Source organism: Ictalurus punctatus, chromosome 5, assembly GCF_001660625.3.
Source record: "Ictalurus punctatus breed USDA103 chromosome 5, Coco_2.0, whole genome shotgun sequence".
Taxonomy (NCBI): domain Eukaryota; kingdom Metazoa; phylum Chordata; class Actinopteri; order Siluriformes; family Ictaluridae; genus Ictalurus; species Ictalurus punctatus.
Window position 1 is genome coordinate 25,445,563 of NC_030420.2, and position 72,089 is coordinate 25,517,651.

Sequence of the window (72,089 nt, forward strand, 5' to 3'; positions counted from 1 at the left end):
AGGAGAGCACGGAGCGACCACTCTCCACTGAACATTGATGGCTCCTCCATGGAGATCGTCAAGAGCACCAAATTCCTTTGTGTTCACCTGACGAAGAACCTAGCCTGGTCCCTCAACACCAGCTCCATAGCCAAGAAGGCCCAGCAGTGTCACTACTTTCTGCGAAGGCTCTCACCTCCCGTCCTCACCACATTCTACATAGGGACTATTGCGAGCATCTTGAGCAGGTGCATCATTGTCTGGTTTGGAAATCATCGGATCACAAGACCCTGCAGCGAATAATGAAGACAGCTGAGAAGATCATCAGGGTCTCCCGCCCCCCCGATCACAGACCATTTACACCACATGCTGCATCCACAAAGCCGCCAGCATTGTGGATGACCCCACACACCCCTCACACACATTCTTCACCCTCCTGCCATCTGGAAAAATGTACTGGAGCATTCGGGCCCTCACAACCAGACTGTGTAACAGCTTCTTCCCCCAAGCCATCAGACTCCTCAATACTCAGAGACTGGACTGATATATGCACACACGCACGCACACACACACACACACACATACACACACACACACACACACACACTATACTATATGCAATACTATGTTTGGCAGGGCTCCTCCTTAGTTCCGGCCGAGGGTGAAAAAATCAATGCTCTGGCTTGAGACAATAGATTCCAGTGAACGGGAATCTCGCAGAGAGTGTCGTCCAGCAAAAATATTATCTCCAAGAACCATATATTAGCTGGTCAATAAAGCCAGACTGTAATACCAAATGAATGTGTGTGGTGTAGACTACCCCACAGCAGCACACACATCTTGGAAGGGTTCCCCTCGCTTCCATTATCCAAATAGAGATGCACTGATTTGACACAGCATCACTTCTACTGTCACTGCCAAGCAGACCAGCAACTGCTCCGACTTATTCCACTGGCTGGAGCGGTCGACATAAGTACAAACAGCCCTCCCAAGACACATTAGGTGCAATCTTCCTTGCTCCGGTGTAAGGAATGGAGGTGGGGAGAAAGCCTGCAATACTATCAGCTGGGCAGCAGCCATAGGTACTTAGGAATAATCCAGCCTAGGATATAGGGAGGCCTTCGGTAATCCAGGGGCAAAGTCAAGGCAGGAAGGGGCAACAGAGATGTCAGGGCCAGTTAAAAGAGCTACAGTACCTTTAGGGTCAGAAGATTTTCTGATGCTGACTCTAAGGGCTCAAATTGGGTACCTGACAGTCCTTTCTGGCCCACAGAGATCCCAGGAAGGTATGCATGGTCAGCAGATGGGCCTCAGCCATCTGATGCCATGCATAAACCCCACAGAGGCTCCATCAATAGGTTCCTGTAAGAACTCCAGGACTGTAGCTATTGCACAGTTTACTGGGTCTCACCGGTGCTCCTCATACCACGATAAAAAAGTTGCCACTTGAATGCATACAAATTTCTTGTGGATGGTGCTCTAGCATTTAATATTGTCTCTACAAACTCGGTTGAGAGACCAGAATGTATGAGCTGGTTCCCCTCAGGAGCCAGGCTCACAGTCTCCATAGTGCTGGCCAAGGTTGATAAATCAACCCTCTGACTTGAGGAAATAGATCCCTGTGAACAGGAGTCTCTCAGGGAGTGCTGTCTCCCTGGTTAGCACATCTGCCTTGCACCTCCGGGGTTAGGAGTTCAAATCCCACCTCCACCCTGTGTGCGTGGAGTTTGCATGTTCTCCCAGTGTTTGTTCTCGCTGTGGGGGAGACATGCAGTCCAAAGACATGCGTTGTAGACTGATTGCCTGTCCATAGTGTGAACGTATGTGCGATTGTGCCCTGCAATGGGTTGGCACCCTGTCTAGGGTGTCCTCTGCCTTGTGCCCTAAGGTCCCTGGACTAAGGTAGGATAAGCTGTACAGAAAATGGATGGATGGATATTGAACATATACTTTCTTTGTTTTTAATGTTTCAAAATGCTTTAAACCTTCTGTTTATTTCCCGTTTTAATTGAAAACAAAAAACAAATTGGTCTTAGACTTTTGGATCCCACTATTTGGTAACTGTGGGGTATTTGCAACAAGCAGTCAACATCATGCGGCCATTTTCAGTGCTGGTGACAAATGAGAAGGAGCCCTGGCTGTGTCCAGGATTCATAAAAATTACAGGGTGCACGTGTGTTCTGCTAAAGATATCTTATTATTATTATTATTATTATTATTATTATTATTATTATTATTATTATTTTCCCCTCCTTGTGCTCTTGACTAATTCACACCCACCAGTCTGTTTCCCTTATCATTTGACAGCTTCATGTATCATATATCAGACATGTATCAGAATATTGTTAGATTTTTATGCTCACCAGTTGTGAGATTCTTATCCTTACTAGAGAAATAGTATCAGAATGTTGAGTGATTCTCCTCCACAGTAAAGAGCAGGATCTGCATTTTGATTGATTTTCATCCTTGGAAAAATAGAAAAAAAAAATATTAGCAATTATTGCGAGTGATATCTGATATTGTCTGACAGCATGCATGATTAGTATGTGTTATGAGCCCTCATGATTACTTTGTTATACAGCCTTCACTAGTTCTCTAGGAAATCACCCTGGCAGTCTGTAACAAAAGTAGGATTAAAGCCATGTGTAGCAGGGCTTCTGTGCCTGAGAGAAGGACTGCCGGGCCGCATGCGTCACTTGGGTAATAGAGTATTATGATGTAGGCTACTGATGTGGGGTCACATTCACAAGGTGATGAATTTACTATTGGTACTTGACAAGGAAACAAGAAATTGGGAATACTAGCTCCAAAAATTTCCCAGGAGGTTCTTCAGTCAGTTTGAAAACCGCAGTTACATTTCAGTATTTAGCTAGGAATAAACACAATCATAACTGTTAAAAAAAAATAAAAAATTATTGTTCCTGAACATAAACATTAATTTAAATCTCTGTTACCAGTTAATAACATTTTATTTTCTTTTACTCTGTGCAGCCCACTTGCTTCTTCATGTCTTATCTTCAAACATCCTACTAATTTTTGCTTCAACATCACAACTATCATTTTGCTATCATTTCACACTGCATAGTATAGACTATAATGTTACATGGCATCCATTCATTGATAAAGAGACAAGTTAAATCATATGTCTTATAAACATTTTCTCGAAATAATACCTCATTATGTTGAAGTATGCATTTGACTGATTAGTCTGAATGTTTGTTGTTCTCAGGAGAATGAGAGAAAAACAGTTGTCTTGTTAACACAGAGTATGGCCATTTAGCCAGCTAGCATGTTTATACTTTTGTAAAAATGGGCAATTTGGTAACTCTGTTGGCGATGTTTAAAATTGCATTTAGATTTAGATTGATGATAAAAACATCCAGTAAATTAATTTGGTCTATTTAATATCTATTCAGAATGTTGGAGGGAAAACAGTAAAATTCCATAACCTATGTGTATGTTGTCTTTTCAAGTCTAATAGCTTTCCAAACCTATTATTTCATTAAATTAGGTTTACATGTAGAGGAACAGAATGAACTGTTTTTGAAGCCACCCAATTAATTTTTATTCCATTCCTGATCCCTGACATAAAGTTGAAAAAAAAAATCAATTTAGCCTTACACTTTTATTAAAATGGGACATTTCGTCCTAAAGAGAACCTAAGGACAATTACACCTGACCTATGGGAGGATGTTACTGTGTTCTCTGCTGCACACCTCTCATTCCTGGCTCGGCTGAAGTCAGGCAGAGCTGGATGTGATGCTGCAGTGGATATGGGGCAGGTGCTGAGTTTTGACTGATTGGTTACATTTACTGTTATTCAGTGTCTCTGTCTGAGCATCTGTATCTCTGCATGGATGACAACCTGGATAAGGAGATTGAGCCAGACACTAGCATGTGCAGCAGTCACACACTCAAGCCGCAGGGGATCGGAAATAACCAACAAGTCATCCAGGCGATTGCAATTCAAAGCAGAGGAGTCACATTACTGCCAGGAAGAATTACAGAGAGAAAGAGAGAGAGAGAAATAGCGAGATGGTGAATGAATGGTAGCACATTCATCAGAGTTATCATTTATTCATCTGTTCATGTTTCAGTAGAGCGATCTGAGATCAGAAATGTGACAGAGATCAGCTGGCCTGGAAACTTGAGAAACCATAGGAACAAAAATCACTGGCATCATATTGACAGCATTGACGTTTATTAAAGCACTGAGGTTTGAGGCAGGAAAAATACTTTTTATGATTCCATATGGATGCTTCTTTACCAATAAAAGAGAGACTTTTAATTTGAGAATCTTGTATGCATTAGTTTTATTCCATCAGGTTTTAATTTCTATACTAATTACATATAAACTTCTTTCACTTTATCTACTTATAAAATGCCATAAATGTCATGACTACCAATCAGCAGTGATGACTGGTTCACAACTGACCTCAGCGACACACTTGACATTTATTTGCCTGTTAATTTGTAGATGAAAAGCAAGAGAGAATCTGAGGATGAGCACATGCACAGAGAAACAGAGAGGGAAAACAAAAATATTTACCTTAAAAACAAACAGCCTACCATATAAACTCAGATCTTTCTTTTTTTTGGGGTGGGGGGTGGGGGGGGGTGGGGGGTTAGAATGGTAGTATAACATAACACTGCAAAAACTGTCATCTTAGCAAGTGAAAATCTTTATTATATTCAGATTCATCTAATGTTTCTTATTAGAAGATTACCTAAATATTTATTTAATAACCTAAATATACTGGAAGTTTATTAAGTCTATTTCTAGCCATTTTCCCAAGCCATTTAACCTTGGTTTATTGAATAATCTAATGGGATATATTAAATAAATTTGATTATATTCAAGATATTTCCACTTGATGATATGTAATTTTTTGAAGTAAGAGATTACAAATTAGCTATTGATGTAGTCCACATTCAGGACATGATATACAGTATTAACTATGATGTGACCTCACTAAAATCCCCATTTTTAACTCCTGCCACTCCACTGCAATAAACTAGTGACACTTCAACTCAAAAGACCTGTTTGCTGGAAGCAGAATCTGACCTTCATATCAAGGTGATGTACGGTATGCGCAGACAGGGGCATCGAATTTAGTAGGGACGCTAGGGAGTACCAATATCCTGTGACTACTGAATTGTCCCTAGCAATAATTTTGATCAAACAATTAAAGCTTATATATATATATATATATATATATATATATATATATATATATATATATATATATATATATATATATATATATATATATACACATACTTATATATAACTGTTTTATATATATTTTTAATTTAACCTTTATTTAACCAGGAAGTCTCATTGAGATTAAGAATCTTTTTTTACAAGAGTATCCTGGCCATGGCAGACAGTAGCACAAAATGTGGAACACAAACGGTTAATAGATCTCGTTCTCCACTGCGAGTCCAACTCCCTAACATACGTCTGTAATAGGATTGGCTTTGGCGCTTCTCGCTAATATGTGAGAGGCTGTAGCTACATCTGGTTGTGCGAAGCTCCAGAGCTCCGTCAACTAGATGCACATCATGCAGGCCACCAGTACATGAGGAAGACACAAAAATACAGGACAAATCACATCTCATTCTGATTCAGGGACATTTCATTTTTTCACTACCTGATAATCCTGTATTTATGGGATGAGTGGCTATAGCCTAAACTTTAGTTTGTGTGTGGGTATACTTTGACTTGTTGTAAAGTACCTCCTAATGTCCACCTTTCTGTTTTTTGCTGCCATCCTGCCCCATCCTCAGCATATCACCAAATTAGCCTAATTACCAAACACACACACACACACACACACACACACACACACACACACACACACACACACGACAGTGGACATTAGGAGCTACTTTACAACAAGTGAAACTGTAAATCACTTAAAATATTTTCTCAATTGCTAATGTGTAGAGTCAACAATAATCGTAATAATAATACTTAACTAAGCCATAAATGTTTTTCCTCAATGTTCATATGGCATGCATCAATGTGTTATTTTGTCAGGTCAGGTGACAGAAGCAGTGCTGCCAGGTATCTGGGACAGAGCAAGAAGAGAGGCAGGGTCACAAGTGAGGTCGAACAGCACGGTGATATGTTAGTAGTGAGATTCAATATTGTGACGAATGTTAGGCTGATGTACTGTATGGTTCATCAGTGTGTGTTTGAAACAAGAGCTTGGAATAAGCACATATTATTTTCTCATGGTTCATATGACATGCATCAATGTTTTATTTTATCAGACAGAAGCAGTCCTACCAGGTTATAGCTCCGACAGAGCAGGAAGAGAAGGCAGGGTCACAGGGGAGGCCTAGGCTTGTAACAATGGGATTATAAGAGTAAATGTAGATATTTGTTTTGTACTACATTGAGGTTGCGAAGATGTCTGTTAATCACTCCATACATATTTACAGTTCACTAGTTTCAAAATTCTCAGCTTCCAGGGGAATGAATCTACGGACCGCTTTTATGTCCCCACCAATGCCGAAATCAAACCTATGCCCTTGTATGCAAATAATTCTTTATGTACAGTATAAAACAGATACATTGACCTTTTATTCATATACTGTGTATCCTTGAATGTCTTTTCTTACAGAGTAACTGTATGCACTCTATTATCACTGCCTTTTCGTTTAATATGGATTTAAAAAAAAAAAAAAAAAAAAAAAAACATACACTCACAGCAACCACCCACATCCATCCTCACAAACAGCTTTACTTTATAACCCAAGACACCATCAAGGGCAAGCAGCTGAAATGCTGAGTCTAAAATTCACTGATTGTTTTCCGTTCAGTTCTTCTAACTTTTTCAAGACTTATATATGATGTTACGTACTGATTTAGTCAGCAGACATCCAGCATTCGGCCACACAGGAGAAATATGCTGACATCAGTGAGCTTGAACTGCACTTAGAAATGTGCTACAGCACTGTGACTCAGGTTTGAGATGCTAATATTTCCATTAAACCTGTACTAGCTGTCATGTGTCACTATGTCACTATGCAGGTACTTTTACAAGCCCGAGTGTTCCAATGAAGCTGAGTTAATCTGAACAGTGGAGAGCAGTGATTTTGTCTGTAATAGCAGACACATCTGCTGCATGGAGCACCAGGGCCAGACCTTTAACAAGCAGTATTAGCATAAGTGCCTGTATGAGTTCAGCCTGTGATCTTGGATGTGTCACGGTGCTGCTCTGCTGCACTGAAGGTGGACTAGATTAACTAAGTATTCCCTGGGGATGATTAGCGAATCAAACCTCAAAGTATGGGCACTTTGAAGGAAAATAATTAGGTCTGGATTATAACAATGGTAAATATTGAAGCAGTATTACAAAGCATTTAATGCTGTGTGATGCATTTTCTGAAGCTATTTATAAACTGAATATTGGGTTAGGTCCCATGGATGTGGGCATGCAACATGTGAACACATTAATTTTAATAACTAACACAGTATTATTATTATTTTAATAACTAACACATTTTAACAACTAACACCATCAATTCATCAGTGTCTTTATTACAAAAAGGCAGGGGTGTTATTGAAATTGCATACTTGTGTTCTTCCTTAACATTTCCAAGAAGAAAAAATTATTTTCTACTCCTTACATTTTTATTTTAGGCCTATACTAACATTTTTATTTAAACCTGTACTTTAAACAAATCCAAAGGTCTCTTCTCCTCTCATCCAGCCAATGACTATATGTTATACATTAACCAAATGATCTCGGTTTAGCATCCAATCAAGTTCATGTCAAAAAAAAAAATCTATCAAGAATTTGTCATCTGTGGCGACCACCTCATGCTTCACAGTGTAGGGTAATTATCTGTGTGCATCTGAATATGAATAAGCCAGCAGACTGCACTGTTGCCTGTGAAGATGATTGTCCTGTAAAATGTTTCAGTCCCTAGAAAGCATGAACTCCTTCTAATTGAAGGAGTTTTCAACATGCTTGAAAAAGTTTTGCTAGTTTGCAAAGGATAATCATCTGAGTTAGTATGTTTTCTTTGCTAATACCAGGTTAGAGTAGTATCACTTCCATTTTCTTACATAGTCAAGTGAAAAAATAAGTACACCCCACGGAAATTGATGGCTTTTTTGACATATTTGGACAAGCAAACATTTTATCCTCTTTGAAACAGGGCATATTAATAAGGTTGATATGCTTGAACAAAACCATCAATCATTTATTTAACAGATATATCAATAGATGTGATATTCTTCTATGGAAAAAAGTAAGTACTGTACACCCTTTGCCTCAGAAGCTAGAATTTTCCCACTTTTAGCAGAAATAACTTATTCTATGCATTTTTTGCATAATTGTCCTCCAAGCTTGCTGGAATTTTTGACCACTCTTCCATGCAAGATTCTTTCAGTTACTAGATGAGGGTTTTCTTGCATGTACTCCCCATTTCAAATACCCCCATAACATTTCAATGGGATTCAAATCTGGGCTTTCACTAGGCCATTCCATAATGGTACATTTCTTCTTTTTAAGCCATTCCTTGGTGGATTTGCTAGTGTGCTTAGGATCATTATCCTGTTCAAAGGTCCAGTTTTGGTTCAACCTCAACTTTCAGATAGATGGCCTCACATTATCTTCAAGTACTCTTTGATATGATGCAGAATTCATAGCTGATTCAATGAATGCAAGCTGTCTTGTCCCTGAGGCAGCGAAGCAACCTGAAACCATAACATTTCCACCACCGTGTTTCACAATCGGTATGAGGTACTTCTCCTGAGAAGCTGTCTTTGGTCTGTACCATACATATCTGCTGTTACTGTGGCCAATCAACTCTATCTTTGATTCGTCTGTCCAGAGCACATAATTCCTAAAGGCCTGGACTTTGCCTATATACTCATTGGCAAACTGTAGTCTTGCAAAGGCCTTTTTCTGGCATGCCTCCCATGCAGGTCAACCTTGTGAAATCTCTTTCTGATTGTAGAAACACGCACTTTGACAGCGACAGTTGCAGGACTTACTAGCAGATCCCTTCACATTTTGGGGTCCTTGGAGACTTCTTTTTGTATCAGACGGTCCGCTCTTGGGCTGAATTTGCTGGGACAGACAGTCCTGGACAGATTGGCAGTTGTTTGCTCTTTGTCTGAAGCGCAGACCCAATTTACAGGCATACTCCAGTATGACGAAGCTACGCGATGGCTCATTCCTTTCTCAGGGAATAGGGTTGCATGCGTAACCCAGACGTTAGCTTTCAAAGGGAACTCAATGTTGCGTGAGCTTCACACTGTGGGAATGAGTATACCCACTCCGTTATATGGAGAGCTTGTCACCGAGTCTCCATCAATAGGCGCATGGCTGGCCAAAATGGCGGCCATATAGATCCTAATTGTAGAAGGAGCCAACCATGCCGAGAAACATTCCTGTAGGAACTCCAGGACTGTAGCCATTGCACAGTTTACTGGGTCTCACTGACATTCCTAGCATTAAACATGGTCTCTACGAGCTCGGTTGAGGGACCGAAATCTATGAGCTGGTGCCCCTCAGGGGCGAGACCCACAGAGGGTGATAAATCAAATCTCTGGCTCGAGACAATAGATCCCTGCATACGGGAATCTCCCAGGGAGTGCTGTCCAGTAGAGATATTATCTCTGAGAACCATACTCGAGCATGCCAATTCGGTGCTACTAGCAGCAGACATAGCACGATCTTGGTGAACTGTGAGAGCAGAGCAACTGGGGAAAAGGCATACAGATGTGACCTCAGCCAAACGTGTACTATGGCGTCCAGCCCTGACCCTTTTTTTGGTGGGGGAGGAGTGAGGGTGAACCACAGCTTGTTGTCTCCTTGGAGGTGAACACATCCACTTCCGCTTGGCTGAACCTCCACCATATGGACTCACCCATTAGTGGATGGAGCCTCCAATCCCTGGGCCTCAGCCCCTGCCTCAACAGGATGTCTGCCCACACATTGTTGTTGCCCAGAATGTACAATGCACTCACTGACAAAAATTACCACCCACCAGTGAAGAATTAGTTGAGTCTGCCTGAACAGGGGGCATGAACATAATCCTCCCTGGCAGTTGATATATGAGACCACCACTGTATTGTCTAGCACATGGTGACCTCTCAACTGAGAAGATTTCAGTGCTATGAGTATGACCCACACCTCTAGGCAATTTATATGCCACACTAGATGAGGTCCGCTCCAGAGACCATGAGGGAGGTGTCCGATATTACCATCTTGTAATTAGAGATGCCCCTAAAGTGTGACCCGAGGCTAGAAACTGGAGACACAGTTTCTAATGGTATGACAGTTTCTAATGGTTTCTAATGACATTGGATGCTGCTGCCATAAGCCCCAACAGTCTCCCTAGAGACTGGAGGGAATGCCCAGACCTAATTTTATCTTGCTTAATGTTGATACGATTACCCTACACGTGTTGGTAATAGACACACCCTCATCGTATTCAAATCCCATATAAACCCTAGAAAAGTCACTCTTGATTGGAGAAGCAACTTTCCTTGAGGTTCAACCTGTGCCCCAAGTTCCTTATGTGGCAAGAACAACATATCAATGTTTAATCGCCAACTTCCTGGACCATGCTAAAATTAACCAATGGTCCAGGTAATTTAGCACACAGAAGCCCTGAACATTCAAAAGAGCCACCACAGCATCCATGTACTTTGTGAAGGTGTGAGGGGATAAAGCTAGATAAAGGATGAACCAACATTGATACATGTTGCCTCAAAACGCAAACCTCAGGAACTTCCTGTGACTGGGCAATGGGATATGTGACTTTTTTTTAGATCTATCATCACAAACCAATCCTCAAATTGGGTAAGGTTAAGATGACGCAGAACTAAAATTGCCCGCATACCCCGTTTGTTCTGCGGACCATGAAATAACTGCTGTAAACCTTCCTCCCTCAGAGAAAGAGAAACATGTTCTATGGCCCCTTTATCCAAGAGAGACTTTTTGGGCTAATTTCAGGTTCTGCATTTTGCTGAGTACTCTGGTGAGCATGCCTCTGAATTGGGGGGGCTTGGTTGTTGAGCTATGAACTGGACTCTTGTGAGGGAGATTTATTTTCACTGGGGAGGAAGCGCTCGTCCGGCCTGCCACGAGTCACTTCCTCTTCCCCAGACCAGTCAGTTTTTCGACAATTCTAGTGATCACTTCAAGCAGCTCTTTATAGGATTGAGAGCTGCTCTCTGTTTTTGGTGCACTGGCTCCCCCCCAAGAAAGAAAGCAATGAAGTAGAACTCATCTCAGGTTCCTCCTCCAGATCTATACAGGATCCCCAGTACCTGAGCCAGGTTGCTGCCTCGGCAGCAGCCAACCCAGAGCCCCAAGGTTCCGAAACCCAACTTCCTTCAGAAGAGGGCAAGCCAAGAGCGGAGCGGCTTAATTAAAGATATATATATCTTTTATATTGGATTTTAAATAAATTTCAGATACCGGTTACACGCAAAGGCGCTTCCCACAGTGTGAAGCTCACACAACGTTGAGTTCCCTTTGAAAGGGAACTTCATTAACACTCTAAAAGTTATTCTTATCGAGCTGTTTAATTTATGAATATGCTTCTCATTGTGAAGGGTCTGACTGTATCCACAATTACTCCTGGTGGCCAATTTCTTGTCTTCTCCTCCTCCCCATTCTCTCTCTTTCCTGCTGTCTGTCTATCTGTCTGTCTGTCTGACTGACTGACTGTCTGTCTCTCTCTGCTGGAACATTTCAGGGAGCTGCAAGACTATAACATTGACCTACTTCAGCCGAACTCTAATCTGCACTGGGCTCTAGACCTCCTTTTAATGGTTGTTTTCATTATCGCACATGCTGCCTTGTGTCATTCACACCCACCTCATTAGCCTTCAGCATTTCACTCAAAATTTCTCTTACACACACACACACACACACACACACACACACACACACACACACACACACACACACCAATTCAATCTGTCTCCAACAAACCACATATCAAAGGAGGGCACAGAGCCAAGCTGTGAGAAGGTCTGAAATCTGGCACAGTGACTTAGTGTTTAGTATGTTTGCCTCACACCTCAGAGTTTGTGGGTATTCCCCAGGTCCAAAGGCATGCGTTATAGGCTAATTGGTATTTCCAAATTGTCTGTAGTATATGAATGGCTGTGTGTGATTGTGCACTGCAATGGGTTGGCACTCACCTTGTGCCCAGAGTTCCCTGGGATAGACTCCAGGCTCACCCATGACCCTGTGTAGGATGCAGCTTGTTACTGAAAAACTGGAAAATGAAAAAGTCCTCTGTACTGAAGAGTTTCCCAAGGCGGAATTTTGTCGGATTTTGTCTCTCATTCTCTTCTCCACCATTGTCTCTAGATTATCCAGTTTTTGACCAACAACAGAACTGGCCTTCTTCACCAGCTTGTTGAGTCTGTCAGCCTATCCACCCTTAATTCCACCCCTCCAGCACGTCGCAGCAAAGAACAGGATTCTGGCTACCACAGACTGATAGAACATCTGCAGTAGCTTGCCGCTCACATCAAAGCACCTGAGCCTCCTAATATAAAAACAGTCTGCTCTGTCCTTCTAGTAGAGAGCTTCAGTGTTTTCCGACCAGTCCAGTTTGCTGTTAATGTGCACAGGAATTTGTACGAATGCACCATCTCTATTTTCTCTCCCTGGAAGGTATTGAGGGCTTTCTGTTCTGGCGGAAGTCCACTATCAGCTCTTTGGTTTTGCCGATGTTGAGCTAAAGGTGGTTATCCTCAGACCATCTGACAAAGCTCTCCACCACATCTCTGTACTCCTCCTCCTTATCCTCACTGATGCAGCCCACAATTGAGGAGTCATCAGAGAATTTCTGGAGGTGGCATGATCCAGAGTTGTCAGAGGTGTATATGGTGAATAGAAAAGGTGAAAGTATGGTTCCTTGAGTTGCGCATGAGTTGCACATCACCCCATTTGACAGACTGCCCTGCGACCGGACATACTGTGGTCTTCTGGTAAGATGATCCAGGCCACCATGTCATGGTCTACCTGCATGGCTGAGAGCTTTTCTGCAAGCAGGGGGGGGCAGAGGTGAAAAAAAAAGTTAAGAAAAGTTAAAAGCTGCAGGAGCTGCTGTGACTGGCTGCCACTCGCGTCGGCACCTAGAAGTGTTGTAAAATACTACAAGTTGCTTATATGTATTACTGGATCAAACAGGCCTTCTTACTGCAATGGCTTCCTGTAGCTGATCACTTTATGTTGGCTGTTGGAACAGCCAATGAGACTTTACCTATATATTTGACATTTTAAGACAACCATGCTACTTCCTTTTCCTCCTCAACATTGAAAATAGAAAGAGGATAAGCGTGATATACAGTAGCAGGAACCTTTTATAGGCTATCCATGTAGGGTCACAGTCATGAGGTTATGACTGTTATTGGTACTGGGCAAGGAATAGAGCCCATTGAAACACTCCAAAAGTTCTGAAGGAAATGAAACGGTCATGGTGGTCTTGAACAAAAGGACATAAAACCAGTAAACCAGAAAACCTTTTATAGGCTGCAGTTCAGGGAGACTCATTATGTTCATAATAGTTGAACATTTAAAAGAGATGTAATTGTGGAATAGCTTTTCGTTGCAAATGGATAATTCAATTTTATGTCCCGACCCCCCCCCCCCCCCCCCCCCCCCGCAGATTAGTGCACCAGCAGCATCAATAGAGAAGAAGTGAATGCAGCACTAAAACTGAAAAGTAAGAACTGGATAAGAAACGTCAGTTGTGTGAAGTTTGTACAGTCAGACTCACTTCCTTTTTTTTTTCATGATTTTTTGGACCCCCTTTTTATCACTTATAGTCAATTGAATAAGATCAGTCTCTATCTCTGTAGAGTTATTGACGACCCCCAACCCACTGGCTCACAATTTTCACCCTGAGCCATCCACTAATGATAGGTAACCACTAATGGTGCTAAATCATACTCACAGGAAGTTTGGAGTCTCAGCAGTGCAGAGGGCTGTAGTGAAATGGATGCTGGGTGCAGAGATGTCACAAGAATGCTTTCATGGGAAATGCAATAAAGTGCTTTGATGGAAAGAGGAGAGGACAGTGACGGGGAGTTGTGGTGCTGTAAAGAGATTTCCCAGACTGAGAACTTCATCTTCTGCTGACAACAATTGCTTTCAGAGATGCATCAATTTTCTAGCGAACAGTTTGGATTGGCATTATTGTGTGATTTAATGTAGTGTACAGTCTTTATCCTTTACCTAAATCAAATAAGATATAATTTGTGTTATTTGGTTTAATCCAGATATGTGTTAATGTTTCCTTTTTTCACGTCCTTTAAATTTTGCACACAATTTTATACAGTACATTTGGCTCATTTTGTTGTTTGTTTTTTTTTTTTATTAGGGTCAAATTGATTGATTGCTCAATAGATTGAATTTTCCAGTCCTATGCATTCATTTTCTACTGCATGCAAATGTAATATCATATTCCTGAGAGCACACACCATGAAAGAAAGGACCGAAAATACAGTATTCACTTTGTAGAGCAGCGTTTCTTTACTGACTATTGCTTCTGCAGTATTTCAGTAAAGAAAAACAAACAAAAAAAATTGAAAGCTCCCTCAACAGAGCCACACTTTATCTCTGTGTCAGGTTTGTATTTTGGTGAGAATTGAATAGTGACGTATACCGAGTGTGATATGGGCTAGTCACTGACATAGCTAGACAAAGTAATGTATCACTGTCTGATAAAGCTGTGTTTAGCTTTCCCTACTGCAACTACTGCTGACATGGGCTCCAGCTGAGAGACTAAGTTGAAGCCTTGTCCTCTCATCCCTCCTACAGAGACAGTGAGAGAGAAACCTGCAATTAACATCCTCTTAGACCTCTACATTATATACTCAACCAAAATTACATTCTCTACTTCCTTTTCTGAGAGAAATGAGAGAGATTGGACATGGCAGAGGTGAATAAGCATGTAAAGCACTTACATTTTCATTTCTAAAAATGATAGATGATTCAGAGGGTGTTAATGTGCGTCCCAGAGGCTGACACACCTCTAGGATGTGTAGGAGAGAAGGTACAGCAGAGAGAGTACAAATCGGTTTATGCATGAATTTCCCATTTTCCTGCTATTGAACCTTTAGGCACAGCAGGAAATAGACTGCCTATTAAATGTACCTGAACTGCAGTTTGATGAAAATGTCATGTCTTGCATTTAAATACTGATTTTAACATCCCCTCATTGACTTCCGCTCTCTACCTCAAAGTGTGTATCAGAGGATATTTCCATTAGGATTCTCTTGCCTTTACCATTAATGCAGTTGAAGGAATTTCATGCATGCATGTTATCTTCTCATTTATGTAAACTATGTTCCGATTTGTGTCATATTTCTAAATAACAGCCTAACTGTCTGATATTGCTAACTAAGTAGCAGTGATGTTTGTGATTAGCTTTGGACTCCAGTGGTGCCTCTCTTAAAGGTAGCATAAACAAATTCTTTGCAAACATTCACTTTTAAAAGCAAGTAATTTAGAAAAGATAACATTTATGCAATCTAGTAGGGAAAATCCAAATATATTGCCTACACCAAGCTACCTAAAGGAAAATATTTGGGAGACTCACATATAATCATAAACCCCTAGATGACAGGAAATGACATGTGACACCCTTTGGTAGCAAGACTCATAGATGTGAAGTCTCTACAGTTGTTGGGTTGTGTATGAAATGATGTTAAGGCTGACAAGTAAGTTTCAGTCAAAAGCTTAGTACACCCTGAAAAAAATAAATCCCAGGGCCTGCAGAAGACAGATCACCACCGTTTGGATAAAAAAAATAAAAAAAAATCTAGATGAAGTAAATTCATCTTCAGATTCCAGCAAGCAGGAGCACAGAGCCAAGACAATGTCACCTCAAACTAGAGGACCAGCATAATCACAATGCCAAAATAAAAGCAAATCAGTCTCACATTCAGTCCTTCATTCAGCTAAAATACATCTATAGAAAAACACACAAAACAAGTCAGATGGTTATTAGAACACTTGTTAAAACACTTATTAGTTATTAACTATCTTACCATATTATTTACACATGGGTACATTGAGAAGCCGGTTTTTTGTTTGTTTGTTTGTTTTTCATTTGTACGGTAAAATTCCACAAACTGGAAAAGTCTGGAAAATCTGATATCAAGCTTCATCAATAAACCAGCCAAACCCAAATAGTTAAAACAGCAAAGTAAACATAAAGGAAAAGAGGAACCGAATAATTGATTTGATAGTCAGAATGAATGAACTCTTGGCAGTTCATGGCAACAACAGATTGCTTTTAAGATTGGTTCGGCAGCAGGCTCATAGAACATGGCGTGAACAAAGAAAAAAACACAGGTGATGAACAAACTCAAAATCTAATTAGCTTTCAAATCAGTGTTAATGTATGCAAAAAAATGCAATGAATCTGTAAAGAAAAATGCAAAATCCCTTTAAAATGCAATACACATGAATACATTTTATATTATTTCTGTGTCTCAATAATGCTTTTTTATATATAATTTTAAATTAGTAATTACATTTAAGGTCTCCAGATTGTTTAAATAATGAAAATATAAGTATTCTCTTACAAGATAGAATTGACAAGCAAAGCTCTACAGCTTTTACTTAATCTTGGGTTGCAGTTTTATCCATCATAAATCTGCTTGTGTTTTCTTAAAGGCCAAAGATGGCCCGCCACTGTGTTTAACAGAACAGAAAATGGGTGTCCACTGTTTAAATGCAGTGCACTGTTCTGCACCGTGAAGAGGGAAAACCCATATGTTCACAAAGTTTGTGATGAATGACAGGTTGTTTCTTCATGAAAAATAGATTTGGGGTTTAAAATTCAATAAGCTTGCTTTATTTTATGGGTTTAGTGATGGCAGGTCATTTTTGTCCCTTAGGACAAGGGGAGTATGCATAATGTTACGACTACACAAAGTCATATGATACTGGCTTCATTTAACTTGATATTTTGTGTGAAATTACTTCACAAGCATGTGTAAACTAAGATTCATTGTTCATTAACTATGTGATTGCTTTTTCTGACATTTGTATACGCCCACCACAGATGTAATACTGTATATCCTCAACTGAGGAACCCCTTGTTAATGCCTTTGCACCCCTGCACCATATTAAAAAGTCCCAGAATTTCTCCTGCAGCAAAAAGTAGTTTCATAAACTATTCTGAGTAGATGATGTAGATGGCTATATAAAATCCAAATTAAACATATGAATTTAAATGGTATATTTTTTTAAAGATACATGTATTGACTACATAAAAATCAACATGAAAACAAATATTTTATTGTTGCCATTTGGTGATATAATTCACTATTTTATGCTAGGAAAATTAATTAGGTTGCAGTCCTTGGAAAGTTATGTACCTCAAGTGAAATGTTAACTGAATCCTCTAAGGACTCATCTAACTTCACCTGCTCTAATAAAGATTTGAAATGGCTCATAAAATGTTGTCTGGGAAAGTCAACAAGACCATTCTAGAAACAATTTTGCAAAGGGACTATCCATTTCCTTGGACATTTTGTATCTACATAATATTACTGCTATATTCAGTTTGTGTTGACTTATAATTAAGTTAATTATAAGGTAATGTGGATAGTGGTACAGACTTTTTGACACCAGCACATTAATTTTTTAATATATTCATCTTCATTAACTGCTTTATCAGGGTCAGGGTGCATCCTAGGCATGAGGTAAGGACACACCTTGAATGGGACACCAGCTCATCTCAGGGCACCATGCACACACACATTCACACCTATGGGGATTTCCACACAGTCAATTTACCCACTTATGTATTTTTGGGAGGTGGAGATAACTGGAGAACCAGTAGGAATCCATGAACACAGGAAGAGCATGCAAAAATTTTCATTCGTAGTAACTTACGCTCAGGATTGGACTGGGGACCCTGGAGCTGTGAGACAGCAACACTACCCATGGGACCACTCTGCTGATCCCCTGGCTCATTATTTATCAAGAAAATGTCATTACATTTAAGGAAAAATGTTTCCAGGTACACAATTTTATAAGGTTGTTATATTAGAATGTTGTGATTTTTAAATAAATACTGTATATTAATAAGATATCCTTGTACTTACAAATCACATAAGCCCAGTTTACCTTATTTAGCTAGAGGTAATTAAAAGAATATTGGATGCACTGACAACTTCTCCCTGGTTGGCCTGTTTGATTTTTAAAAAGAACACAAAGTACACATTATTATGACTAAGTTGTGTATTGTATACAGTATGTCTATCATAAAGATATATGCCCCTAAGAGCAAAGATATAAAGAGATGTGAGATTTTCCCTGTTAAAGTCAAATGAACTTCAGAGTTGAATGATCACATGGTTTACATGTTAACTTATACATGTAGTGCATGTTTTTAATGTGATTTGTAAAAAAGGATTTTTCCCCTTTTTTACACATGAATCATTTATTTGCACATTTTAGATTTTTCGCATGTAATCACATATTGTTCACATGTGCAATTTTAGGACATATCAATGGTGACAATTACAATGTGGTTTTGTTTTTTTTGTTTTTTGCATTCGATCACATAACTGATGTAATCACATGTGAAAAGCATATGAGCACCAGTGAAATGTATGTGATTTTTCTGTACGAATCACTTATGAGTTTATGAGTGCTTTAATTTGCATGAGCCAGTGCTTTGGGCCAGTGCTCCTCCATCAGTGGGTAGAGCATGGGTTTGTGTCTTTACAAGGACAAAGCAGTATTAAACAGTCTCCTCTAGGATGGAGGGATAGAGGGAGAGAGACAGGAACAAGGCTGTAGAAAGACAGTCTGTCTGTTTAACTGATCAACACAGGCACCTTACCCAGACACACACAATGTAAAGGGTCTAAAGTCTATTTGGAATTTTGAATTCTGCAAAATTATCTTGAATATAGGCAAAGTCACCTAATATTTCTCTTTATTTGATTATTTTAAACAAATTTAATCATATTATTAAGCTTATTTTTAAACATTTCAAGCTTTAAATAGTCAATAGTCTTGTATTTGTTTTATAATAATCTAATAATGAAAAATATTAGATATCCTGTCCTTTATTCAAGACATCTTCACTTGATAAGATATGATTTTTGCACTTCCTAAGGGGATTCTTTGGTTAATTAAAGGTTTTTGCTTCATGGGATTGAACTTGAAACCCTTTCTGTTGTGGAAACACTTCTTTAACGGTTCTTCCAGAAGTCCTCAACAATTCTAGATTGTATATAAATGTTTTTATAATTATTTCTTTTACTGAATATTTATATTTTAGATGAATTTTTCTTAATCTTTTTAAATGTTTTGGATACTATTCATAATTTCATAATTTTTTCACATTTGACATGATGGCTTAGTGTTTAGCACATTTGCCTAGCACCTCCAGGGTTGGGGGTTCAAATCCCAGCTCCACCTGTTAGAACACAGACTTGGAGCTGGATGCAAGTGCAGGTAAAATGGCACTTTATTGGGAAGGCAGACAAATTCAAAACATTAGGTGAAAACAGCACGATAAACCGTCCAGGGTCGATCGATCAGCAAACAGAGTATAATAGGCAAAACACTAATCAAAAACCAGGATGCAAGAACAATAACACCAGCTTGGTAATGACAGAACACAAGGGAGACTGAGCATGTACTTCATGGTAAGGCTGTGACAGAATGAGGCTTATATAGGTGAACAGTGACACAGGAGTGATTACAAACAGGTGTGTATCATTAAAAGTCCAGTGACTGTGAGCATGGAAGTGTATTTGTGTTGTGGGAAGTGGAGTACAGGGCGGCCATGTTTGTAAGCTGCTGTGTATGCTGGGAAATGGTGTCTGAGTTGCGGTTTAACCTAACACCACCCTGTGCGTGCGGAGTTTGCATGTCTGATTGCCCCGAGTTCTCTGAGGTGGGATCCAGGCTCCCTCAACCCTGTGTAGGATAAGCAGTACAGAAAATGGATGGATGGATGGATGTTTTTTTCCACTTTTGACCATCTAAGAGCTGCTGTCTGGCTCTGTCCCCATTTATGTCTCTCTGTGATTAAGTGTTAAGTCTAATGAGAAATAAATTAGAAATGTACATGCTTTAGCTGGGTGAATGAATGAGCTCAGCAGATGCATTCAGTGGATGAACGATGAACAAATCCTCTTAATTCTGTATAGCCTGACATACTGAAGCTTTGTAATCCTGTTAGTTAGTTTTAAAGCTGGAGTGCTGTAGCACATTCCAGCGTAACATGCTGTCTTGGTCTAAGAAACCTGAATGAAGTGACTGATGGGAGAGATCGGCTGATAAAGTAGTGTAGCAGAATCTTTGAACAGTGAAAAAATCACCTAAAGAAATCATAAGTACTGGAAAAGAAAACTTCTCTCAGATCAGCCATGGTCAGTGCCTCCTATCATCTTCCCCATTTCACTTGCTGTGGGAAGCACTAAGAAAAATGTTCAGATACTTCTTTTTCTTGGCCATCTGGGGAAAAGTGTAGTGATGTGAGCATTTCTTGACAGGCTAGAGATTATTGCTGAATCAGGTCCAAGAAAGAGAAAAGCAAATGAAAAAGTGTGTGTGTGTGTGTGTGTGTGTGTGTGTGTGTGTGTGTGTGTGTGTGTGTGTGTGTGTGTGTGTTTGTGTGTGTTTTGTGGGTGTGTATGTGTCAGTTATAGGAAAGTTTTCCTATTATCAGTTTACACAACAGAGCACATTATACTGTAAAGAAGGGCAGCAGGGGTCAGAGTTTTAATTAAGCTGCTTTTCTATCTCTTCAGTCATCAGAGGCAAACAGGAATAGCAGCGTGAAAACCAATCACAGACTGACAAGCATCATTTCTTTTTCTACTTACTTACCGTAATCAACTTTTCTGCATTTGGTTAGCTAAACTTTAGCACGATGAACAACATGACTTCTTTATCCACAGCACTTTCCAGGGGGTGAAAACAGGAAAGCAAGGCGAGACGGAGGAGAATAAAACTGAGACAGAATAAAAAAGAGATAAAGGCATGTGCTCTTGAGGTGGGTGAAATCTTGGAGGCAAGGCAGGGCTTCTTTCTGGAGTGTGCTCTTTCTGCCTGTTGCATCATACAGACTGTCCCAGACATGTTAGTCGTACTTCAGCCCCCATCCCAATGACAACATCTGTCTCCACTGTCGAGTGGAGAATCTGTGCTTTTCGAAGCGATGTGACTTGATGTTATTTAATTCTGTGCTGATGGCTATCATTTTAGATGCATACAGTATACACTGATCAGCCATAACATTAAAAAATAAGATTTTGTAGGGTGTTCCCAGTATACAGTGATTATTACCTACTTACCTAAAATGGTCCAAGGATGGACAATCAGTGACCCAGCTACAGGGTCATGGGCACCCAAGGCCCAAAGCACAAATTGCTGAAAAAGTTCATGCTATCTATGATAGAAAGGTGTCAGAACACACAGTGTATCGCAGCTTGGTGTGTATGGGGCTGCATAACAACAGACCGGTCAGAGTGCCCATGCTGACCCCTGTCCACCACTGAAAGTGTCTACAATGCTACATGTTTTGAGATTTGAGTCTCTTTTGTACACTTTTCTGGCCAAAAGCTTCAGGATCCTGAAAGAGGAGGTGTTCTCTGATGCTGGAGCTCTCTGTACTTTCTGTGCAAGTGTTTAACAGAAAAACAAAATGTGTGAACACTGTGATGTAAGATATCTTTACTGGATTGAAAAACAAAACAATTACAGCATCACATCTTTTAAAGTTTTGATTGAAGAAGTTAGTTGTAAGTACCTGAGAGCCTACAGGAAGAGGACTATATTTGGTCATCTGCAATGCCAGTCAAATAGCCTCTTTCTGTGAAAGTAGGCGGTTCTTGGCCACACTTATTAATGAAAATTTCCAGACTTTCTAGAGAGAGCAAGAAGCGTATCATAGATACATTGCCATGCATAACTCTTTACCCTAGCTCAGTACTCAATTTGATTGAGAACCTGTTATGAGACTCAATTTTCACAAGGGGAATTGGCAAAAAAATAAATAAAAAATCATGATCCAAGATATGCAAAGCTGATAGAGACATATCCCAGAAGACCGCCAATTCTCATAATGGTGACTCTGCCAAGTACTGGCCCAGAGGAGTGGATACTTATGTAACTGACAAATGTCTTCTTTTTTGTTAAATAACTTTTATGTCATAATATAAACTGTTCAATTGTAAATCAAATGGTCAGAAAAATCACAGTTAAGTACACGTTCAAGAGGGTGAATACTTATGCAACAATTATGTTTGATTTTGTGCATGTGTATTAGATGATTTGCGCATATATGCAGTGGCATGACTTAACATTAACATTTACTACTGTAACCTAAGCCACACTTTATTTAGTCATAATTTGCTGATCTTATTGGGAAAATGTTTCAAAGGGAGGTACAAGAGGTTCTAATAAAATAACTGCAAACATTTTTTTGGTAATGAAGATCGAAGATAGTGAGAAGTACAGACAGAACCAACGAGAGTGAGCAGGAAGTTAGAAGACAGCATTTATCAAGCAGTCCACAATAACCATGGATGTTTTTTTTCCTACACATGTGAACAGAAAGAGGTGAGAGAAAGACAGGAGAAAGATGCACAAGTGGGAGAGAGAAGGATAAGAGAGGGGGGAATGTTATGGATCACCTACGCACTTAAAGTGAAAGAAAGGAGCAAAAAGACAAGAATGTGTGTGGATGTAGGAAAGTAGGTAGTGCCATGCAAAGTGAATGTGTAGGAGTACACTTTTCTCTGGCTTGCTCTCACTTTATATTGTTTTTTACAGCTCAAAATGTCCATCTGCTCTGAGCGCTATGGGAGCTGGAGTACAGAGATATAAAGAGAACGAGAAAGAGAAAACAAGCTCACTCATACATTTTAGTTCCAATTCTAATCATACACACTTGCTGTACCTAATCTAGCTAGTACCATCACCAGGAGCTTCTTGATATTGCCAACAGCCAGTAAATGGTAAATGGCGCACTTATATAGCGCTTTTATCCAAAGCGCTTTACACTGTGTCTCATTCACCCATTCACACACATACACACACTCACACACCAATGGTAGCAGAGCTGCCATGCAAGGTGCTAACTTGCCACTTGAGCAACTTGGGGTTCAGTGTCTTGCCCAAGGACACTTTGGCATGTGGAGTCACGTGGTACACAACCCTACGATTAGTGGACAACCCGCTCTACCACCTGAGCCACAGCCGCCCTGAGCCACAGTAAGTGTGGCCAGATGTGTTATACTGTACACAATGCCTAGAAAAAAATGCTTAGTACAAAATGCTTAGAACAAGGGATGGCACAGATGAGTGTAAGAGAGATAGGGTATACAACATATGCATATAAACAAGTAGGTTGTAGGCTAGAGGAACAAGAACAGAGAAAGAAAAATGTCATAATTAGGGAAGGTGGTTTAGAACAGCTAGTGATCTTGCTTTGTACACAAGGAGTCAGATGGGGTGATATGTAGGAATTTACACTAGCAATCAATATTGACACTATCAAGCAACAAAGCAACAGGCAACCATTTATTTTCTACATGCACAGAAACGTGATTTCAGAAACAGAGTCAAGAGACAAAGCAATAACGGGACAAGAGACTGTTGAATCGAGATGTTCTCAATTCTGTGCAATTCTGTGCAGTAAAGTGACAAATCCTAACAATTTGCTTCAATGATTTCTGGGATACAATATATTCCACCTCTGGTCTGATGGGTTTTTCTTTTTATTCCCTGCTAACAGCTTTAGATCCTACCTGTAATTTGTTACCATTCACTGGATGACTCATAAAGACTGAAGAAAAACGTATGACCATGGTTTCATCTTATTCATATACAAACTCTCATTAAATGTGTATAGAGACATTGCAAAAAATAAAAATAAAAAAAAGCTGGTGAGGATGTAGCAGAGACCATTAGTGCCTATGGTGACGTACAGATAGTTTGCTTTGCTAATCTGATAAGTTGCTGGACAGTGCACACCTACAAGAGACAACAGTAGCAATCAATACACACCCACAATAGACAACCTACAAGCAACTTTTCACTTTTTAATGTGAACGAAGGGTAAGGATTATATAGAGAAAAGACTTTAAATATGGTATGGAGGAGAAAAACAGATATTGCCAAAAAAAAAAAAAAGTATGGCTGGAAAGGAAAGGAAAGGAATGAAAGGAAATTAAAGAAAGGAATGAAAAGGAATGTAATGGGAAGAGAAGGAAATGAATGAAATGGAAAGGAATGAAATGGAAAGGACTGAAATGAAAAGGAATGAAATGAAATGGAAAGGAAAGGAAAAGCGTTAAATGGAAAGGAGTGGAATGAAATGAAAAGGAGTGGAAGAGAATGAAAGGAAAGGAATGCAAGGAAATGAAAGGAAAGAAAGGAAAGGAAAGGAAGGAGAAGGAATGATCAGAAGCAACCTAAGATTTTTTTTTAAACATCCTAAACAAGAGGGACAGGAACAACCAATGATTGAGTGAGATACCCCACCACATCATAAATGGAGTTGCTAGCATGCTGCACTAGGACAACAGAAACAGGCCTGGGATGAGACTATGTTAATTTGAATAATAAGATTGAACAAGTGTTTCTGTGCAATTAAACTATGTAATCCCTCTTGTTATATACAGTATATAATCAGTTTTTGCACAGTATCTGTGGATTATCAGAGACCATAATTAGGTTTGAAAATCAATTATGGACATAACAACAGACAGTGCTACCTCATTGCCTTTTTTCACACATAGGTCAATGCAAAGTCACAGAAGAGAAGTCTCTGAACTCATTTATTTAGCTACTGTATGAGTCAGGGAAATGCCCCGTTTGTCCTTGAATGTATGTTTATAGATAAAAAATTTGTCAGTTCTCATTCAATCTCACTTTCAGTAACCACTTTATCCTAGGAACACACTGGCCGCGAGGTGGAAACACACTCTGGGTCTGGTGCCAGTCCTTTGCATGGCACCATGCAAACACACATTTGCTAGACTCAATTTGCCAGTACTAACAACTCTAACATGTTGGTTTTTGGGAATAAAGACTGGATAGGAAGCCAAATGCTGAACAACATAGCCTTTCAATTTTGCATTAAAATACATTACTGAAAAACAATTAGAAATATTGTAGTGTGGTGTGGCCTGACTGCATTTATTTCATGAGTAGAAAAGTCAATCAGCAAATGCATACATCCCAAATAGTTAAATAATTCTGTAACTCTAGGTCTACAGGAAAATTATTTCAAAGTAAATTATTTGTCATTAAAATAAAACTATTGTTGAATGTCTCATGATTATGAGTAAAAGTCAATCTAAGAAAATACTGATGCATAGGAAACTGATTAACTGCATTTAATACTGTATAAAATAGTTGTATGGTACCAGTGCTCATCAGCAAATGAGTCCATTAAATAAATTACACAGGAGACAATGCAGTGCACTAGACCTGATATGAATGCAAACATTCAGACCACATGACAACATACGACTTGTTTCAATCTCCAACGTCCAGTTTCAGTGAGCTGATGCCCACTGTAACCTCAGATTCCGGTTCTTGGCTGACAGGAGAGGAACCCACTGGGGTGCTGTTGTAGTCCAATGCCTCAAGGTTCAGCATGTTGTCTGTTGTGAGATGTTTTTCTGTTCACCATGGTTGTAAATATTAGTTATTTGAGTTACTGTTAGCTCAAACCAGTTTGATCATTCTCCTCTGACCTCATCCATCAACAATGTGTTTCTGCCCACACAACTCCTGCTCACTGGATGTTTTTTGTATTTTGCCCATTCTGTGTAAGCTCTAGAGACTCTTAATTAAAAAAAAAAAACATGGAGATACTTCTGAAATACTCAAACCTGCAGTTATGGTGGCAATCAGCCAATCATGTGGCTACAACGAGTACTAAAAAGGAGGACTGAGGCTAGGTTCTTTACTGGCTGGTTTATCGGTCTTCCAATAAGTCCTGAGGAGAGTAGAAGCTGTCAGGGTGAATGGAAGTGTGTTTTTTTCTGAGTGCATTTTATATTGTGCAGATAAAGTACTTTGAGATTAAGTTCTTGCTCTTGAGTCTGTGCGTCATAGAGCACCCGATAACAAGGCAACAGTCGACAGTGCAGCCACCTCCCACTATTCACCTGCTTAGCTGAGATCACCCTTTATTCATCAAAGAAATTTTGGCAAGCACACAGAAGAAAGAGAAAATAAGGGAGAGAAGGTTGAAATGGCTTTGACTGCTTTTGGTCTGAAATTATATTCTTCTAACCAACACTATATAGACTGTGTGGCCACACAGGGGGCCAATAGTTTATTCAGGCTAGCATTGCTAGGAGTCATGTTCTGTCCTCTGATGTAGAATTCATGCTGTTCAAAGCACAGATAGAGCTTGCTCATCCAGCAGAATCTTGTTTAGACATTTACAGAATAATCAAAATAAGACAACTCTAACTAATTATCTATGTAAATATGTAACATTTTTTGAGTTTTTATCAAATTTGAATGCACTGTATTATTGATTTCTGAATGCATTTGCTGAAATGTTACACAGAATGTGTATTCGGGTCTTTAAAAACTCAAGTAAAAAAAAATAATGGTTAAATCCGCTTTGTCTGCATCAAAATTGCAAACATGTCATAGATACCAGACAACCTTGATAATGTTTTCTTTCAGATACATAATCTTTACATAATATTACATAATGTTTTAAACTACTAACACAATAATGTAAATGGAATCAAATTAGCAACAGTACAAGTCTAATATACTATATAGTCCTGAAATGTAGTGAGTTTCTCTTTGCAAACCAAAAGTTAAGTCCTAGCATTTTTAAAAAGACTGTTGACTCCCAAAAGTGAAAAGGGGGGAATCACATTTAAAGGGTGTGTCTCGATCAGCTCCCTAGCTCCCTAATTCATCAATCACTATATTGTGTAAGGAATTGTGGGTGCTAACAGATGCTTAGCTGTACGCTAGGTATTTAGGAATGGCAACTCAGACATACAACAACCATATATACAGGAATATTCCATTGCCTTTACATATATAAACATTGTATTCAGAGTATGGCTGTAACCCGAATACAGACCTTAAATGGAATTTGATGTGCATGTAAATGTAGTAAATGAAAGTATAGAACTGAAATAGTGGTGATAACAAGGCATAATGAGACATACTGTAGGTGAGAGTGATTAATGAGGCATGTGTTGTGCTGTGGCTGATGGATAGTGTAGTTATGTGCCCATTTACGCTACCATGACAAAAAGCGTTTCCAAAATATATTGATACATATTGAAATATATTGAGTTTTTCTTTCATTAGAGATGTCAAAGTATATTCTTGGAAGACCCTTAGTCAGAACTTTTTTTCACAATTTTTTGGCTGTTTTTCAGAATTGATGGGACAGCTGAAGGGTTTTCCCAGACATACATATATCTCAAACTTTACACCTCTTCATAATTGGTCTTGATTGAACATTTTAGATGCCAATGCAAAGTCATAAAAAATATCACATTTAACTAGACAACCATGTCAGACAGTCTTTTTTATTATTATTTATATTTTATTAAGTTCCTCAGCCACATTAGGAAACACTGTCTCCAGTAGTTGAAAATGGCCAATATTGGAGTACTTTGAATGCTCATAACTGCCATACTCTCTGGAGCTATAACTGTCTTAGATGAAATCGGCCAAATCATTCATCCTTGCTATCTAGAATGTTTCATTCCTCCCTATGCATTTTTAATGAAGTTTATTTAAGCCTCGTGTTCCTTGTTCATCTGTATGCTTTTGCTAGCAGAGTCAGTCAATGACTACAAGACTCTCTGAATTTTAACAACTACAATTAATTAATGGGTGGAGAGGACAGTTTAACAGACAGGGGCACTTCTTCCAGGTTAAAGCTTCATCAGAGTATCATACGTTTCCTCATAGTATTACCTCTTTCACATCAAGTCTTCACCAATATAAGTAATCCTTTATTTATGTAGGTACACATGATAACCTGGCAACTGAATGTACTTAGTACTGAGCAGAGTTGGGTATACCCAACGTGTTATACCCAAGTATTCTAATGACTTTTTCTGATAACTCAGTAATGTGACACATTACATTTTACATTTATATAATTTAATTACAGTTACTGATGTTAATAAGCTTATGTTATTTGCATTACAAATTTATTGTTAAGAAAAATAATATTAAGTAAAATGCATTTTTAAAATAAATCACGTTTTGCGCAGTTACAAGGGGCATAACCTAGCCTGGGCATTAGGGCTGTAGCCTCGAAGATTTTTTCTTTAGCCCCAAATAATTTTACACTTGGAGCGGTTTATCGCGGTGTAACTGAACGTCAGTAAAAGAAGACGGCAGTGTTGTGATTTTATATCTTCAGTGAATGGGCGTGAGACCAATTAGACCGGGTTTACAGGAAAATATGTGGAAACGTGTCTTATTGGCTTACAGGTCTCAATTATGCCAAATGCTAGTGCACACAGTCAATGTGAAGAAAAATGGATATTTTTATTTATTTATTTTTAAACCAGGAAAAGGGTTGAAACTGAAACAGTAACGTCCTCTCATGCTCAGCAGGAAACATCTGGGTTACACATGTAACTCTGTTCCCTGAGAAGGGAACAAGACATTGTATGAGCTTCATGCTGTAAGGGTACCCCTTTGGATAAAGCCTTTGAGGAGGCGGCCCCCCTAGTAGAATGAGCCGTATGCCCAGAGGCATAGCGAGACTGCGCCTCATAAGCGATAGAGATTGCTTCCACTATCCAATTACAGATGCACTACCAGCTGGGCAGCAGACACAGGCACTTTAGGAATATTATCTGGCCTAGGGTATAGGAAGGCCTTGACTAATCCAGGGGCAAAGTCCAGGCAGGAAGGGGCAACAGAGAGAGCTTGTAGATCTCCTCCTTGCTTGAGATATGTCAGGGTCAGCAGAAAAGCTACCTTTAGAGTCAGAAGCTTCTCTGAGGTTGACTCTAAGGGCTCAAGTGGTGCACCTGACGGACCTTCCAGGACCACAGAAAGGTCCCATGAAGGTATTCGTGGTCTGCAGATAGGCCTCAGGTGCCTAACGCCACGCATAAACCTCGATGTTAGAGGATGTTGCCACACTACATTCAGTAGGGGCGTGGCTGGCTGAAATAGCAGCCATGTAGACCCTGATTGTAGAAGGAGCCAACCCTGCTGAGAAACGTCCTTGTAAGAACTCCAGGACTGTAGCTATTATGCAGGTTACTGGGTCTAGATGACGTTCCTCACACCTCGAGACAAAAAGTCACCATTTTAGCGCATACAATTTCCTTGCGGATGGTGCTCTAGTGTTCAACATGGTCTCTACAATCTCAGTTGATAGACTAGAATCTATGAGCTGGTGCCCCTCAGGGGCCAGACCCACAGTTTACATAGTTCTGGCCGATGGTGATAAATCAACCCTCTGGCTTGAGACAGTAGATCCCTGCAAAAGGGAATCTCCCAAGGAGTGCCATCTAGCAGGGATATTATCTCTGAGAACCATATTCGAACTGGCCAATAATGTGCTACTAGCAGCAGACATAGACAGTATTGGGACACTCTTGCTAGAATGTCTGGGAGCAGTGCGATCGGCACCTTGGCCACATGTGCATCATGGCATCTAGCCCCAATGGTGTGGGATGAGTGAGGGTTAACCACAGCAGGCAGTGTGTTGTCTCCTCGGAGGCGAACAAATCCACTTCCGCTTGGCTGAACCTCTGCCATATGGACTCCACCACTTGTGGATGGAGCCTCTAATCCCTGGGCCGCAGCCCCTGCCTCAACAGGATGTCTGCCCCTACATTGCTTGCCTGGAATGTACATTGCACTCACTGGCAAATACTTTCCCTCCACCCAGAGAAGAATTAGTTGTGCCTGCCTGAACAAGGGGCATAAAGGGAACCCTCCCTGGTGGTTGAAATATGAGTATGTCACAACAAACACATGGTAACCTCTCAATTGAGTAAGAAAGAATTTCAGTGCTAGAAATATGACCCACTTTTCTAGGCAATTTATACAGATGTCGCCTTTAAGAATTTTTTTCATATTGTATCATGTGATTTGTCACGTGTGATCATGCGGTATACTGCAGGCACAGCTCTAAGAATTATAATTAATTTGTTGTGCTTCACACAATAACCACCAGATGGCACATGGAAAAACATACTGTAGCTGAACAATGAAAATAAAAGTGTGGTCGAATGGGTCAAATTAAAATATTACGTTTCTCATCAACACTTACGATAAACCTAATTTAAACAAGTTTCTAATTACAAGATTGTCTAAAATATAAAGTGAGGGTGATTGAGTCTTATAGTACAGGTACAATAATTACAGTATTTAAATTAAGTTGGTGGTTTATGTGTGTTAGATTAGTGCAGCGGTAGCATGCAGGTTTACTATACCAGTAAACGGTGTTTGAGCCTCAGCTCAACTAACCGCTGGTGTTTACTATTACTTACATGTCAGTTTGAGCATCAGAATCATGCTGAAATGATTCATTCAATCATCTACATATTTGTCCTGGTCAGAGTCACAGTAGTCTCACAAGTTAGACTTTTAGCTAAATCATGAAGTGGCATGTTTTCAAGAGGTGGGAGAAAACTGGAGAACCTGTAGGAAACCCATATAGGCCCCGGAGGAACTGTGAAACTGCAAAAGTGACCACAGCTTTGAGCCAGCAACCCTTGGAACATGAACTCATAACACTTCCCATTACACCAGCTAACAACTGCAGTGGAAGCAAGCTAAAGTTTAACTAGCTTACCGTATGGATTAGTTAACTACACAATATTTACATAATTTACTGATGTATCGAAGTCTTTAAGCAAAGAATGTGAAAATATGAATCAGTAAAAATATGTACAAATACTAAACAATAAGTTTGCTAAATAAGTATGCTTAAAAAAAAGGTTGTACAAAAAATAAGTATAGACACAAAGTTTATGTTATGCCACGGCAAACACGTGGCCACAATACTCATCTTGCAGCGCCGCCTGCAAACATGGCGGACAAGGACTACACTTCCCGGCCATGCCCGCGCTCAAGTTCGCCTGAATATTGAGTACCAACACCTGTGCGGCATTATAAGTTATAAAAGGCCTTGTTAACCTCCGCACCTCGTGCAGTAAACGCTCAGTTCTCGTGACTTAGTTGTATTACCAAGCCTTTAGTTATTGTCTGGATTTTCCTGGTTCTTGGACTTATCTGCCTGTTATTCGATTATGATTCCCTGCCCTGCCTCGTTTGGATTGTTCGCCTGATCGCCTGACTTCTGCCTGTTTCCCATGTTTACTCTTCCATCATTTCTACACATGCTACCCTGCCCATCCGTGCTTGTCTCCAACAGGTATCGTGACAATTTATATGCATAGGTAAAAAATTAAGTACGCATACTAAAATTTTAGAGGTGTGAGAAAAATAGAGAACCTGTAGGAAACCCATACAGGCCCAGGAGGAACCATGAAACTGCAAAAGTGACCACTGTTCAACATTGATACATAGAAGTCTTTAAGCAAAGAAATGTGAAAGTACAAATACTAAACAATAAGTATGCAAAATATGTATACTTTTTTTTCAAATTTGTACACAAATTAAGTATGGACATAAAGTTTATATGCATACTTAAATAATAAGTATGCATACTTAAGTAATAAGTATGCATGGCAAAATTTAAATATACATACTTCAAAATAAGTTTGCCATATAAATATACTCGCACAATCCACTATGTTTTTATTTCAAAACATTTTATCTACTTCTGTAAATCTCAGGAGTAAAAGTAATATTTAGGACATGGGGAAGCTCTACTTCTTTAATGGCTGCCAAAAACATGGGGAACAGTACTGTTTTAATAAATGCATATCTTCACACTGATATCATGGAAATATGATTAAAACTATTTCATTGCACATGTTTTTGTTCCAAGGGTTTCATCTAAAAACTACTTATTGATAAGTGTTATGAGTTCATGTTCCAAGGCTTGCTGTTTCAAAGCTGAGCTGTTGTCACTTTTGCAGAGTTTCACAGTTCCTAAGGGCCTGTGTGGGTTTCTCCAGTTTTCTTTCACCTCTTGAAAACATGCCACTTAATGGTTTAGCTAAAAGTCTAACTTGTGAGTAAGTATGCTAAAAAAAAGTATGCTTTAAAAATAAGTTGTACACAAACCAAGTATAGACACAAAGTTTATAGTATGCATACTAAAATTTTAGAGGTGGGAGAAAACTAGAGAACCCCCATGAAACACTACAGAAGTGACCACAATTCAGCATTGAACAAGCAAGCCTTGGAACATGAACTCATAACACTACCCATTACACCAACTCACGCTGCAGCAAGAGCAATCTAAAGTTTAACTAGCTTACCATATGGATTAGTTAACTAAGCAATGTTTACCTAATTTACTGATACATAGAAGTCTTTAAGCAAAGAAATGTGAACATACAAATCAATAAAAATATGTACAAATACTAAACCATAAGTATGCAAAATATGTATGCTTTTTTTTAAGTTGTACACAAATTAAGTATGGATACAAAATTTATATGCATACTTGGAAAATAAGTATGCATACTAGAATTTTAAGTATGCATGCCAAAATTTTAATAAACATACTTAAAAATCAGTTTGCAAAATAAATACTGTATGCCACTCCAGATGAGGGCCACTGCAGAGTCTGTGAGCTGAACAGCTGTTCCCAGCCCATGAGGGAGGCATCGGACACCCCGAGAGTGTGACCTGAGGCTAGAAACCAGGGACACCTCCAAATTTTCAGAGCACATAGGCATCACCATGTGACACTAATTACTCTCAGGAGTTTCATTCTCGTCTCATGTGCAATAGTCCCAACGGTATGGCATCGGCTGCTGCTGCCATAAGGCCCAACAGTCTCTCGTAGAGACTAGAGAGGATGCCTAGACCAAACTTTATCTTGTTCAATGTTGATAGGAATGACCCTACACTTGTTGGGGATATAAACACCCTCATCACAGTAGAATCCCATATAACCCCTAGAAAATTAGTTTTCTGCACTAGAGAAAGCATACTTTTCTTGAGGTTCAACCTGAGAACTAACAGTTGTCCAGTTAATTTAGTACACGGATGCCCAGGAGTGGCAAGGGAGCCAGAGCCGCATCCATACACTTTGTGAAGGTGCGAGGGGCTAAAGTTAGCCCGAAGGGAAGAACCCAATATTATTACACGTTGCCTCCAAACGCAAACCTCAGGAACTTCCTGTAACTGGTTGATATTTCTATGTGAAAAAATGCGTCTATTAGATCTATCGTCAAAAATCAGTCCTCAGAATAAATCTGTGGAACAATAAGTTTGAGCATCAGCATCTTGAACCTGTATGTCCGAAGAGTACAGTTCAGATGGCACAGATATAAAATTGGCTGCATACTCCCATCTTTTTTTGGACCAGGAAATAACATCTGTAAAACCTCCCTCTGTCAGGGAATGGGGAACATATTCTATGGCCCCTTTGCCCCAGCGGGATCTTACTTCCTGCACTAACATCAGAGACTGCTCTGTGTTGACTACTGTGGTGAGCACACCTCTGAACTGGGGTGGGGGGTCAAGCTCTGAACTGGACCCATTAACCCTTTTCTATGGTGGACAGAACCCATGGAGACACATTTGGCAGTAGTTTTCACGCTGCTAGATGGTCTTTTAGTGATGTTAACTCTTCCACATTCTGTTGGAAGGAAAGTATAAGATTTCTGTTGCCCTTTGACAGCTCGCTGACCAGAGAACACTGAAAACTTGGGACAACCTTGGCTAGGGGGGGCCCTACAGTAGTGCTGGGGGCTAACTGCCCTAACAACCTCTCGTCCCCGATACTTCCCTCCATGGCCTATCAGGACTGCTCCTTCTTTGTCTGCTTGGCCTTTATGATAATTCTCGAGATCAGGCCTATTAGCAGGCTGCGACTGTGGCCGTGTGGTCCCCCTGGCTCTCCGTGGGGGGAGGCGGGCCGCCACACTTGCCTTCTGTGCCTCTTTTGCACTAGCATTGGCCCGGGCTCATCTCATGGATGCATCACAGGCACTTATGAATGCCAGGGTGAACTCAACGTGACGGGGAAGGAACTGGCTGAATGCAGTAATGCAACGGCATTTACCATTCCGTCAAACAGGTCGGAAGGTTCAACAGGGGTGTCCAGCAGGGAGACCGTATATTTATCCCCCATCCCTGAGAGTCTGAGCCATAGGTGCTTCTCCGACTCAGCCAAGCTACCCACTGAATGGCCGATATGACAGACCGTTTGCTTAGTCACCCAGAGAGACAAATCCGTGGCGCGGCGAAGCTCTGCCACAGCCTGTCCCAATTCCTTCCCTGCTGTCGAGCTCATGCAGCAGGTCTGCTTGTTAAACCTGCAATACTGTCATATTATTATGCATAATCACTGTATAATACTGTATGCAGTGACCCACAAGCGAGACCGCTGCCGCATAGGCTTTGTCCACCAATGCCAAAGTGGCCTTACATGGCTTGGATGGCAAAGCCAGCCCCCCTAAATTACCTGCCGTCGATGGGGGGAGGTAGCTCGCACATTCCTCCTCCACCTTTGGCATAGCTAAATAGCCATGCTGTTCATTCCCCACAATGGTCAAATAATCCGATGTTGCAGGGTTATAAATATGACTAGTGTATGGTTTTCCAGAAGCGTGATATTTCATCATGCACTTCTGGAAAAAGTTTTCTGCAGTGTGAGGGAGATGCTCACTGGGGAGAAAACACTCATCCAGCCTGCTACAAACCACTTCGTCTTCCCTGGGCCAGTCTAGATTTAGTTTTTCTACTGTCCTAGTAATCACTTCAAGCAGCTCTTTATATGCTTGAGAGCTGCTCTCCATTTTTGGTGCAACGGCACCCCCCTCTGGCTCCTCAGAGTCAGAGAGGGTGTTTTGACTTACCATAACAGAAGGAGGAGACCGGACCCGGAAGACAGAGCAAGAGATAGAGCGGCACTCGTTGCCGGCTCCTCTTCCAGATCCATACGAGATCCCCAGGACCACGAGGATCCGCGAGGCTCTGAAACCCAACTCCCTTTGGCCAAGAAGAGAGCGAGCCGCGAGTGGAGCTGCCTTATTGTAAGGCGCTCACAATGTGCACACTCAGACCGCTTGAGGGCTGCCATGGCATGCTCCACACCCAGATACTTCAGATAGAAAGTGTCTCTCCCCATGAAACGGGAGCAAGGCGTGAGACACTTCCTGAATTCTCTCTCACTCATACGTTTCACTTTTTTTTCCATTTTTAAAAGGGACAAACATAAAGACATTTTTCTTTTTTTGAAAAGATAGCGAGGAACTGAAGAGTCTGTTGTGAGTGTTTACACAAACGACCGACATGCGGTCTCACTGAAGATAATAAGGCTGACGGCATGGTACACAGGTGCCGTTTTTATATCACGCGATGCACTTAATTACCGTGCCACTTGATCATGGTAGGCCTATGAATAGGCATGATTTTACAGAAGCTTCAGATGCCACTCACGCGCGAGGGCACTTCCCACAGCGTGAAGCTCACGCAACGTTGAGTTCCCTTTGAAAGGGAATAAGGTTTGTAAATATCTATATGAGTTCCAGTTTATGTGAATATGATATGAGCAGAGCACAAAGAAAGGTAATGTACTTTGCATGGAACTGTAGCAGCTAAACCCATAGCTTAGTTGTGCCTCCCCTTGGCAAGCAATACCAAATTAGCCTAGTTAGAAGAGTTTTCTATTTTATCTGTCTGGTATTTTACCTGCAAACAGGTACAACACCCGAGGGAAGTTTTATTATAAATCCATCTTTTTTGTAGTGTATTTTTATAAGTTTGATAGGTTTTGAAAGTAACTTGAAAGTAAAGTGATTAGTAATCTGATTACTTTTTACATGCAGTAATCAGTGAGGTAATCAAATTGCAATTCTAAAGTAGTAATTAGTAATCTGTAGTGGATTACTTTTTTGAGTCACTTACCTAACACTGGTTCTGAGTGATTAAACCTGTGGAGTTTTTCCTCTGTTGAATGTCATTATGTTACCCCTGTTTGAAAGAATGTGGCCATGTGCTCTGAAAGATTCACTGTTGCTTTTTGCAGGGCTAGAGCTTATCTTGTAGAGGTTATGCTATCTCTTCTGCCTTGATGTTGTTATATTCTCTCTGTAGAGCAAAACAAGCAGACTGTTTAGCATTCATTAGATGAGCAAATATGCTGTGCAATAATGCAAACATGGCCACTGGCTAATGAACAAGTGGCATATGTTAGCGCAGAGGATAAATTGTGCTTTGCTTCCCACTGAATTTTTTTTTGAGTCATTAACATGCAGGCTAATGTAATGAATTGTTAATTGATAGCATTATCAACAGCCGACTCTTTGATGGATGCTCAGTCAGTAGGGCTGAACAGAAGATAATAAAACGAGCCTTAGTCTACTAGCTCTAGAAATCATCTGCTCTCTCTCTCAATTTTCTATCATGCAGTATAAATATATACCGTGCCTCCTGTGAATTACAAGCACGCAACAGGTTTGTAAGATGATCAAATGGGTTTCACGTCTTTTCAAAGTTAAAATCATTTCCAGAAGACTCACGTGCCCCCTCTACAGTAAATCAATGCTTACTAACAAGGTTGCCTAGCAACAGTTGCTAAGTTACCACTTCACCGACCCCCGATGCTCCACTACAGGCAGCAATACTAATGTTATGTCAGTGTCTAAATATAGAAAGTGTTCTGATTTAGTCTGTCTCCTGAAGCGTCTGCATCTGCCAGGCCCGGAATAGAAGCATAATTTTTAATGCAAGGAAAGACATTCATGTTTGCATGTTGGCCATTTTCAGTAACAGAGAGGCTATATACACGTGACTGTGCATACTGCAGTTACTAAGGTGCCCTGTTGCTTTTTTGTTTGCATACATTCATTTTTTTTAAAAAAGCTTTATAAATAATACTATGAAGCACGCATTTCTAATTCTCCATTCACTTTACACCATGCTTTTGCTTTGACAGATCACGTATAGGCAGAATTTGCTATTAAAAAATGGGTGAAGATCTTATAATAATTTTTTTTATGCAACTAGTCGTAAAGGTAAGCATAACCTCTCCAGTCTTTCACAGAAAATGTCCAGAACCTTCCAGGGTAGTGGACAAGATGGAAAAGCTGGACCAAAAAAAAAAAAATCAATACCTATTGTAATTACTTTACATGACACCAGCTTGGAGTGTGAGCACCTCAGATAAGCAGGACTTAAACGAACAAGACAATCTGACAGGTAAAAACAACCCGAGATTGGCATTCTGCCTTCTCCTTGATTTGTAGCTGATATATCTCCTAGTTTTCTCCTTCTCTTTCTCCATCTCTCACGATTCCAGTCAATCTGCAGTAGCCACCTACGTGTCTCTGTGTGCAGCATCAACATGGAGACAGATTTAACTTCCCACCAACACTTCCCCCTCAACACAGCAGCTCATCCTGAAAGAAAACCTAAGTCTTAGAGTACATTGATGAATAAATATGAGGTAATAGTTGTATTTAGGCATTTAGTAGTGGTGAATCATAAATCATCCATTTATTAGCTAGTCCACAAGCCAAGTAAAAGCTCCAGTGTGCTGTCTGTTTTTGAAACCAGAAAACACGTTGGAGCAGCTGTAGTTGTGATATAATGTATGATTATTCACTAGGCAGCTAGCTAAGTGTGCCGTTGACAAAAAGTCAGCAAGTTGTTAGACGATTTTTGACTATAAGCTGTCGTGTTCTGGCCTTGCATCACATGTAAAAGATATTATTAGTGTCTGGCTAATGCAGGGGTGTCCTATCTTATCCGCAAAGGGCCAGTGTAGGTGCAGGTTTTCTTTCAAATCTGATTCCACATCTGATTTCACCTGTTTAATCAGTTGAACTTGGCTTTCAAAAGATTCAGGTGTGGCTTCTGCTTGGTTGGAATGAAAACCTGCACCAACATCGGCCCTTTTCGGATATGACTGGACACCCCTGGTCTAACATCTTTAATTTCTCTCTATATGTTTAACCATCAGGTGACTGCATGTTGTGCTTGTTGTGTTTATTTTTAATTATGTTACACTTTATTTTACCTGGCTTCATCATAATTTCCCTATGTGTTACTGATCCTGAAACTATTGTCTGTCATTCATACACACTGATTAATCCACCTAGCAACCATTGTACCATCAGGCAGATATGTCACACCACTGTGACATGCATTTAGCTTAAACATACAATATCTCACAAAAATTATTACACCCCTCACATTTTTGTAAATATTTGATTATATCTTTTCATTTGACAACACTGAAGAAATGACACTTTGCTACAATGTAAAGTAGTGAGTGTACAGCTTGTGTAACAGTGTAAATTTGCTGTCCCCTCAAAATAACTCAACACACAGCCATTAACATCTAAACCGCTGGCAACAAAAGTGAGTACACCCCTAAGTGAAAATGTCCAAATTGGGCCCAAAGTGTCAATATTTTGTGTGGCCACCATTATTTTCCAACACTGCCTTAACCCTCTTGGGCATGGAGTTCACCAGAGCTTCAGAGGTTGCCACTGGAGTCCTCTTCCACTCCTCCATGACAACATCACGGAGCTGGTGGATGTTAGAGACCTTGTGCTCCTCCACCTTCCGTTTGAGGATGCCCCACAGATGCTCAATAGAGTTTAGTCTATCACCTTCACCCTCAGCTTCTTTAGCAAGGCAGTGGTCATCTTGGAGGTGTGTTTGGGGTCATTATCATGCTGGAATACTTCCCTGCGAACCAGTCTCTGAAGGGAGGGGATCATGCTCTGCTTCAGTATGTCAAAGTACATGTTCATGGTTCCCTCAATGAACTGTAGCTCCCCAGTGCTGGCAGCGCTCATGCAGCCCCAGACCATGACACTCCCACCACCATGCTTGACTGTAGGCAAGACACACTTGTCTTTGTACTCCTCACCTGGTTGCCGCCACACACACTTGACACCATCTGAACAAATTAGATTATTTTGGTCTCATCAGACCACAGGACATGGTTCCAGTAATCCATGTCCTTAGTCTGCTTGTCTTCAGCAAACTGTTTGCGGGCTTTCTTGTGCATCATCTTTAGAAGAGGCTTCCTTCTGGGACGACAGCCATGCAGACCAATTTGATGCAGTGTGCGGCGTATGGTCTGAGCACTGACAGGCTGACCCCCCACCCCTTCAACTTCTGCAGCAATGCTGGCAGCACTCATACGTCTATTTCCCAAAGACAACCTCTGGATATGATGCTGAGCATGTGCACTCAACTTCTTTGGTCGGCCATGGCGAGGCCTGTTCTGAGTGGAACCTGTCCTGTTAAACCACTGTATGGTCTTGGCCACCGTGCTACAGCTCAGTGTCAGGGTCTTGGCAATCTTCTTATAGCCTAGGCCATCTTTATGTAGAGCAACATTTCTTTTGTTCAGATCCTCAAAGAGTTCTTTGCCATGAGGTGCCATGTTGAACTTCCAGTGACCAGTATGAGGGAGTGTGAGAGCTATGACACCAAACTTAACACACCTGCTCCCTATTCACACCTGAGACCTTGCAACACTAACAAGTCACATGACACCGGGGAGGGAAAATGGCTAATTGGGCCCAATTTGGACATTTTCACTTAGGGATGTACTCACTTTTGTTGCCAGCAGTTTAGACATTAATGTCTGTGTGTTGAGTTATTTTGAGGGGACAGCAAATTTACACTGTTACACAAGCTGTACACTCACTACTTTACATTGTAGCAAAGTGTAATTTCTTCAGTGTTGTCACATGAAAAGATATAATCAAATATTTACAAAAATGTGAGGGGTGTACTCACTTTTGTGAGATACTGTAGCTAGAGTACATCCATCCATCCATTTTCTGTACCGCTTATCCTACACAGGGTTATCCCAGGGAACTCAGGGCACAAGGCGGGGGACACCCTGGACAGGGGGCCAGCCCATCACAGGGCACAATTGCGCATACATTCACAGACCCATTCACACACTACAGACAAGTTGGAAATAACAATCAACCTACAGCGCTTGTCTTTGTACTGGTGGAGGAAACCAGAGTACCTGAAGGAAACCCCTCAAGAATGGAGAGAAAATGCAAGCTCTGTGCCTACAGGGCACCAAATTTTGGAGGTGCCAGGCAAACGTAAACGTGCTAACCACTAAGCCACCATGTCACCCAGCTACAGTAGTTACCAAATGAAAACTTTTGTTTTCTTAAGTGGTTGTATTTTTTTTTTTGCTGGTTGTTGAACCTAACTGTTTGTCAGGCAACTACTAGCACAACACACACAAACTAACAAAAAAATAGCGAAACCTGCTTGTCCCAGGCCTCTTGTTCGTCAACCCCGATATAGGCATTGTTTACATAAAAATATGCAAGCTTATGTGACAGCTATTGTTTCACTTCTCAATATTTTGAGTAGTACTAGTATCCTTTACACACACAACTTGGATGGATATTAGCATCTTTTAAATATGTGATTCTGTGCTGACACCAAATTGAAGGAAAATGAACAAGCACCAAGCTAATATCAGCACACACGCGCACACACACACACACACACACACACACACACACACACACACACACACACACACACACACACACTTAAAAATAAAAACATATACAGTGATTGCTGTGGCCATTTCTAAACTAGGATTATAGCTTAATTTTTAAATAAACTTTTGATTTACATGCCTATTACATGGCCCCGTGATGGACTGGTGTCCCATTCTGGGTGTGTCTCTATCTCACACCCAGTGTTCCGCATCCATCAGAACCCTGACCAGGATATAGCAATTACTGAAGATGAATGAATGAAGGTATTTCACTAGTGTGTCCATTGAAAGGAAAAAACTGATAAATAAATGTAAACAATTCTAAATTACAGAGAATGGGCCATTAAGTAATGTATCATGCTAGCTGCAGAAATAGAAGAATTGTAGCAGGTTTTCCAAGAAGCCTGGAAGAGTTTACTGTACCAGCCTATTTTCTTTAAAACAAACTGTACTACAGTGTTCTTATACTTTTATACCAAAATAATCCTTGCCAGGGTTGTGTGATGCAGCATGACACGAATCAAAGTGCCGTTACCACCCCGAAGTGAATTATTTTAGTATAATCACATGGTCTGGAGTGTGTTGTTCTGCTTATACCATAGTGATTTGCCAAAGATCACAATGTTTAATTTATTAATGAACAACACATGTCATATTTTAATGGTTTATAGTTAGATTTGATATTGTGGAAAGTTATCCATTTATCCATTTTCTGTACTGTTTATCCTACACAGGGTTGTGCCTGGACTCTGGAGCCTATCCCAGGGAACTCTGAGGCAGAGGACACCCTGGATGGGGTGCTAACCCATCGCAGGTAACAATCGCACACACATTCATACACTACGGACAATCTGGAAATGCCAGTCAGCCTACGATGCATGTCTTTGGACTGGGGGAGGAAACTGGAGTATCTGGAGTAAACCCCTGAAGCATGGGGAGAACATGCAAGCTCTGCATATACAAGGCAGAGGCAGGATTTGAACCCCCAACCCTGGAGGTGCATGGCAAAGGTTTTTTTTTTTTTATCCATCTACTATTAGTCTTAGATAATGTGGAATGTCCACCACACAAGTCCCTGTGTGTGGGCTGTTAGTATAGAAACAATAATGAATTAGAATGAGCATATAATTTACATATGATTTAATAGGATATTTTCGTAAATATCAAAAATCTATGAACATTTTCCAGTTGGTTTTGTGACTGTAAGTCATTCCCTTCAAATGCTATTGAGCTTTAAAAAATGGTATATTTTGTGTATGGGCCCATTCTGCAGTGAAATTCATTTCTAATTTAAATGTGATTTAATAGCTTATTTTGATAAATATCAAACATCTAAAAGGTGTTTTTCATACCTGACACCTGGATGAACACTTTCCAGTTGGTTTTGTGACTGTATTAATCTATTGTTCATGTTACAGCCGTACTTTTATACAAAAATATCCTTCTAACTAATCAGAAATGCAGTTAATAACTGGCAACCCCAATCTATCCCAATTTAATTACCCCAGCTTATTAATCAATTACATTTTAAAGCATATTATTCAGTAGATAATCTGCATTAATCAGTAACTACAGTTAAATGCTACTCATGTACTGTACTGTATGTAACCATCATTTGGACTTTTATACAGCCATATTTCCCTGGAACCAATGCCACAGGCCTACTAGTCAGAAGACAGTGGGGAGAGTGGAAAAACTCTGAGCTAACCAATGAGGAGAATGAAGGCTGAAGAGAGGAAAAACGACTCCAGACACAGTGTTGTTGTTAGGAAACAGCTAACGTAGCAGGGGCTGTGGGACTGAGTCAAAACATCTGTTGGAGAGAAACCCAAATCCAGCCAATATATCTGTATTAGCACATTAAGTATAGCACTAATCCATGCTAGCAGCACATATTCACCACTAGATGGAATATGTAACTAGGCTGAAACTAATTGGAAAAACTCAGAGCCTCATGGGAGACCTCACCAGGGGAGAAACTGAAAGGTGAGTATTTTATTAAGCAGCAACCAAGACATTCAAAGAGTTAACCATTTAAACATTTAACTTAACATACGGTGTAATTATAGTATTCATGGTTAGAGTATTTTAACTGGTTACCTCTAGTAACAAAGCATAGTGATGGAATAAAATCACAAATTGAGCATAAAGAAACGTCCAGATTTAGAAAAACTAAGCATATCAATCCTCCTGCTCTCTCTATGCCTCTCTGAAATCTTTCCTGAGCTGTAACTCTGCTCAATGACAAGCTAAGTGCATACTCTGTCAGCCAGTATATAGCACAGTGATAGTAATTCTGCTCATGTTAAATATAGATGTGACACAATGTCCATAATTCTGTTTAATATGTACATATGCATAATTAAGCTTGCACCCATTGTAGGGTTTAATATATACTCATCTCCACATACTTACCTTCATGTATGTTTATCTTTAATTATTTTTTCCTGTACTTCTTTAATTTATTCTTTTTTTGTCTGTGATAAAGGCGCAACTGCCAACTTAAATTCCTTGTGAAATCTCACTGGGCCAAAAAAAATATTTAGCCTTTTTTTTCTTACTATCCCTATTTGTACCATTTCTGTTTTTTTCTTCTTTGCCAGAACCTTTTCATTTGTGTTTTCCAATGCAGTCCTTTCTGCTTGTGAATGTCATGGTCATCTTGGATCTCTCAGGAGAATTAGCAATATTTGAATTTAATTTGCTTTCAGCTCATCTTCAAGGGTAGAGACCCCACCATTTCAAATGTACAGTTTATAAAGCCATGCTGTATGGCACATGCCAAAATGCATACCTTTCTAAATTGGATAAACAACTTTTAAATGTAAATGAGTCATTCCTACATATGGAGCTCTGTTGATTTTCACAAGAAGAATAATCTACCCTAATGGGAGATGGAGGTAGTTTGATGTGCATGCTAAGAATGAACTTGGGTGAGACAAAGGACATATACTTCTGTTAAGGTTTTCATCTATTTCCTTGCTAACTGAAATTGAAATTGCAGGTTTTGTCAACTAAAGTCAGAAATATAAAGATAAATAATGTCTGATATTTTTAAAGACATATTTGTTTTGAATTTGTGACAATGTGACAAAATTCAAGAAAATTTTTTTTTTTTTTTTTTTTTTTTTTTAATTATGGAATGAAAAAAATATGGCATCCTGGTTGCATAAGTGTGCACACCATTTTATAATAGGGACTATAGATCTGTTAACCAGTAACACAAAATTACAGTATGTCCGAAGGTGAAGAGTATACAGCTGCTAACAACCAAATTAATTTTGAATAACCCAGAATAAACATCAGCTGTTCCCGTAGGATTTCCTTGAATTCCCTTGAATCTGTGGCTGCATCCTACTGTATAGAAATGTCTGGGCTTTGGGGAAGGGTGGCAAGACTGAAGCCATTTCGTACAAAAAAAAAACATCCAAGCTGTAAATTTTGGGGGGGAAAACAAACAAACACACATTTAAAAAACAAACAAACAAACAAACAAACAAAAAAACAGTTCATTCAGTCATCACAATCCATGAGAGAATATTTCTTATAGTCTGAAGATGAGATGGTTGAATGTTCAAATAATTCAAATAATACCATGCCTACTGCGAAGCATGATGATGGCAGCATCATGTTTTGGGGCTGATTCTCTTCACCTACAACGGGGCTCTATTCAAGATAAATGTGATAATGGCTAGCTCCAAATATCAAGCTATTCGGGCACAAAACCTGCAGGCCAGTTTCAGAACTCAGAAGAGGAAGAGGAATTTCATCTTCCAACGTGATAACAACACAAAGCACAAATCCAAGTCAACCAAGGAATGGCTTCAGAAAAGGAGAATCAAAGACTTGGAAAGGCCCAGAGCCCAGACCTCAATGCCACAGAAAACCTATGACCCAGGGCTGTGCACAAGAGATCTGAAGGAGCTTGAACTGTGAAAAGTTGAAAGAGAGAAAAACTTATTGCTTTAATAAATGCAAAGGGTGCTTCCACAAAGTATTAAGTAGGAATGGAGGGCACACTTATGCAAACAAGGTTTTATATGTTATTTTTTTTCCCCTAAAATTATTTATTTGACTTTCTCTTGAATTTTCTTTGCTTTAAAGGTCACATTATAGCTGGAAAAAAGATGTGACATGATTAATCTTGATTTCTGGCCTTGCATCACAAAAACTGCCATTTCAATAAGGATGTGTAGACATTTTTACCCACTGAAGTCTCATCAAGGTTGAGTTTGGGACTGTTCTGGCAGCCAAGTTTTGATGAATTCATCACTGCCATTTCACAGTCGTATGTGGGCCAGATGAAACTGGTAAGTGAGAGCCATCACTGGGACTTTATGTATTTGCTAGCTGGGTGGGAATGACAGAAGATAAATGCATATAGACAGCAATGACGTCAATGTAAAAACACAGGTGTAGGTAATGATGAGAGTGTGATACCAGGGTGGTGCAAGAGTAGGACAGAAACAATGCTTAACAATGCTCTGGGACCCCTCAAAATTATTGTAACACAATTTGTTAAACAAAAAACAAAATCTGCATCTCCAGGCAGTGGCCTTATCTCACACTCCTTACACTTACACAAGACAGCATCCATTTTCAGTTATTTGGATGCTGTCATCATCACAGTGTTATCATGCCTCTCCAGGGGAGATGAGTAATTCTGTCAGTTGTAGTGTACTTAAATTGTGTGTTTCAGGAGCAGTGTGTTGCAGGAGGAACAGACATTTGCTATTATCATATTGATTTGCTCTCAGAGAGTCCTGTGCCCATGCACAATTCCCATGTCTCCATGAATAACATATAATTCTTATTTAATGCTGTAGATATTTTCCTCTATATGGTCCTCAGTAACTATGGCTCAGGTTTAATGTATAAATGGTTGTGTCTTGGCCCATACAGAATAAAATCAGCCATGCAGTCATACTGGGCATTCACATTAACAGGCCACATGATCTTTTCAACAACACTAATGTTAACACATACAATGCTCTACTATGATCAATCTTTGTCTGCAATAATTGATGACTGTTTCATTGCTGTTTTGTAATGGCTGTGATATCTCACGACAGGCACTGAGCAGAAATGCCATGAGCTGAGCCATGTCCCAGGAATGAAAGGAAAAATGTGAAGTTAATTGATGCAGACACAACCTTCAAGATACCGAGAATTATATTGCTTCTCCAATCTGTGCCAAGCCACCAGAAACGACATAACTGCAATTAAATGTGATTGTGAATGTCAGTGAGGTGTAGCACTAAGAGGGTAACAAGTCCAATGCCATCACAGATATGACAGCTCAGCCAGTCGAGTTGCTTTTTTGTCCACTTCAGTAAGGCCCATAACACAGAGAAGGATTTAGGAAATGGATGAGAAAAGTGATAAAGGATTTATAATCTTCTTATAATTATTTACATCTAAACCATTTGTCCTTTTTTATTACTTAATTTAAAAAAACACCCTTAGTCTCTTACAAAGAACCATATTATGGGCTGTGTTCATATTTGGTGACCTGAGTACAAAAGTTACTTTTGTGTTTAAATGGGGAAAGTTAGGCATATTCAGAGATGGGTTATGCACCTCCTTACTTCGATTTTCCATTCTCCCCATTCATATTATGCATTTTACCTGTGTGTAGTTCATGCCTCTTAGGTTGCCAGATTTTTCTTGAGTAGAAGCATCAGAGTTAGAATCTAGGCCACTGCTTTTAAACACAAGCACTTGGCTTTAAGGCAGAAAATAAAGCAGTGATAGATAACGAGGTATAAAGGAGCCAAAATCTCTCCACCGCAAGTCTGTAACTCTTAGACGTAACTCAAGCCTGTAACTTCTGTATAGCAGTTAAGTTCAGAGTTAGTTCTGCATTCTGAATACTGATGTGTGCAATTTTGTCATTAAATCATCACTACATGCAATACAGGCTCAACTCTGAATATCACCAAGTTATTAATTTTTCTCCATAAAACACAATACTACTATGATACTTTCTCTGTTTAAAGGATTCATTCAAAGTAGTGATAACTGAACATGATTCTAAGAGAAAAGAAAAAAAAGAATCCTTAATCATGAACTTCAGAAACTGTGAGTTATAGACCTTTGGTTTTCTTTTTGTCTCTGAGGCAAATAATTTAAAACTGCTTCAAAAAGCTGAGAGCAACAAAGAGAATAGGCCATGTTGGAAAATAATGAAAGGGAGAGATAAAATGAGAAAGAGAAAGACATAAAGCTTATACTGATGATTTTACCCTGTAGTCTGTAATGACCAAAGTCTGTGTGCCTAGTATTGCTGTTCATACAAATTTCTGAGAAAACTGAACCGGCGTAGAAAGGAAAACTGCAGGGTTTTCGTCCATGTGTCTTATTCAGACCTGAGTCACTCAGATGATAGCCTAGTGACATTCTACAGCAAATAACCAAAAGTGTATATACAGCAGCTTATCATAGAGATGGTGTTTTCCTTTAGCAAAGCAGTTGAATAGAAATTACATACTATATACAGATAAGACATATAGAATGCTCAGAATTTCTGCTTCCCGTTCTATACTACGGTATATACATCGATCAGCCATAACATTAAAACCACCTGCCAAATATTGTGCAGGTCCCCTTTGTGTGGTCAAAACAGCTCCGTCAAGGCATGGACTCCACTAGACCTCTGAAGGTGTGCTGTGGTATCTGGTACCAAGACTTTAACAGCAGATCCTTTGAGTCCTGTAAATTGTGAGTTGGGGCCTCAAGACTTGTTTGTCCAGCACATCCCACACATGCTCGATCGGATTGAGATCTGGGGATTTAGAGGGCAGTGTGGCAAGGCACATTATCCTATCCTATCATACAGGCCACTCAGATGCTGGTTCAGTCTCTTAATCATTTCAAGACTGGACTTATGCAACTCACTCCTGGGATGAGCACCATCTGACCTCTGCAACTGATCCAGAATGATTTGTTTTCAACCTTCCTAAGTTCTCCCACATCACCCCATTGCTACGCCTCTCCACTGGCTTCCTGTAGATTTCTGCATCAGATTTAAAACTCTGACACTTGCCTACAAAGCCAAAAATGGACCAGCACCCACTTACCTGAAATCACTTATCACACCATGCACTGCCCCTCGCTACCTCCGAACCTGAAGCACTGTTAGATTGGTGCCACCATCTCTCATGGTACAAGGAAGGCATGCATCAAGACTCTTCTCTGTTCTGGTACCTAGCTGGTGGAATGAACTTCCCCTAGATGTCCGAACAGCTGAGTCACTGGCGGTCTTCAAGCGACATCAAAAGAATTGCCTCTTCCTAAAGTGCTTAAATTATCACTTTTCATTTAAAAAATATTCTGTATTTCTTACTATATTACCTCCCAACAGAGTTTTAAGACTGATGATATTCTTAGTCCATGACCCAGTGAACCAGTATCAAGATGTGTTTACTGATGGATGCTGTAAATGTAAATGATTTTTTAAAAACACATTTATTGAATAATTTAACACGTGTTAAAATAGTAATAACACAAAAAGTGTGCAGGATAATAACACATCCAATCTGAGTGTGTTTCTCCAAATAAACCTAAAAGTCTGTCCGTGTGAAAACCGCTATTACCACCTGAGGCGAATTCAAACCGAGTTGATTTGACCCAATTAGCTGGGCTGATGTCTCGGGGTTGGGTAGGTCACTTCAACTGAAAGTGACCCAGCCACTAACCCAGCAGTTGGGTTACACAAAAATACCCAAAAACTACACAAGATTGAGAAAATAACCCAATTAAATGACCCAATAGGCTCAACCCAGCGTTTGGGTAGAAAAAATAGCCCAGCATTTTTTAAAGTGTGGTGCCATCTCAGTGACGCATACACACCCGACTGTCCACATGATATAAAATAAAATTTTAAAAAATCTTCACTCAAAGGTGTAAATTAAGCTCTTCATTTGTATAATTTAGTCCTGAGATGGGACAACTTTGTCATAGGGAATAATTTGTTCTTATGTGTTGAAAACAGAAGTGTCACAGTATGTTTATGTTCATGCATGGATACTAGAAAACTATACAGAAAGCAGAAGTAATCAGAATTACTTTTTTTGTATTGGTCTAGTGTCCAAAACTTCGGTAAAACCCTGTAAGAACAGCTTTGGCAAGACATTTTCGCACATTCTGTAGATGCATATTTAAACTTTAATTTTTTTTAACGACTTCAAAACTGCACTTAGAAGTTAGACCATTCTAAGTTTTGATAAATACATTTTCCATTCTTTTCTCAGTACATGAAAACACGATCCAATTCCATTGTAATCATCCACCTGCTACAGATGTGCTGGACGGAGATAATGTTTAAAACCTCCGGGGTTTTCCTTTCATCCATGTTCCAATATAACGCAGTTCACATGCATGCGCCAGACATATCAGTGGAACAGCGCCACAGGCAGATTTCTACGACCTGTCAGACAAGTCTGTTCTTCTCAGATGATGACAGCATGTGTCATTTTATTATATTAATACTGTATTTGCCTGTGGCAAATACCAGCTCTTGCAAATATCTTTATAGCTTGTTTTAACATTGCTAGGACAAGCAGGCTTTGAAAAGATGTCTATAGTGTATTGCATCCATATGATGTGAAATTTGTTAATTATTGTATAAATTATTGTATTATTGTATGCAATTAAGTTACATTTTATTTGTATAGTGCTTTTCACAATAGCCATAGTCACAAAGCAGCCTCACATAAATCCAAATGTCGATTTACATGCAGAGTCATGTTGAGTTTATTCAGTTGCTTCATTCGCTACTTGCCTCATTTTAAATTTAAAGAGCCATGACAGCTTGATGTTTGTCTTTTGATGCTCATGGTGTTAACACTGAAAACTTGCTCATGTCATCTGTCACGAGTAAACATTCACATTCAGCTCTCCCACCTTTACAAATAATACATTAATACAAACATAATGACATATGAACCTGGATGAAGACAGGGATGAAGCTGTGACTAAACACATTCATGAGAAGTGCATTTACAAAATTGTCATCTATTCTCTTCTTCTAGCTTACTGCAAGAAAGCAACACAAATTGCCTTCACACCACCAGATGTTCACAGTAGATAGTACTTGCCTGAAAGAGATGCAGTTCAAAGGTCCTCTTAAGATAGCCTTTTTGTACCTACTGGCAGACAGATAAGGTGATTTAAAACCCTTTAAAGCATTTTTAAAGCTTTGTTAAATTATAGTAATAGTGATAGTGAAGATTATAAAAATGTCACCTGGCAGCAAAACAAATGGGATGCTGTTTTGAGTCTTACAGCGGTTTGTTATTTTCATAATTTGAGAATGTCCTCTATTGTAGTTAGCATTATTATTCCCTTGCAGCCGGCACCCAGCTGAGCCCACATCACCCACATGAAACCTGCCCTCAAGGGCACACTTCTCTCCGCAGGCCTGCTCTCTCATCACTAATCTATAACCGTAATAGAAGTGAGTGATCGTGCATCGCAGGCAAATAACAATGCCTGTGTAAATTACCGGGTAATTGTCCGGACGAGACAGGGGGAACCACTGTGCTCAGAAGGCTAGAGGAGCCTGTTTGTTTGGTCATTATGATCTAATGATGGTCGTTTGTCTTTGCTTCTCCTGCTGTCCTGTGGAGAGGATCCCTGTAGGATTCAACATTGCTGCTGCTTTATTTAATGTGCCAGGCATGCATTGTAGAAGGACAGGTCCTTGACACCTGTGGTTAAGCAGGTCTAGATAAAAACAGGAAGGGCAGGTGGGATGGAAAGAAAGATCAAATTAAGACTTAGTAAGGGAAATGAAAATTGACAGGGTTTGCAGGAAGGTGAAGAGAATATAGCAGGCAGTTAGTTTGTTTACAGCAGTAGTTCTCAACATGGGGGGTGTGGAGAGATTGGAAGGGGGTGCAAATTGTTTTCAAGAAAAAAACACAGACAGGGCATCATTTGGGTACTCTGTGTATTTTATTGCTTTTCAAATAGAATGTGCATAAAAGAAAAAACCCGAGTCCCCTCTCCATCTGTATTTTCTTTTTGCTGGGGAGAGGCAGATCTTAGCCTGCCTTTTATCTAGCTGTCAGTGCAGATCAGTGTTGTCAAATTTTCAGATCCCTTTAGCGACTTTGTTTAGTTATTTATTTATTTATTTATTTATTTATTTATTTATTTATTTGGTTTAACGACAAATCTAGAGACTTTTTGGACAAACCTTAGTAACTTTCCAAATGTTGCCAGTACTGTCCTGCAAGCGTGAGGTCTTGCTTTCCCGCTTCACTCACACCCCTCTGTGCGTCTGCTCTGTCTTTCAATGTTAGCTGGTGACATAGATGTGAATTTTTGATTATTAATGTTCCATACCTATCCGTTGTATAGTTTATAAGTCATAAAGGTTATTTTTTTTAAATGATGAAAGTTATGAAATGTAATTTTAAAAAAGTACAAAAACACAAAAGTAAAAAAAATCTATCTATCTATCTATCAAAACAGATTATATATTAGGTTATATATAGATAGATTTTATATAGAATAGATAATCATTATACCTGGTCTCCTCCAAAATGGGGGGGGGGGGGGGGGGGGGGGGTTGGGTGCCACATGATAGGGTAGGCTTCAGGGGGGCTTTAGTTACAAAAGGTTGAGAACCTCTGGTTTACAGCAAACAATTAGTTTTATTAGATTAGAGTAGGTTCACCAGGTAGCTAATGAACAGAATTAAAACTTAAATAGGCTATGTAAATTGTAAATATTCTAATTCAAATAGTATAGTGCCTTGCATACAGTATTCACTCCCTCTTGAACTTTTCCACATTTGGTAGTGTTACAACCTGGAACTTACATATGAGGGTATGTAAACTTAAGAGCACAACTGTAGAGAAACTGACTATGCAACTCTTTTACATAAAAGAGATCTCACTAATGTCATTTTATTTATTTATTTATTTATTTATTTATTTATTTATTTATTTATTTATTTTCAGACCTGTCATTTCCCCTGCCTCCAAAAAGAACATTTACATCTGCCCTTATTTCCTTAAAAGTTAACTCATGAAGCATTAGTAGCTTTAACTGTTAATTGGGGGTTGGGGTCAGGGTCAGTTGGGCAGAACACAAAGCTTGCAACATTTGCAGGTCACCTAACAGTCAGCAAGAGCTCTAAAACCAAAACTGCTCCTTTAAAATAGCAATGAGGATGAAACACACCTCTCCTTGCTTGGAGTTTTTGCATTATGCCTCACTATTTTTGTATATTTTAGATTGTGGTAAAGTACTGGCATTAATAGAATGCTGATTCATCCCCAGATCCAGATTCATCATGCTAAATATATTTTAAAAAATCTTCTGCTAAAAAAGTCGAGTTTGTGCTTACTCACACACTGTTTATTCTCTTGCAGTGTCAACAAGTTCTGATATATGGTAATGTGTGAAATGAGCAATTTTGCTTAAAAACAATTAAGTTGTCCAAAGCCATCTAGAAAACCGCATGGAATTTCAGCATGGTATAGATGTGATTTGTTTACAATGTATATAGAACATACAGAACATCATTTTGACAAGAGTGCACACACACACACACACACACACACACACACACACACACACACACACACACACACACACACACACACACACACACACACACACACACACGCGCGCGCGCGTGCGCACACACATCGTCTCCCCAACCCCACTACATATGCTACTGGTCAAAAGTTTGGAGACACTTGACCAAAATGTTTCTCATGATCTTAGGAACTTCTTGATCTGAAGGTGTATGATTAAAAGTTTGAAATTAGTGTTGTAGACAAAAGTAATTTTTTTTTTTTTTAATGGATGACTTGGAGTGAAATATTCAGAAAATCAGCCAACAATTTTCCAGCGCAGGTGTGAACTCCTTTGTTTAAAAAGCATCTCGGGGGATTCTTCAAGAAATTAGTTGAGAAAGTAGCAAGAATACATTTCTTAAAATTCTAGGCAAAAAGGGGGTCTACTTTGAAGATGCTAAAATATTAAATTATTTTGACTTAATTTGGATTTTTTTTTTATCACAACATAAGTCCCATAGTTCCATTTGTGTTCAAGAGTTTTTATTACTTCATTATTGTTATTCTAAAATGTTAAGCTGGGGGGAGGAGGGGGAGGAGGTAGAGGCCTGACTGGTAGTGTAAACAAATTCACAAGTAGACAGAATACAGTGACAAATTCAAAGCTATGATCCTCAGAGTACAGTATGTGTTTTAGAGACATTGAGTGTACACACACATGCAACCACACACATACACACACACACACCTGCGCATAGATGACTTCACCTTTCACGTGTCAGAATCTAACCCAGTGTGACAGTTTGCAGCCTACACACTCAGTTTCTAAAGTGCACTTCACCCTATTACTCCTCTTTCTGCCTTTGTTTCTTTCACCCCATTTTCCCCTTCAGCTCTCTCAGCACTACCACATCCCTTCATCTGCTTAACCTTCATTCCTCCTTTAAATCCATTTCAATTTCCTTGTTCTCAATATTTCCTTGATTCCTTTCTGCACTTGTTTTTATACCTTTTCCCCAAATTACACTTTTTTCTAGACATTCTTTCTCCAACACCTTTCTATTGTGTTCTGTCTTGCCAGTTAATATTTTTCATAGGCACATTTATCACAATATGTTCCATGTTCATTTCCTAATGACAAATTACTTCTAATAAAAATGTCCTATATGTGTATTAAGGACATTAAATGAAGTAGTGTGTAGGGCTCAGGTTTTTATTTTTATTTAATTAGAATTCCATGATGAGTTTGCACCAATTTAATGGTTTTTTTTCACTCCCAATTGGATTGTGTAAGTTACCCATTTGAATTATATGGGTTATTAAGACCCATTTGGGTTATATAGACCCCAAAGACCTTCTGAACTTTTGTTTTTTTCTGTGGCAAGCTAATTGGAGGTACCTTACATTTTCACGAGGTTCCATATACTGTCTGTGTGCCTCATGATTTCCATTGAATACACCACACCATCTCATTGGAGGCCCATGGGCTTATGTTGAGTTCCAATGGTGATCTATGCAATTCAATTGATAACCAATGGAAAGCCAAGTTTCAATAAGGGGATACCAGGGACTTTGTCTGCAAGCACCTTGAAAAGACATACATTTTTTAACCTTTGCACACTTCTTAATCAAAGCATTACTAGTGTGAGATGGGTGGAAGGGGCGGGGCTTCCAGAAGTGTCAGTTAATATTGGAGAGTTCAAAACACCTATGCAAATGTTGATTGGTTCATTTGCCATTTTATTATGAACAGAGACAGTTCCTTTGGAGTAATTTGGAATATGTAGTATACTGTGATATTAAAATGCAAAGATCCTAGGCAACATTCATAAAGGTTATCAGGTCTTATACAGTCTTTTAAATATTTATCTTTTGATATTTTCCATCTCACCCCTCTCCCGCACACCTAACATAGACTATAGACTTTGTGGCCTGACCCTTACCTTAATACTTTTGCAATTCCAATTTCTATATTTTTAAAATAAATATTAGTAATTAGTAAAATAAATATTCCTTACTGGCCACAAACCTTTAGCTTCTGGTTTGCTTTGACTTTCTGTGTTGTTACTCATATAAATGGCTGTTAATATCTTGGCACTGATTTTTATAGCATGCCTTCTGGTCATTAGTTGCAGTAAATTGCTAATCAGCTTCATGAGTCAGAGCTGCTGTTACTGAGAGGGCAGGGATATTAACATCCTTTTAAATGAGCATCGGTCTTTGATCTCTTGATTGGCACAGTGTATAAATTGGCGCATTAGTTTCTTATTTCAGGGCTATAGCCAGAAGATCTGAAAGTAGAATCAGTAACAGAGAAAATGTCTTCAGTAATGCAATAGCAATTAATAGTGCTGGAATAGTCAACCATCAACAGCAGCTGAAAAGAAGGAGGGAGGGGGTGAATGATGCAAGCTAGAGCTATGATATGAAACATAAATAGTGCCAGAAGCTGTTGGGTCTAGTGATAAAGAGACAATTTACCAAGTTAGGGATAAAATGACAAACAGGCTAAATTAATGAAAACAGCAAAATTAAAAAGAAGAAGCAATCTCTTAAAAGCATTTTTTTTTAAAGTCTGGAGTCCTTATTTTGAGAATGATTGTTTTCTGTCATGACAACTATTTATATTTGGGTAAAATTGAGTGGAATTAATATATTTCAGTGTATTGTTGCTTGAATAAAACCTTAATTAGCTAGTGTATTTTCCTTCACTGTTATTTTCTACTTTATTTGCAGCTGGAATTGCTTTTTAGGGCTCTCACTGTGTTTAACCACAGTGCAATCACTGATAATCTAATACTGCATTTATTTGCAGTAGCTTCCAGAAATAGTTTGGAAAGATTATCTCATTTATATACAATATAGCCTCTTTGAGGCAAGTGCCAGCTCCTCCTCCTTTCTTGAAGGCTATATATATATATATATATATATATATATATATATATATATATATATATATATATATATATATATATATATAAATGGGAACTAACTGCAAGTAATATTAAGTAAAGTTGTGAGTAGGGAAATAAGTTGTTTCAAATCCAAAGTTGTTTGGATTTGTTACTTTACCATGTCATAGGTAATTTGTGTACAGTTGAGAAACTCTCATGTTTCTCACATGCATGAATATAAATGGCTGCCTGTTGCTTGCTAGCATGTAAGTTATATAGGGTAACCTATATGCTAGCCTGCTAGCAGAAGAAAAGTAAAGGAATTCTGTCTGCTACCATGTGAAGATTGTATAGCTGGCTACATAACACCAAATATGTGGATAGCAAATCAGATTTTTCAAATTTCATCTTAATTTTTTACTAGTCTTAAAAAGAAGGTGCATCAGCTCACAATACCTACTGAGTAAAATCAGTTCACGAAGTCTGCAGTTGGTTGACTCAGTCCCTGTGGTCTCCTGTGGCCAAGAGGTCATCTACGAAACTTCACTTGAGCTAAAACAGCCCTTAAGTTGTTGAAAGGGATTTCCCCAGGGCTAAGTGGCAAGGGGAAGTGCACAAGGGTGTGTTAAGAACATTACTGGAACACAGTCTCTCTCTCCATATGGAGTCAGGCAGTCCAGAGTAAACTGCTATGACTACTGCTGTGTACTTTTTTCATCCTGCTGTGCAAAGATGAAGGTAAAATAAGCCTGCAACTCTCTCTATACACTAGAGAGGATTGTGAGTTTACTGCGAATTGAGTGCCAATCAATTTCACAGCATTTTTAGAGGGATTATTTTTCTGAATTCAGGACTCCTGCTGAAAACATTTCACTGAGGAAGTGACATCTTGGTGTTCCTTCACCTTGCTATTCACTTGAATGATAAATTTCTTTAAAAGGAAGAAAACCATCAGAACTTAGGTATCCTAAATGTGTGTGCGTGTGGGGGGGGCTTGGGAGGGTGTGTGTGTGTGTGTGTGTGCATGTCCACAAGAATAAGTATACTGCAGCGTTTATAATACTAAAAAGGTTAAGTTTATGTTTCAGTGTATGCAAAGCATTCATAAGCTACATTACTAATTATGTCAGATCCTACCATGGATAGTAAGAATATTATTGTCCTCTGACCTTCTAGCCACACCCACTCAGTGAATCATGGTGCCTTATGGCAGACTGAACAGAGAGAGCCTGGTAATAAAATTTATGCTGTAAAAAATGTCAAGAGTGAGAACTCTTAAGACACACACACACACACACACACACACACACACACACACACACACACACACACACACACACACACACACCCTACCACCCACATGCCCACCCCCCCACCCCCCCCCCACACACACACACACTCTTACACACTCATACATCTGTTCATACCACCAAGCTACCAATGCCAACAAGCACAATTCTAAAACACACTGCAAATTTCATTTTGATTAATTTAATTAATCAATGTAAAAAGAGTTATGTTGTGTAAATGTACCAAAAGGCCAGTAAAGGTCATTTCAATCATTGTTAGCCACAGATACTGACTCATTCTATTATACAGCTATGACCCAATAATAGTAGACACAACTAATACTACACAACATCTGACGGTCAACTCCACAGCTTTCACAGTCTTTTACTGTGGCACTGTTCTAATGCTTCACTGACACAGTGCAGTATGAAAAAATATGAAATTCTGCACAAGGGTATCACTCTATAACTTGATGTGTTACCTATTGATATATTTATTTTCCGATTTGTCATCCAAAATAATCCTAGAGTCCTACAGGACAGACATCTACATTTCTTGAACAAATCTTTGTTGTGGATTATGCATTGCTGTCAGTATACTGTATAACATTCTACAGTAGTACAAACTCACCTTTTTCTACACAGGTCTATTATTATTATGTGTGTCAAACATGGTGCATATTTCATGACTTAGCCTGAAATGAATTACATTTTTAAATAGATTTAAAATAGATTTTAAAATAGAGCCTAAATGAATTACAAGAGAAAGAAGATAATTCGCTAATTCGAAGGGTGTTTAATATGGCATTAAAAAAACCAGGTTGCACACTCTGACCCTTATTCATGAAAACGGCATATGGCCAAATCGGATGATAGAACGAGCATGCATGCGGTTTCTGGCCAAAGGTTTGTGGACACCTGACCATCCCACCCATATGTGCTTTCTTACATCCCATTAAATAGTGGAAAGCCTTCCCAGAAGAGTGCAGGTTATTATAACAGCAAAGGGGTACTGAGATATTCAACAAGCATATATGGGTGTGATGGTTAGATGTCCACAATCCTTTGGCAATAGTGTAAGTAAATTTGTATAAGTAATACCAATAAGAGTAGCAATAAGTTTAGAATAGTTTAATAATAACAACTGTTTAACAAATTATTTGTTTTGTTTTAATTACATGTGGAAACCTCATACTAAAATACAAGTAATTGACTTTGATGTCAACATGTAAACTGTAAATGTGGCTTCAGTCAAGTTTCCATGTAGATGAGGTTCAGTTTTCTACCTGATTATGGCCTTAAACTTTACAAATTCAATACTTCTCTTTTTATTTACAGTAAACTTGGAGAAAAGCACCTCTAACTTACTTCCCTACTATATTTACTTCTGAGAACTTCCCTCCCCCCTCTGGAATAAAGAACAGTGGGTAGTTTAACTGCTCAGGACAAACAAAGGACTCATGAATAACTATCACAAAACATAAAACAGTAGCTGATCATTCAGGTAACAACACACAGTATTAAGAATCAAGCGTATGTAAACTTTTGAACTGGTTCATTTGTGTAAATTCAGTTATTATTGTGTCTTGTGGACTATATGTAAACATCTGTTATGTGAAATAGTTTATTCAGGGCAGCACTAAATTAAAACAAAATGCAATTTTAATGCTCCCTCTTTTTTATATATATATTTTGCAGATTCTGCAAAGGAAATGTACATTTTTGAGCAAATGTATATGTAAGTCTGTCAAGGCTTGGACTCCACAAGACCACACTGTAAAACCAGATAAGTTCATTTAACTCAAAAAATTTGAGGAAGCTAATTGCCTAAGAAATTTAAAGTTGATCAATTAATTTCTTTAATTAGTTTCCTCAAATGATTTGAGTTAAATGAACTTATCCGGTTTTACAGGGAAGTATAGTATGTAACATCCATCTATCCATTTTCTGTACCGCTTATCCTACACAGGTCATGGGGGTCAAGGCAGGGGACACACTGGACGGGGTGGCAGTTCATTGCAGGGCACAATCACACACACACACACACACACACACACACCCACACACACACACATACACACACACACACACACACACACACACACACACACACACACACACACACACACACACACACACACACTCACTCACTCTCTCACATACCCATTCACACACTATGGACAATCTAGAGATGCCAATCAGCCTACAACACATGTCTTTGGACTGGGAGAGGAAACCCTAGCACGGGGAGAACATGGAAACTCCGCGCACATAGACCAGAAGGGGGAATCAAACTCCTAATCCCTATATATAAAAGAGATTATGTCACTGTATTAAGCATTATCACCCAAATGAGTTTATGTAATCAGAATCATTAATATGGCATAGCAGTATGCGCTATGAAAGAGTATGTCTATTGCTGAATTATTTAAGAAATATTTGATATAAAGACTTGAACTTTCATCTTCGTTTGTCTTTTATTATTCTTGTTATTTGTATTTGTTTTATGTGGTGAAGCAAGGATCATTGTCATCTCACAGCTCCAGGGTCTCTACGGCATGTTGGAAACCTGGGTTTCCTCTGGGTTGTCCAGTTTCCTCCCACCTTCCAAAAACATACTATCTTACACTGCACTACTAACTTAACAATGGAGATACGCATAGACTCAGCTTTATAAGTTGAATTCTCAGAAGGCCTTATTGACACTTACATGTATTTGTGTGTGTCTAAACAATTACCCAGTCAGCCACAAGGTGCCCTAATGGTGACTGTGAACGCCTAGCCTGTTAGTGCCCTAATCTAATCAGAGAGTAGGACCATCCCACTCCCAGTGTGTTCTTTCCTAATCAGCCATTCCCCTCTATTTTCCCCTCTTTTCCCATCGCTCGTTAACGTAATGGGCTTTTTGCAGAGCAACAAATTGTCTTAATGATTTTCTCAAAGTCAGAGCAAAGATCAGAGCACTGTTCTTGGTGCTGTCCTGATAACTTTGAAGATAGGTTGATGAGCTGGGATTATCTGTTTCAAGTTCACGGGCGAGTCATTGCTCATTATGAATGTGCATTTTTATTTTATTTTACTTCTGGGGGGGATTTGGGGGCTTCAGGTTAATAGAAGACAGTGCACTGTGCATGAGCAGAATAAGTAGTATACAGTATAATCTCTTACATATACAAAATACATATATAAAATATTGTATATAATAGTCACGATGTATGTGCATACAATACAAATGCCAGTGAGTTTCTTGACACAACTTTTCACAAAGTATTTATTAAGGTACAAGGTTATTTTTTTCCTTTGGGATTTCACACAACTAATTTCTGCAGAGGTAAATGCTCTCTCTCTCTCTCTCTCTCTCTCTCTCTCTCTCTCTCTCTCTCTCTCTCTGTGTAAATTATTGTGTTTTGGCATTTGCCATACTCTGTCCTGGGGTCACAGTAATTCTTTAGTCTCCTGAGACACTGCCCAAAATAAAAGGGGGGTTAGGTGCTAGTGTCGATGTGGAAAGAGGCATATCTCAGCTGCAATGACTCATTCAGTTCTCCATACATCTCAATGAGACTGTGCAGTCCAGACATCCATTTCATTTTGTCTACACGTTGTAGAAGAAGGATGCATTGGAGACAGGGACATTAGGGGCAGATAAACAAAAATAGAGAGTAAGAGGTGGAGGGAGCAAAAGGTAAAAGGAAAAGGGAAAAATAAATGAAAAACATGGTGGAACGACTAGCATTTTGTCTATGATGCTGCACAAATCATGAGAAAGGGTGCACGGTGAACATTTTGAGACATAGATAGATAGATAGATAGATAGATAGATAGATAGATAGATAGATAGATAGATAGATATTTTGTGATATGCAGAAAGATCTAATCACAAAAAAATCCTGTAATCATAAGGCACAGGATTAATAATTCGCTTCATAAAGCACTGTATTTGTGAAATTTGTATGCATACATCTTAAATGTCTGATATGTCAAACTTCATCACACTCACAAAAGAAGTACCGCTACAAGATGATTGGCAGGAATTGCACTGAATCAGGAGAGAGAGAGAGAGAGAGAGAGAGAGAGAGAGAGAGAGAGAGAGAGAGAGAGAGAGAGAGAGAGAGAGAGAGCATGTAAGGATGTGATTTTTTTAAAATAAGATAAAGTAGAAAAAGGACTCAGGACTGATAGAGTTAACATCTTTCTTGCTGAACAGATAATGCATTTATTTGTTCTCTCATTTGTTTGAAAACTACTGAATAATGGATGATAATCAATGAATTTATTGTCATTATGGAGTTTGTATTGTTGCCCAGTTGAAAAGTTGTTGAGCTAATGAATGCACTGAGGAAGTGTTGGTGAAGTTTGTAGTTTTTGTATTTCAGCCTAGGTTATATCAGGTGAGAGTGAGTGATTCAAGCCCTCTCTTTACCTTTAATCTTCTGATTAGGGTTTTACTGCTGTACTGCCCTTTATTATTATTATTATTATTATTATTATTATTATTATTATTATTATTATTATTATTATTATTATTATTATTGCTCTTGTTTTTGTCGTTGTTGTTGTAGTGGTGGTGGTGGTGGTGGTGTTGGGGGCACCTTGGCTTAGTGGTTAGCACATTTGTCCTGTACCTCTGTGGTTGGGGCTCAAATCCCACAGTTGTGCCCTGAATTGGGTTGGGACCCTGCCTAGGGTGTCACCCACCCTGTGCCCAGAGGCCCCTGGGATCCAAGACCCCACGTAGGATAAGAGGTATGGAATATGGATGGATAATGATTTATTATTTGCTTTCCTGACAATTGAATTCAAATTATCCTTCTTTAATGTGTTTTTGCATTTTATACAACAGGCCACACTGAGACATTTACTTTATTTAACATAACTAGACCCAAATATCTGAACGTCCTATTATCAGCAGATTAGGATGACCTTATCTTGCAAATACCACATATTGGATATTTGAATGTGTCATTCCATGTGGTGTGAAACATGCAATGGCATATTACTGCACTGTGCACTTCTTTGTACAAAAAAGCATTTACTGTAGACTACTAAAAGACAGAGAAAGCACAAAAGGCCTAAGGGTGAGACATTTTGCTAAAATGTCTACAGTTTCACAATGTTTGCATGTTTTATAATAAGTAAGAGAGAGAGAGATACAGAAGTTTGCCAAGGCCATACAGTATATGAATGACTGAATTGTTAATGTCTTAAGTCTGCCATTTATTTCTAATGAGAGGCCAGAAGTACAGCCAAAGTACAATGAAGCATGTTGTTGAACTAGAGGCACTAATTTACATTCACTGTTGTAGCTATTGCTAGATTTAACAAGTGCAGGAAAAAAAAGGAAAAGAAAGAAATTGGGATGGGGAACAAGAGAGCGCTATCATATTTGTAGCTACATGAATAAATAGGAGTGCAAAGGGTATTACGTAAGCTCTGCTTTCAAAAGATTCTAACAAAAACAGCAGAGTCACACTCAAAGTGACACTCATTGATTAAACTACTAATTTACCTCCAGCATATATGGCTTCTGTACAGGCTCTCAGTTCTTATTTCCAACTTACAAACCCCATTCCAAAAAAAGTTGGGACAGTATGGAAAATGCAAAAAACAAGCAAAAAGAGTCATTTGAAATTTCATTTCACCCTCTACTATACTGAAAAGACATTATTATCACATTATTTAATGTTTTACTTTGTGAATTTAATTTGTTTTTGAAAATATACACTCGTTTCAAATCTGATGACTGCAACACAGTCCAAAAAAGGTGGAACAGTCGACTGTTTACCACTGTTTAACATTACCTTTTCTTTTAATAACCTTTATTAAGTGTTTGGGCGTTGAAGACACCAGTTGGTTAAGTTTAGCAAGCGGAAATTTCCCCCATTCATCCATTATGCATTTCTTCAGCTGCGCAACTGTACAGGGCCTTCATTGCCTTATTTTGCACTTCATAATGCGCCACACACTTTCAATCAGAGACAGGTCAGGACTGCAGGCAGGCCATGCTAGCATATGTTGCTCCAAAATGTGTACATATCTTTCTGCATTAATGGTGCACTCACAGATGTGCAAGTTATCCATGCCATGGGTACTGACACACCCCTATACCATGACAGATGCTGGCTTTTGGACTTGACGCTGATAACAGCTTGGATGCTCCTTTTCCTCTTTGGCCCGAAGAACACGACGGCTGTTTTTCCAAAAACTATTTGAAATGTTGACTCGTCAGACAAAAAAACATGATTCCACTGTGCTACTATCCATCTCAGATGAGACCAGGCCCAGAGAAGTTGGCAGTACTTCTAGACAGTGTTGATGTATGGCTTCTGCTTTTCATAGTAAAGCCTTAATTTGCATCTGTGGATGCAGCGGCGAATGGTGTTGTCTGACAAAGGTTTCCCAAAGTATTCCCGAGCCCATGTCAGGATATCTATTATAGATTCATGATGGTTTTTAAGACAGAGACGTCTGAGGGATCAGAGATCACTTGCATTCAGAACTGGTTTTCGGCCTTGCCCTTTACGCACCGAGATTTGAACGTGTTCCTTGAATCTTTTAATTATATTGTGCACTGTAGAAGGTGTAATGCCCAAAATCCAACTGGTTTGTCTTTGGGGAATGTTGTTCTCAAAGTGTTGGATTATTCGCTGACGCATCTGTTGGCAGATTGGCGAACCTCGACCCATCCTTGCTCTTGAAGGACTAGGCCTTTTTTGGAGGCTCCTTATATACTATGCTTAGATAATTGACTCACTTGTTTCACATCATCTTTTATTTCAACTTGTCACATCAATATTAGTCCTCTATTGCCTCTGTCCCAACTTTTTTGGAACATGTTGCATGGATCAATTTCAAAATAAAGTTTATCTTCAAAAAACTATACAGATGATTAGGTAAAACATCAAATACCTTGTCTTTATATGGTTTTTGTTTAAATACAAGTCAAAGTACATTTACAAATCACTCCTCTTTGTTTTTATTAGCATTTTCCATACTGTCCCAATTTTTTCAGAATTGGGGTTGTATTTCTTCAGTGCCTAAGCACAATCCATGCTTCACTTACTGCAGTTTGCATAAGACATGCAGTATTTACAGTAAGCACGATAACACAATCAGTTACAATGCAGTTATGTACATCTGCAGTGTGTGTGTGTGTGTGTGTGTGTGTGTGTGTGTGTGTGTGTGTGTGTGTGTGTTTGTGTGTGTGTGAGAGAGAGAGAGAGAGAGAGAGAGAGAGAGAGAGAGAGAGAGAGAGAGAGAGTCTCTGTGGCCCACAGGCATAACACTGCAGTAAGACTGTAAAGGTCAAAATATTGGGCTGTGCTGGGACAATAATAATTACTGAACTCTCCCAAACACATACATAAACACTGAAACATGAGCACATGTTTTATTCCCTAAACTATTGTACTGTTTTCAAATGTGAAAAATACATTTAAAATATATTTAACAGAAAATCAGCCAGGTGAAAAGCATTTAGTAAAACAGGTAATTGTCAAAATAAATATTTCCAACTCATATCCAGTGCTCCTGAGAGGTTACTGAAGATGACTGATTCAAGATTCAAGACTTTTTTTTGTCATCTGTACTTGGTACAATGGAATACTTATTTTGTCCATTCATCTCAAGAAAAACAGGGTAAAAATGCATAAGAAACAATATAATACAAGACAATACAATACACAACAGAATTGTACACAATATGAAAAAAAGAGATAACTCACAATTCACAATATAAAAAAAGAATGTAATACAAGTAATGAAAAGTAATGTAAAGTATCAATAATAATAAAGTGCCAGTGTAAATGTAGTGTTACTTGTCAATCCAGTACAATGTGAAGTGTGTGACAGAGCATCTTATATTTTAAAGAACAGAACATCAGCTTGTCATCTCAAAACAACATATTCTTCAAAGGAGGTTCTCAAGTACCATTACCATTGGTTCGCTAGCTAGTTAGCTTTGTTAAATAATGTTAGCATACTTTTATCTAGTCAAGCCAATGCATGAGAAATAATACAAAGTAGCTCATGGAAGATGACTTTTCTAACATCATTTTGTTAAATAAAAATTCATGTCATTAGTACATGTATTAATTTATCATTAATGAAGCATTAGTTAAATATTAATATATTATTATTGAATTAGTGTGACATGCCAATACATTAACTATTTCAATTGATTCAATGTAGATCTCTGGGCTTAGGCTAAAGGCTGTTTACCATAAATATCCATCCATCTTCTATACCGCTTGTCACGGGGGAACCTATCCCAGGGAGCATCGGGCACAAGGCGGGGTACACCCTGGACAGGGTGCCAGTCCATCGCGGGGAACAATCACATACACATTCTCACACTACGGACACTTTAGACATGCCAATCAGCCTACCATGCATGTCTTTGTACTGGGAGAGGAAACCAGAGTACCCCTGCAGCACAGGGAGAACATGCAAACTCCACACACACAGGGCCATGGTGGGAATCGAACGGCCGACCCTGGAGGTGTGAGGTGAACATGCTAACCACTAAGCCACCGTGTGCCCCCACCATAAATATTTTCTAAAAAAAAAAATTAATCAATCATTACTTTTACAGAAAGACAAAAAAACTGAACTTGTGAACTGAAACACATGGAATATTCAGTTTGTTTTAATGTAAACACAGCATAAGAATTATACATCATGTATCTATGATATGATAAGGATGTTTAACTTACTTAACATATCATTAAAATATTTTTTTGTCAGTATTTATCTTTTTATGTCTTTGAGTCATTAAATAATTTGATACAGTTTTTGTATTATTATTAATTTGACATTAAATAATGATGTTGTTGTACAATGCAAACCCTTCTAATCTCAGGCATTTGTTAGCAGTTTATGATACCGTATGTAAGGAATAAAACACAATGGGGCATGCTGTCATATAAGAATAGTCAACAATGTGGTGGTGTGATGCTGCCTGATGTGACACTGGGTTACTGTTACCACCCCTAAAGTTGATTATTTTCTAATAACCACAAGTGTTTTTATTCCTCTTATACCACATCAATGACAATTTTCCAATCCATTAATGAATGCCATGTTGTACATTTCTATCTCCTGAAGTTATGCAGCTTGTTCTATTACTGAGAATCTGGAAAATGCAAAGTCCTCTGTCCTGAAGACTTTCCTGTGATGGAATACTTAAAGAAACAGATTTAACCTCTAACTGTTGCAGAGTGCTGACACTGGAGACTTCTTCCAAAAATTGTTAAATAAAAAGAGTCACCAAATAAATGATTATACATTCTTGTTTGTTAAATAACAATACATTTTTTATTTGTTTACTATTAGGTTTAGAATATGTAGAGCATCCGTTATATAATTCTCCACGATTGAGTTGTTACTATAGAAATGATAATGCCCCAGAACAGGCTCATTAATATAAATGTGTGATTTGAATTACTGAGAGAACTACTGTCAAGAGCTGCTGTTATCGAGAATCAAACCAATCACATTCAAGAATTCAACAGGACACACACAACACACAGAGACTCGAGAAGCAAATAGCAAAAACATGATAAATATTACATGCACAGAGTGCCCAATCTTTGACTTATTTTTTTTTTCTCTTTTTGCAGCTGAAAATCTGACAACTGTGGCTTTTTTGTTAATCTATACAGGCTTGTGGTTTGTAAAGGTTGTGTGAAGATTCATTTTGGTGTGCATATGTTACTGAAACTTTAATGCTGTCTCTGTGTTATGAATATGAATGAGGGCAGAGTTTACATTTATGCATAATATGTTCTGATCCAGAAACAAACGTAAGCTCAAACCTATTTAGGTTGCTACGTGCAGAGAAATCTATATTTAACCTTATTAACACACCACGGAGAAAGTGGAGCATAAAGGGGTTCAATTACCGTCTCTTGATTCTATGGTTAAGCATGTGAGCTCTCATATCTTATTTTCTGTATCTAATATAGACTCACATACAGTCGGGGAAATAAGTATTGAACGCGTCAACATTGTTTTCTGTAAATATATTTCCATTGAGGCTATTCACATGAAATTTTCACTAGACTTTGGTATTAACTCAAGAAATCCACACATATAAAGAAATCCAAACATTAAAATCCATAAATGAAGTTATGTATAATAAGGAGGAATAACACAGGAAAAAAAGGATTGAACACGCTAACTGAAATTTATTTAATACTTTAAATATTTAATAAAACAAAGAAGGCTTTGTTTGTAATGACAGCTTCAAGATGCTTCCTGTATGAAGAAATTAATTGGCCGCAGTATTCAGGTGTGATTCTGGCCCATTCTTCTAAACATATTGTCTCAAGGTCCACCAACGTCTCATCTTTATCATCCTGGTGGATGGCAGCAGATTATTCTCAAGAATCTCCCGGTAAAGGGCTCCATTCATTGTTCCTTCAATTACATGAAGTCTGCCAGTACCATGTGATGAAAAACAGCCCCACACCATGATGCTTCCACCTCCAAACTTCACTGTTGGTATAATGTTTTTAGGGTGATGTGCAGTGTCATTTCTTCTCCAAACAGGGTGTGTAGTATGACAGCCAAAAAGTTACATTTTGCTCTCGTCTGACCAGACTACACTCTCCCAGTATTTCATAGGCTTTTCCAATTGAGTTCTAGCAAACTGTATATGAGCATTGACATACCTTTTCTTGCAGGGTGAGTATGAGCAGTGGAGTGCATTGCCTATTGTTTTCTCTGTGACGATGGCACCTGCTGCCTCCAAGTGTTTCTGGAGCTCTTTACGAGTGGTCCTTGGCTCTTGGGCTACTCTTCTGACTATTCTTCTGACTCCCTGGTCAGAAATCTTGCGAGGAGCTCCTGTGCGTGGCCGGTTGTTGATGGAGTGATGTTGCTTCCCCTTGCGGATAATGGCCCCAATGGTGCTTACTGGAAGATTCAGAAGTTTGAAATACATCTGTATCTGATTCCATCAATATGTTTTGCAACAATAAGGTTGCGAAGGTCTTGGGAGAGCTCTTTGCTTTTACCCTTCATGAGATGTTTCTTGTGTGACACCTTGGTAACAAAAAGCATAATTATAGACCATCAATTTAGTAACCCAGCTAATATTAATTTATACAGATAGGGGGTATAATTACTTAGTGATTTCAGCTAGTTCCTTGCCTTTCCTTGCCTTAGAGAACTGCTTTTTCTTAGTGTGTCATTCCACTTTATTACACATAACTTTATTTACGGACTTTAATGTTGTGAATTCTTTATATTTCCGGATTTCTTGAGTTAATACTGATGTCTGGTGAAAATTTCATGTGAATAACCTCATTGGAAATATATTTACTGAAAAAAATGTGGATACTTGCAGTATCAAAAAATGTCGATACTTATTTCCCCCACTGCATACTACTTTATTATATTTAATATATATCTATATTTAACATACACATACTGTGTTTTTCATGACTTTTTTGTACTAGTCAGTGCAGTAGATGTTGCTGACATCTAGTCTTTAATGAAAACAGCCACAGGATACTTAAGGCCTGCACTGCATCTTATTGTTGTCCGTTACTGAGTCAGTACAGAACAGGCTATACATGCAAGCATGGAGAAGAATTGTAATGAAGGAAAAAGCCTCCCCTCACCAACTTCAACTTTAACTGACTGATAACATACAGAGAAAACTCAAACTACTGCTCACGAAACTTATACTTATGATCTCTACTGCTAGAGGAGACAACATTAGGTCTGCAGAGCTGCCTGCACTGACTGAACTCTTGGCTTTTACTTTTGAGAAGACACAGAGGCACCGATTTTTTTTAGTTTTACTGTAGCTCACCAGGCATCTAGAGCAGCAGAGAGGGTTAAAGATCTTGTCTGAGATGCTTCATTCTGGAAAAACTTGTTCAGGGAGAAATGTGAGCACTAGAATGTTTCTTAAGGGACAAGATAATCAGCACTGCCAAGAGCTGGAATGCTCTTAGATGGTTTCATAGCAAGAAAAAAATTACTAATGATAAAAATGCCTGGAGGTGATGGATCAAGTTAATTTATACAAAAAAAATAATATTAATTTTGTGTTTCGATATTTTATCATTATGTGGTCTTCTTTTTCAGGAAGAGCCATATATACAGTTTATGTCCACTTGTCCCCATTTGTATGCAAATCATACAAAGTTATTCTGAGTGGGAGATTTTGGAGTGATGTATTAGACAGCACTCTCTATCACCATCATGAAAACACCAACTGAGTGATTATCTTTTAGATGAATGGTGATTATCTCTCTAGTACAGTTCAAGACTTGTAAACTCTATGCCAAGGAACACTGAAGCTGTTCTGGTGGCTTGTGGTGACCGATTTTAAAGAACTTGGTAACACTTTACTATAAGGCCCAAAGATCATTTACATTGTTTTTTGTACACTATGTAGATTAAAATTCTAGGCTATTTGTCACAATACTGATTTAGAGGTGGATGCAAAATGCAGAATCTAAGTGAAACATTTAATAAAGTATCAAACCAAAACACCATACAAGACTTACATGAAACAAGGACAAGCATAATGTGGTACATGAGGATATAACAATCACAAGACAACAGTGCAGTGCTGAAGGTGACTATATATACACACACCAGTGCTAATGAGCGAAACGTGAAACTGGTAAATGAGACGTGACATGGTGCAGTGGCTGATGGGTAACGTAGTTTCTAGTCCTTTTCCGATATTACATGACACTAACTTGGGACAATTTGTAATCAAACCACTTTATCTGTGTTATGTTATAAAAGTGGAGATGGTGATTTAGTGGGTTAATCCATTCAATCACACAGTAAAGGCTATGGCATATATAAATATATAAATATATATATATATATATATATATATATATATATATATATATATATATATATATATATATATATAAAGTGGGTTCCAAAAGTCTGAGAACACTAGTGAAAATCCTTCCGTTTTGTTTTACATTCTTTTCAACAATTTTCATTATCATTGATAGCAACTAGAGTAAAAAGTACAATCTTTGGAATATTTACATCAATTTCAGAATTTCTGGACACGGACCCACAAGTTTGTGCAAAACCTTGTGATCCATTTTATATCAAATCCATCAGAGAGTCATTTGAACACATGCTTCAGTAATAGAGAATAGGCATGAAGAACATCTGAAAAGCAGTTAACATGAGATGAGAGAGAGAGATGATGGTCACTGCTTACACTTAAATAGGGACCTAGAAATGGTGCAGAATCCTGAATATTGAATATTGAACATTTACTTTCTTTGTTTTAAATATTTCAAAATTATTTTGATTGAAATGAAAACAAAAACTGATTTTCAATGTTGTCTCATACTTTTGGACCCAACTGTATATATACTGTACTATGTACAGTGCACTCCACTAATATTGGCACCTTTGGTAAATATAAGCAAAGAAGGCTGTGAAAATTTGTCTTTATTATTTAACCTTTTGATCTTTTGTTTAAAAATATTCACATTTTGTGAAGCTCAACAACCTTTTGCTGCACATCACAGCTATATTCCTTGGTCTTACCCATTATTATGAATGCCTAAGGGAATTTGGTCTCATATTTGTACCCCTGTGAAACAGGAAGTCATGGTTGAACAATTGCCTGTTCCTAGTCACTAAAAATTTAAAATATCAATTAGAAAATATTTCAAATATATTTTTCTCATATGAATTCATGGGGTGCCAATAATTGTTGCACACATATATTTACCAAATTATTATTTTTTGATAAACCTGTGTTGTTGTTTTTTTTTTTTTTTTTTTGCAATTGTTTGATATCAATGAGAGCAGAGTATTTTTGTGATTTTTTTTAAAACAAAAGCTCAAAAGACAATTTTTCACAGCCTTCTTTGCCATATTTACCAAGGGTACCAATATTAGTGGATGGCTCTGTATATACACAGAACATAGAATACAGAATAGGGTGTACTGGAAAACAAATATTCAAAAGGATCTCAAGCTTACATTATAGCGTATAATTTGTGTTAACCACAATGTAGGTGACCGTCCACCAACAGATGTACACTTACACATTCATGCAATTATCCAGTCAGCCAATGCTGTTGTAGCTCTTGTATGCATAAAATCATGCAGATACAGATGAAGATCTTCAGCCAATGTTCACATCAAGCATCAAAAAAGGGGAAAAATAGGATTTTTGTGACTTTGAAAGTAGCATCGTTGTTGGTGCTAGATGGCCTGGTTTGAGTATTTAGAAACTGCTGATCTCCTGGGATTTAAAAGAATGGTGCGAAAAGCAGGCAAACAAAAAAAATACAGAGAGCAGCAGTTCTGCATGTGGAAATGCCTTGTTTATGAGAGAGGTCAGAGGAGAATTACCAGACAACATTTTTCCAGTTTCAGTGAGCCTGTGCTCACTGTATCCTCAGATTCCTGTTCTTGGCCACTCACCTTGGTGGTAAAACGTGGCTATGTAAGTTACTGCAGTCTTCCTGTCAGTTAGAATTTGTCTGGCCGTTCTATACTCTCTACTGCTCTCTCATCAGAAAAAAAAAGAACTTTTTTAGCACCATTCTGTGAAAACTCTATAGATGATATTTATGAAAATCAGCAGGAGATCTGGCTCCAACAAAAATGCCATGGAAAAGTCACTGAGATTTTGTCATTTCCCCCCACATTCTGATGTTTGATGTGATTATAAACTGAAGCATTGTGTTCCATGCCACACAACTGGCTGATTGGATAATCATAATAAAGTGTACGGTGAATTTGGTTGATATTTCCATCTTAATTTCTATTCTATTATACAAAAAAATATTTTCTTCAGGGTTTTGTGAGTTATTTATTTTGGATTATTGTTTAGCATTTGAATCTGATTGAACAGAAACTCCTTTGAGAAATTTGCAAAAATGTTAACAGTGACAATGAGGCGGCTCTGAGCTTGAGCAACAGTAACCATGTAAAATAATAATAAAGCCTATTTTATTAGTAGAGTGATACTTTATTATGCCCTTAAAGCAAAACAATTACACATTCATAACAGGCATGCTCTGATGGATTTCTGTATCTCAATCAATCAATGTAGCAAATATAAGTCTGGAGTTAAAGGACCATACTTTGCCTCAGGCCAGAATTTGTATTTCGGAGAAAGAAATACATAAAGAAAACACCTTAAGATATGATTTGTCTCAATATTTTCTCTGATCATGTTGGCTAGTGTTTCTCTAAACTCCCTATAACTTCTGCATTATTAAATAAATCTGTATTATTGAATCAGGTCCCCAATGAGGCTCAGTGTAGAGTGAAACATCAGCAAAAAGGACTAAATTAATGATCCGTTTGGCTCAAGGCATTTCGAGTGCAGTAGCAGGTGAAGGCCCTGCAGTGTCAAAAAAAAAAACTGCGAAGAAATGAACCGCAGCTTGTTAGGGTCTGACATTCTGGAAAGCATCACGGCATTACGATCAGCTTAACAAGCAAACAGAGTGTTCAAAGAGGTACTCGCTCTTATGATGAAAGAATAATACTCACAGTCTTATGTCAGAGAACTTTTGGTATACAGACAAAAAGAAGCCAAATACCTCCTTGTTAATGAACTGTCGTGTGTGTGTGTGTGTGTGTGTGTGTGTGTTTGTGTTTGTGTGTGTGTGTGTTCACATGTTTATAGGGTTTATAAGGCAGTGCTAATGAGTCAATGTAAGTTGCAGGCATGGATTGCTGAATCTAGTGCAGAATGGAGCTCTTTGGGATCTGATGAGTTGTTCCTGAAAATGTTGCTTTCGTTTTATTTATTTTAACAC